General features: G+C 39.5%; 1 protein-coding gene across 1 annotated transcript; it reads left to right on the top strand.

Moving 5' to 3' along the window:
* Positions 1-15,040: 15,040 nt before the first annotated feature.
* LIN7A (lin-7 homolog A, crumbs cell polarity complex component) lies at positions 15,041-62,820 on the top strand. The gene is made up of 6 exons (XM_034063007.1): positions 15,041-15,320; positions 34,032-34,150; positions 50,879-50,950; positions 53,267-53,476; positions 59,103-59,314; positions 60,638-62,820. Exons 1-6 carry the CDS (start codon positions 15,041-15,043, stop codon positions 60,678-60,680), a joined length of 936 nt encoding a protein of 311 aa, XP_033918898.1. The 3' UTR covers positions 60,681-62,820.
* Positions 62,821-72,089: the final 9,269 nt, after the last annotated feature.

Genomic DNA, 72,089 nt, shown 5'->3' with positions numbered 1-72,089 from the left:
CACTACTGATTACTCCTGTTATATTTTAAAAGTCTGAGCCTAAGAAAATCCTTTTGGATTAATTCAGTGATGCCCAAATATCAGTCAAGGGAAAAAAAAACAATAAATCAACAAACTATGAGTAATCATAGGATCACAGAATGGTTTGGGTTGGAAGGGAGCTTGATGATCACCCAGTTTCAATCCCTTGCCACGGGCAGGGACACCTTCCACTAGGCCAGTTTGCTCAAAACCCTGTCCAAACCTGTTCTTGAACACTTCCAGGTATTGGAGAGACACAGCTGCTCTAGGGAACCTCTTCTAGTGTCTCACCACCCTCACTGTGAAGATAATCTAATATATAATATTTTAATCAGATGTTTATAATGAAGTGTGAGCTGTCATTGACACAACATTCAAGATAACCAAGCCTCATTTCTGCAACCCAGATAAAAACAAAGGCCCAAAGCAAGCAACTCACCTTGGTACAGCTGCTTCATTCATTTGCAGCTGATGAGCCATCTGCAACAATGCTTTCCCGTAACTAGATAGTCATGACACTCTGTTGGACTGCTGAGTGATCAAGGATGGATCCTTACAGGAAGCCCTATGGGACTGGAGAGGCATGCTAGATCCAGATATTGCAGGAAAACTCAGAGCAGCTTGAATGTGACCTCTAGGCCTAACACAGACCAGTCCAAAGTAGAAAGTTGATATTTATAATTTCTGAAATCTCTGGCCATCTGTTCTCTAAAGCTTTACAATATTTAATTTCTGCACATATCTAAGCAACAAGGCCAGCTTTGTAGCTGAGTCATAATCTCACTCCCTGAGATTAGTTTATATTAGGAAAGCAGTCAATAAAAATGGGGATGGGAACCCTTTCCCTTTTAAATTTCTATATTTAACATCTCGAATGTGCCCATTTTTGTTTATGTAGTTCTATAGGACTGAAACCAAGTCCGTAATGAATATTGTTTAATGCCTGCAGTATCCTGAGATTGCACTGGTAGAAATATTTAAATTCCCATTTTTGAGGTAATTGAAGCTTGGCTTAAACAGGCTCCACAACATTCATTTTAGTCTGAACAAAACAATCATTTTTCTCTTTTTTTTTTAATTCTCTGTGATGCAAAGCTAACATGCTTTCAAGCTGCCAGCTACATTTTGTGGGTTAGTGAAAAATGAAGTAATGCCTTTAAAATGCTCAATAGCTTGTAATGAAAGCCTCACCCAGGAGATTCTCAAAACATGCAGTTCTGCTTTGCCTTAAAGTATTGACCACCTCTGTATTAGTGGAATATTTACTAACTCGCTAGTGGGCAGAACACATCTTTGTTTCGCCTCGTCTCTTGGGTTTCTTCAGTTGATGTGGATGCTAATAATCCAATCTATTACTAATAACATCAACCTTATAAACTAATGAATGCAATTAATAAATTATGTCTCAAATAGCACTTACTATGCTCAGCATAAATGCTTAGTGGTCTTTAGTTGTCCACAATGTTTTGTTTAGCTAGCCAATAAAATAATCCTCGTTGTATTTTATTTATCTGCACTCCATGTAATTTGTATTTGCATCAGGGAACAAGAGAAGTGGCTCTGAATAATGTAAGCCCAAAGCCCAAGAGTTTATCCATGGAATCATTCCCATACTCAGCTTTCCAGGGAATCAGCACAGCTCAATATCTTGCAGCACTAGATACTAAAATATCCTTCATGCCTCACTGCAATTCATTTGTTGAGTATACATGTACACAGAGTCTCAGTTCCTGCATGTGACAGTTAAAGCGGTTTTAGATTTAATTTCTCAGGGTTTGAATGCCATAGAAACACAGTTGAAAAGTATTTTCTGCACTTACTAACAAAGCCCTTTAGCAGGCCAGTCTCATAGCACAAAACCATGTAAATACACTATTGAAAACACTGTAGTAGAATTATGGATGTAAATAGCCTTTAGCTTTTACCAGAAATACCAACATAGGCGTTAAGAATGGTAGCACTAGGACCTCTAGGTATATCAAATATGGCATCTTAACTGAAGTGGTGGAGCAAGGAATAAAAGCATGACTAGCAATGAAAGGGGGGGGGGGGGGGAGGACAGGACCACACACATGACATCAAACCTTCACAGTTTCTCTCCAGAGACACAGACATAGAAGTTAATCGTTTATGTTGGAAAAAACTTTTAAGATCATCAGATCCAACCATTCACATAGCAATGCCACCACTAAACCATGCCCCTAAGTGCCACATCTACGTGTCTTTTCAATACCTCCAGGGATAGTGACTCAACAACTTCCCTAGGAAGCCTGTTCCAGTGCTGGAAACCCTTTTGGTGAAGAAATTGTTCCTAATATCCAACCTAAACCTCCGCTGGCGCAACTTCAAGCTGTTTCCTCTCATCATATGGCTTATTACTTAGGAGAAGAGACTTACCCCCACCTCTCTACAACTTCCTTTCAGGTAGCTGTAGAGAACAATAAGGTGTCCCCTGAGCCTTCTTTTCTCCAGACTAGGCAACCCCCGTTTTCTCAGCTGCTCCTTATCACACCTGTGCTCCAGAACCTTCACCAGATTTGTTGCCTTTCTCTGGACCCACTTCAGCACCCCAATGTCTTTTTTGTAGTGAGGGGCCCAGAGTTGAACACAGGATTTGAGGTGCAGCCCCACCAGTGCTGAGTAAAGGCCCAGTCCTACTGGCTATGCTATTTCTGATACAAGCCAGGATGCCGTTGGCCTTCTTGGCCAAGCTGGCTCATGTTCTGCTGGTTGCTGAACAACACCCCCAGGTCCTTTTCCACCAAGAAGCTTTCCAGCCACTCTTCTCCAAGCCTGTAGTGTTGCATGGGGTTGTTGTGGCCCAAATGTAGGACCCAGCCCCGAGCCTTGTGGAACTTTATACCACTGTCCTCAGCCCATTCATCCAGCCTGTCCAGACCCCTCTGTAGAACCTTCTTATCCTTCAGCAGATCAACACTCTTGTCCAGCTTGGTGTCATTTGCAAACTTACTGAGGGTGCACTCGATTCCCTGTGCAGATCATTGGTACAGATGTTAAACAGAACTGGCTCCAATCCTGAGCTCGAGGGAACACCACTTGTGACAGGCTGCCAACTGGATTCAACTCCATTCACAACCACTCTTCAGGCTCAGCCATCCAGCCAGTTTTTACCCAGAGAACAGTACACCTGTCCAAGCCATGAGCAGCCAGTTTCTCAAGAAGAATGCTGTGGGAAATGGTGTCAAAGGCTTTACCCTCCACTAAGAGGGTCACCTTGTCATAGGAGGAGATCAGGTTAGCAAGCAGACCTGCCTTTCATCAACCCATGCTGGCTGGGCCTCATCACCTGGTTGAGTGTTGTGTGATGGCACTCAAGATCATCCACTCCATAACCTTTCCTGGCACCAAAGTCAGACTGGCAGTTCCCTGGATCCTCCTTCTGGCCCTTCTTGTAGACAGGCATCACATTCACACTCTTACAGCACCAAGTCATCAGTCCTGACAGAACTAGTCAATGGATATTTATCGTGACACAAAAACAGATTAAAAAATTATTTCTTTATAAGGAAGTGTTTGTTTTTAAGCTCACTTTTTGCCAGACCTTTTCAACCACAGCCACTTTACAACACCTGTTAAATTTTGCATCAGATGACCAGCCCAGTTGTAGACCATCCTGCTCCTCAGCCCAGAAACATGGTTCAGCAGAAAGAGAATGAGATACCTAATAGACCTCTTCCTTTCTGGTGGAATCTCCTTCAAAGGGGAAGGCCAGTCAACACATTAATTGTGAGCAGTGTGGTCTCAGGAAGTGAAAAGTTATCATCTTGTAGAGCAAAGAAAATGTTACTGCTTTTTGGGCTTCTCAGCCAGGACCAGCTGAGAAGCCTCTGTGACCTATGACACAGTAATTTAGCTTGTTTCATTACTGCTGTGGGCTTTCCCAAATTGTTTAGGGATATTCTCCTTTAATTTTAGGATGCTCTTAATGAGAACCAAAAGCAAGGGATCCCACAACAACTCAACAGCATCAAGCCAATTCCTTCGATACAGAACTTAATCACGGCTGGGAAAAAAAAACAAAACAAAACAAATCAGATTTAATGATTTTTAGGATTTTGGTGTCTCCAGCCCTCAGCGTTGCAACAGCATTCAGCTTTACAGAACTAGCAGAGCAACAGCCACAGAAATGGAGGGGGCCAGGGCAGATCCAAGTGGCCAGGAACTCTTCCAGGGACAGTGGGCAGGTGACAAGGTCCTGCTCTTCTACTAAATGAGGAAAGGACCTATACTGCCAACAGACAGCATTTTGTCATATAACACAGATAGGGGCTGCCAGAGGACTGCTGACCAGGACTGCTGTCTCTCTCTGCACAGTCGTATTCCCCACAGGCAAGTGGGAGTGTTCACCTCCATGATCATGAGGTTTAGGGAGGCAGCCATAGGGGAGGGATACACTGTGCGCTGCTCACTTTGTTTTGTTGCCCTAATTAGTTATACTTGAAACCAGCTCTGCCTCTACATTACTCAACACATTTAGGGCAACACAATATATGAAGTGCATATGTACTGGCCAGGGTAAAGGTACAGAAAGGCATTGTACCAAAAGAGAAATAATTAAAAAAAAATAAAAATACTTAAAGTCAAATGAGAAAAATTAAAAGTTGGATTTATAAAAAAGAAGCAGAGCAGTATCAAGCCAGGACATGATTTCTCCCTGATAATTTCTCTCCCTAGCCCTGCCACCTCACTCTCTGGCAAAGCCAAATGCCTTGGTTCGGGATACTCTTACTTTCCTATGCTACTGCAGGGTACAGACCACCTATGCCCATGCTTGAGTTCAGTATGATTCGTCAAGTCACATAACTCCCACCAATTTAGTTATGAGTGACTGCATTGTCTCCTATGTCCCAATTTATCCAGTGTCAGGAATCTAGAGTTTCACAATAGGTTATAGCAGAAAGTCATTTCTGGAAAGATGTTAAACAGGCCTGTGAATCACTGCCAAACAGTGTGTCCTTGGGGGAGACACAAACAACATGCAGCCTGGGATGCCCTTACATGGATCATCAACAAGAACAAGCTGGCAGCTGTTCAGTGGTCACTATGCTGAGCCCCACTGCCTCCAAGAGCTGCTCATATGGCACAATTAACTATACATCCATGAGAGGAATCTGCTTAACTGGGTGTGGTGGCAGGCTCTCCCAGCAGCCCAAAGCCATAACCACCAGTGGGGGCTATGATGGCTGCATCCAGCTTACTCTGGACATTGGGGTACGGACGGAAACACGGTAGCCAAGGGGTGTCTAGAACAGTGACACCATTTTCTTGCTGGTATGCAAATATAAGTCAATTATCTTTATAAGCAATGGACACCCCAGGGCCTGTTGAACTATCCTGCACAGCAGTGGGCTGCGTGCCAGGATCTCCCCTTGAGTAGGGACACTTCTGAAGGTTAATCCTCAAGGTTGAGAGATTTCTTGCTGCAACAGATTCTCAGTAAGTGATTAATAGCATGCTAAACTTTGAAACCTTAGCTAAGTGATATAAAAGATTGACTGTACATGTACAATCCTCTAGACATAAACTGTTGACCAAGTCCGGGACTAGAATGGATCCAGCCACACCTAGACTCATCACTAAGGAGTTTGGGCCCCTTCTGAAGCTCATGACTCAACAGGAGGCCCTCCTTGACATGTTTTTCTGACGCTCTCCTCCATGCAGTTAAATATTCAAATGTACCTTACCATCAAACCCTGTTAAACCACTGTCATGTTTATCACTGAACTTTGTTATCTTACTGTTTTACATCATTGAAGTTATTGTCACTTTCTCTCTCATGAGTGAAGTGCCTCCATCTGCAACATTGTGCCAATGCAGGGAGACTGTACCATCAATCAGAGCTTCAGTATCAAGCACTTCCAGGCTCATGGCAGCCACTGACTAGGAAAGATAGCGTTGACCACTGCCGCAATGACTCAGACCTGAAGAAAAACTAGAGGCTCATTGATGACAGCTATTGATGTGACAGGAGTGCTGCTATAGTGGGCCTTGTTCATCATCAATGGCTGTGGAGAAAGCAGGATAGAAGACCCCTGTGACCTGGTGTTAATCCCAGCAGTATTTGTCTATTTCTTCAAATATTTTTTTCTTGAAAAAGTTAAGATATAAACTGTTGACAGTGCTGCAGCCATTAGAGTGGAAAACAAAAAACTGAGAATTTGTTCTCTGTCCTGGAACAGAACATGGGTCAACTTATAGGTAAATCTGATATCCTGGGGTGTGAATGAAGAGCACATTTACCAGAATGGTGTCATCTGCAGGCTCTGAGCAGATGGACAACAGCATGTGTTGGAGAATACTGTTAGTACAGTGCCAAGAGGAAATGTTCCTCTGAACATTAGAAATAAGTTATCCAGAAAATCAGCCAAGAACCTTACATCTGTATATTTCAGACTTCTTTGAAGGCCTTCCGTGAGGAAAATACTGTATATGCCATTTAATTAGATTCTGAACAGACTCAGGCACGTGTTCTCACATTAGTTAACTGCACTGAAGCAAGTAAGTTTGCCATGAGAGCAAAGAAGACAGAGCATGCCCAGCTGTTTGCAAGATTAGTCTTGCAGACTTTTCAGCTCAGGAACCAAGACTTGAAACTGCCTCCAGACAAACAAGTTTATTACAATACAGGGACTACAGACAGCCATATCAGCATATGTATAAAGCCAAAACCCACACAAGCCCTGAAGCTGGTTTTGCCCCTGGGATGCACAAGGAAATAGAGTAACTTGGCAAGTGAGCATGACTGCACTGCAGTGACCATATGTGATGTAATTGTTCACAATGTCACACAGATCAGCTCTGAGGTCACGTTGACTGGAGATGCAGCAGTGATCATTAAACTACTTCTTAGACCAAGACAGCTTAATCATATTTGCCCTTGACTCTCTTTCCTTCTGAAGACAAAGTATTATTCTCAATAACAATCAGCAGCAGCCCTGACATTCTGGTCCCCAGCAGTACTTAAATACTGCCATCTCCTGTGAGCATGTCATTAAAAAAAAATACAGAGGAAAACTTCAGTACAATCCTTATCTGTCTTCTGAAACATAAAATAAAATAAATATTTTCTTTTTTTTTTTTTTTACAAAAAGACTGAAACAGAAATACTGCTCATTTTAGTCATACTTCTTCTCCCAGTTGTCATGTTTTTTTATTCTTCACTGGTTTGTTGGTGCTTTTGAACCCTTAGATTGTCAAACATGGTTATCTGTGTAGCTTAATCAAGTAATTAATGATTTCAAATACTTAAGCTTGACTTAAACCTCATATGTCTTTAAACACATCAGTTTCGCAAGTAGCTTCCTTTTCTCCACTTCCCAATTAAAATCTAAAAATGCACTCTAGCTCCCAAAAGAGCTTTTTAATCATATTTTAAATTTTATGGCTCAAAAAGGTACTTACAGAGTATACTAAAATCAGAGTTAATTACAATTGCTCCTTGCAATCAAGGTCCCACCCATTTTCAGTTGCACATCAGAATGTCACTGATCGCACATGAAAATAAACACAGGACTAATAGTTACAAGAAAATATAAAGTCTATAGCCAGTCTTATCTGTTGCACTGCTCACACTCCCAAATTAATTAGCTGTGGCAATTTTATGGACTGTGGTTTGTCCTTGCACTTGTCTCCCCTATGCCTACATACTTGACTATGCACCTCCTTGTAACTGTCGCTGTAAGTTCACAACCAGGTATTCTTTATCTGTCATCATTCTATATAGGGATAGAATTATCTTAATGGAAACAATGGGAAACCCAGTGAAGCACAGCCAATAAACATATTCTCATGGACAGGTCTACTTGTTTGGGGGTTTTTTGTTTGGTTTTTTTGGTTTTTTTCCTTTGCTTAGAGGGTTCTTGTTACAAAATCACACTGATCCAAAAATTTTATCCAAAATGTATATTAATAGACTGGACAAAGTAGATGGATAATTCATTATGCTGGTCTATGAGAAGAGCAAATCAATGCTTTTGTTCAGTTCAAATAACTAAAAACACTGTATGAATTCATGCGTTATGGGTATGTTAAGACTGCAGATACAGTGCTTGCATATGAAAAAAACTGATCTGGCATCAAACTAGCTACCTGAAGATGCCTGTGACCTCACAGAGGATAATTTGCACTCTTCTCAAAGGTCCTCAGTACTGACAAACTTTTAAGTGATGATCCGATCCTTAAACCAGCCAAAATGAGGCATGGTAACAAAGAGAAATAGATTAAAGTTTCAGTTTTCAAAGGTATCCAAAGGCAATCATGGATTGAAAGTCTGATTTGTAACTGCTTGTAAACTGCCTCCCTGCCTGAAAGAAAAAGTGGACCCTGCTCACCAAGGCACAGCCCACTTCCTCAAACACAAAACAGAAGCCTCCCAGCAACAGGTTTGCTTTTCTTAGCTTTGCCGTAGTTGTTTTTAAAGACACTGCTTAGACTTGAAAGCTACAGAATCATAGAATAGTTAGGGTTGGAAAGGACCTTAAGATCATCCAGTTCCAACCCCCCTGCCATGGGCAAGGACACCTCACACTAAAGCATGTCACCCAAGGCTCTGTCCAACCTGGCCTTGAACACTGCCAAGGATGGAGCATTCACAACCTCCCTGGGCAACCCATTCCAGTGCCTCACCACCTTACATCCAATCTAAACTTCCCCTGTTTAAGTTTTAACCCATTACCCCTTAGGCAGAAACTCACTGGACTGAGTAGACCCTTCACCTAAATTTCAATATAGCTCAAGGAGAATTTCAGCAAAGCTTGATCCTGTTCTCCCTGTTGTCAGCTGCAGTTGAATCTTTAACAAAATAAAAAAAAAAAAAGAAAATATTTTGAAAGGACAAACTGGCTTCAGTGTTTTGGAAAACAGTAATTGCACTATCTATCTGCAAAAAGTCATCCATTATATGATATCAGAATGTGAAATGAGGCCTGTAGGAAAGTATAGTCCACTGTACAGAGCAGCACAGTGGAAGAACACTGAACTATATATACACAGCTATGCACCTACAGTAGGACTTTCTAACTCACATGAAATATTATTTGAGATGGCATGGCTCTCCTTGGACAAAATGAACTGTACTTGTGAGTAATGCATATAGTTCTCAGAAAGCACTAACTCACATTTCTTATGGGTAACTGATGCAGTTCTTTGCCCAATAAAAACTGCTCTTAAACCATTAGATTTCTCACATAGCAAGTTCTGCCATGGAAACTGAATGGAAATAACCAATAGAATTTTAAAAAAGGAAGGATTCTTTCTCTTGTAGATGCAAAATGTCACTCAAAAAGCAAATCTGAATGATGACAAAAATTCTCAGTCTTTTGAGAATTCACAGCCCATATTACAACACTACAACAATCTCTGCTTTTAGTTGTGCTGAAGTCCAAGGCACAAATGAAACATAAAAAAGAGAACAGGCTAAATGTATGTTCTGAATCAGTCATAGAAGCTGATCTAGGGTACTGACAGTTCTCTGTACCTGGAATCTTCTCTGAAATAACTTGGTATTTCACACAATATGCAAACATAAACTATATTTAATAGGGGAATGACAGATACAGCTGATTATCCTACAAATTGAGTAAGTGGCATTCCACAGAACCATCAAGCCAATACAGGAAAAGTAGAGTACCATGCTGCATTTAACAAAAAAGATCATAAGATATAACTATACCATTGTAAAAATCATCTATTTTGTGGCCTCGGGGTGGACTAAAGTAGCTGTCCAACAAACCTTCCAATGTAAAGCTGGATGTGAAAATTCCTGTAGCATAATGGAATTTCATGGGAAACCTAGGCAGGAACCCAAATGTAAGTACCCAAGGAGAAATTTAGTGCTGACAAGACATTTAGTCCAATGACTAATAACCAGAATAAGGCTAAAGGCATAAAACAGTGCTGTGTAACTGACACACAGATTAAGCTGTGCCATACCAGCCAGTTGCCACGCACCTCCATAGTTAAATAGGGCTTTGACCTCTGGTAGAGGTGGCTCTGGTACTGAAGTGAATAGCTGACTTTACCACAGTATTCCAGTCATGGGGCAGCATCTTAATTAATCAAGAAGCTCAATATGACCAAGTGGTGTGCACTCACAGCCCAGAAGGCCAACTGGGCTGTATCAAAAGAAATGAAGGAAGCATGTCCAGCAGGTGGAGAGAGGTGACTCTCTCCCTCTGCTTCGCTCTCATGAGACCCCACATGCAGTACTGCATCCAGCTCTGGGGCCCCCAACATAAGAAGGATGTGGACTTGCTTGAGTGAGTCCAGAGCAGGGCCATAAAGATGATCAGAGGTATGGAGCACCTCTCCTATGAAGACAGGCTGAGAAAGTTGGGCTTGTTCAGCCTGGAGAAGACTCAGGGGAGACCTTAAAGCAGCCTTCCAGTACCTAAATGGGGCCTGCAAGAAATATAGAGAGTGACTTTTTACAAGGGCATATAGGGATAGGACAAGAGGGAATGGCTTTAAACTGACAGAGGGGAGATTTAGATTAGATAGTAGGAAAAAATTCTTCCCTCTAAGGGTGGTGAGACACTGGCACAGGCTGCTCAGAGAAATTGTGGCTGCCCCATCCCTGGAAGTGTTCAAGGCCAGGTTAGATGGGGCTTTGTGCAACCTGGTTTATTAGAAGCTGTCCCTGCCCATGAGAGGGGGGCTGGAACTAGATACTCTTTCAGGTCCCTTCCAATCCAAAGCTTAGAACAAGGTGAGATGAGCTATTCTGGAAGCCAGTGAATGCATTCAGAGTGGTGATGGGTTTTCCCACATTGCATTGCACTGTGCTTTGTAGAAATAGCTCTCTGGCCATTGTAGCACCAGTTGCTTGAGGGAAGTTAAAGGGTCATAAAAGCCGTAAGAGTAATAGATCATAATCATTATCTCATCTAACCTCCTGAATACCTCTGCCATTCCATTTTTCTTTAGAAGTTAGATGAAAGTGAGCCTTCTAGAAAGACTTCTGATTTTTGTTAAATTTCAAACAACAATGAGTAATTGGTCTGTATGTTATCCTTATTGCTCGAATAGTACATCTTACTCAAGATTTAATTTGTTAAACTTCCAGTCACGGGATCACCTTATGACACAAGACTATAAATCTAAGGACTATAAATATCTCCACTGTTACTCCTCTTCCATATGCATGGACCTACACACAGTGTCCTGGTTTGAGCAGTAGCCGTCATTTTTCTCCTTCTTGGTAGCTGGTGCAGTGCTGTGTTTTGACTTTCAGGCTGATAGCAACGTTTGCTGATAGCAAGTATGTTTTGAGTTACTGCTCAAATGTTTGGTTTGTCCAAGGCCTTTTCTGAGCTCATGCTCTGTCAGGGAGGAGGGGAGGCCGGGAGGAAGGAGAGACAGGACACCTGACCCAGGCTAGCCAAAGAGGTATTCTATACCATAGCATGTCATACCCAGGAGGTAACCGGGAGAGACCCGGAAGGGCTGGAGCTCTGGGGTGATGGAGGAGGTATTGGTTGGTGCTCAGTCGGGCAGGGTGAGTTATGGGTCGGTGGCTGGTGAGGTGTTGTATTCTCTTCACTTGTTATTGGCTTTATCATTATTATTTGTAGTAGTAGTAGCAGGAGTGATTTGTGTTATGCCTTAGCTATTAAACTGTGCTTATCTCAATCCGTGGGGGCTACATTCTTTGGATTCTCCTTCCTAACTCTCCGGGAGTTGGGGGAGCAAGGGGGGGGAAGTGAGTGAGCGAACTATGCGGATTTGGTTTAAACCACGACACACAGTAATTCAGTTTCTTCTGACCTTTTTCTTTGATAAGCTTTGAGTGAGGTCCTTAAATCTCATGCCAAAGCTGATTTTCAATCTTGAAAGGCAACACCAGGTCTGGACACAGTATTCTAGTCAGTTATTTTATGGATGCTAAGTACACAAGAAATATCATTTCCCTAGTTGTATTTCCTATTCCTCATTTATATATTCAATAATTGCATTAGCGCTTCTGGCAACATCACACCAAGGACTTACACTGAGCCTGCTATGAAAGAGCACCCCTCCCTGAAACAATCTCCAGTTCAGACATAATCATGGCATTCTTCATCACTTGCTAGCCGCAGCATTAGAACATATAATTTTTTAACTATAACAATTCAGTCAACTATTTGGATAATTCTTACCAGTAATTTGGGCAGTTTATTACAGAACGATATAATAATTTAGGTTGAAAAGGGCCTGAAAAATACCCAATCTCTTGCTGAAAAGAGGTCAAATTTCCCAGTAAACACAGGCTGCCCAGGCTCTTTCCCAGTCAGGATTGAAGATCTTGAGGGACTGAGGTTTCACAGCCTCAGTGGGCAACAGCTTTCAAGGCTTACCCACTTTCACAGCGATCCTTTTTATTTTTTAATAATCTGTATTGTCTAAACTCATTGCCACTGAAGCCTTTATTTAGATCTCTGAATGGCATACTAGATTTTATTTCAAAATTTAGCCACAGAGATTCTACAGCTGTCTCATTAACAATAATCTTGCTCAGTGGCACCTGACCACTGACTACATGTTAAAGATCTATCAATAAGCCAGTCTGCAGTCCATGCAGTATAAAAAAATGTTAATTCAATCTAGTTTCCTTGGTTCAGTAAACATCATGTGTAATTTAATTAAAATCTTTAATACACCCCAAGGAATCTGCAAGAAGGCTGAGAGTCAGACAAGTTGCTTCTGTCTAAAAATCACCTTCCAAGATAGCAAGCAGGTTAGCAATCATTCTTCTAGACTGCTAACTTTTGCTGTTAAGAGTCCACTATTTCCCCTGAGAGGTGGCAAAGCAAGAGTTCCCTGCCTCATTTCACACCCTTTATCCAGCCACTGAATTCAGGTGGATAACTTCTGCAGTTTTCCCAGTTCAGCCTCTTAAAGTATTCCTCAGCTTGGTCTTTAATGTTCTTGAGCATTAACTATGCAGTTATGCTGATTATGAAATGTTTAATTTCAGCAAATGCTGCTTTTCATCTTCCTTGAGCGCAGCTAATACTCCCATTCAAGTCTCTCATCCAAGTGCCAATTAGCCCCTGTGGCAGAGCACACAAAATCTGACCAGCTGTATTTTAAAAAGGATAAAGCCAAAAAGCTTATTGCTTTCCACAGGCACCCTGCTCAAGCTCAAACATTGATTTTTCCAAAGTTGTATGTTTCTAAAAAGCTACATACTTGGCATTAACACTATGAATTTATTGACAGCAAAGCTGCTGTTAAAATTGTATTTTGTTTCAAAATGTCTGTTTGCAAGATGGCAGTTTAATAGAGCAAGTCTGAGTGTTAAGTCCTATACAGAAAGCAACTTGGATGGCTAATTAACTTGGCACCTTGCTTTTGATATTATTTAAACATACTTTTATATCTGTAATAGATTCTTTTCAAGTGTCATAACAGTTTGAGTGTTGTCACATTAGGTTGTTATAGCTCCAAATGTGTACTTTTTCTCTGTTCAGGACTATGAATCCAATACTGGGTAATGTGACTACTTAAGAGCTGCTGTTACAATTTATGCCAATCCAGCTACTATGCACGTACATAAAATCTGTGTAATAAAAAAATGTTTTTGTTAAACTTGATTTTAAGAAGTGACTGCTGGCCAGGAACTGATTTCTTGACTGGTATTTTAGCCAACTCAAACGTCTTCTTGTCAAGATACCCAAATGGGCTACTGTTTATTGTTTATTAAAGAACTTTGTGCTGAATTAATTTTATCAGAAGTGGGTGGCTCATACATATTATTTTTAATTTCTCTAATTTTAGAATGGCCAAATGAATTTTTAATCTGCTCTGGAAACTCTAAACGGCAAAGTTTCCACACCTTCCCTCATTATCTATCCTAGTGCTTAAACACCCTTGCAGTTGAAAGCTTTTACTGACATACAACTGCACTTGCTGTACTTTCAAGTCATTTGTGGCTTTTCAGATAGCTGAGAAGAGTGCCACTCCCCCTTGGAGTAATGCTGCACCCCATCCCAGTGCTCCCTGGGCAAACACAAGACCACATGTACTTCAGAGGGCAATAAATACTTAAAAAGGATGCCATTCTTCACTCAGTCGTTCCTCTACATTGTTGCCCACAGCAGGGAAGGCAGCAGAAAATCTGTGGTACTCTGCCACACTGCTGCACCTTTCCCAGATGGCAGCTGAACAGGTTCGTTTGACTTCATGTGAACAGCAAGGATCAACAACCAGATGGCTGCCAACAAACCTGGCAGAGCTCTCGCCTGGAATTCCACCTTCACGGATGGTCTTCACAAAGGTCTCCAAGCTCACGCAAGCTGTAGCTGATGGGGAAGAGGCTGCCAGAATGCACGGTCACCACACAAGGCTTGCTCTGTGAATGTGAGGACTAGACCCCACACTGTGGAGGTATGTTGAGTTTGCCTTATGGGGAACTTTGGGTTTCTCGAGGATGGCTGAGCTTTACCCAGCAGCTCAAAAAGAGGTGATGGCCAGACTTAGGATGAAGCCGACGGTGTCATCCATCCAAAAGGGCCGTTACCTGACACGTCCCTTTGGCCAAGGCCCTTCACAGGGGCCAGATACCTCCTCTCCTGACTTCTCACGCAGACTTCCATCCCCTGCGGCCAGCCCTCGAGGCAGTTCCTCACCCTGAAGCGCCGTCCCCTATTGCTGCCGGACAGCCCTCCAGCCGCAGCGCAGCACAGCACAGTGCAGTACAGCACAGTACAGTACAGCACAGCACAGCACAGCACGTCCCGCCCCACCGCCCCCGGCCCAGGCGAGGCCGCGCCGCCGGATCCGGCCCCCGCCCGTCCTCCCCTCCCCGCCCCACGGCGCTGCAGAACTCCCCGCCCTCACCCTTCTTACAGCCGCCATCGGCCGCTGCGGCATCCACGGGGCTGTGGGACTGGCGGCTGCCTGCCCCACAACCCTGCGCACGGCCCGGCTGCTGCGGCCCCTGCGGGCTCCGAGACTCGGCCTTGAGGCGAGCGCGGTGAGGCGAGGACTTCCCGCTAGGCTCATCTCCAGCGGCGCAGCGATGCCGGCAGCCCGTTGCGGGCCCCGCAGGGCCGCCCTGCGCCCGCTGCATCGTGGCGCCCCGTCTGTGCCGGGCCGCCCCCCGCTGGGCACCTTCTCCGCCCCGCTCGCCTCCTCCTCCCACGGAGCCACCCTCCTCCTCCGCCCCCTCTCCCTGCCAGCCTCCTCCCCGCCCTTCCCCGCACTCCACGCCGGTGCCGGAGCCGCGCGTCACTCGGGCTCCAGCCCCGCCGCAGACATGGCGACACTGACAGCGGTCCAGCCGCTCACGCTGGACAGAGGTAAGCGCGGCCGCCGCCCCCCTCTGGCCCTCCCGGCCGCCCTGCAGCCGTGCGCCGTGCGCGGGGGCCGCCGTGGCGGAGCGAGGGGGTCTCTCCCCGCAGTCCCAGCGCGGCCGGCGCTGCTGCCGCGGCGGCTCTGCCGGCAGCGCCGGCTCCAGCCGGGGGCAGTGGGGAGGCGCCTCCCCGCGGGGCTCAGGTGGGAGTCAGGAGAACGGCTGAAATGGGGGAAATAAAACTTTGTCCGGGCAGGGGGTAGCGCTGGCATCCCTCGGGATGTGGCTCCTATGCCAGCGTTCCGCTCCGCGCCGCTTTGCCGGGCGCCGGGAACGCTCCTCGGTGCCTTTCACTCCACTGCCCCGGTGGCTCTTCGCATACCGGCAGTGAATTGGGAGCACGCACCTCCCGAGGAGACGGGCGTTTGGTGGCTGACTGCGGCGTTCTAGGGTGCTGGCGAAGGGGCGAGGCGTGTGCGGAAGGGGTCAGTGACTGTAACTTCTCCGTTCGCTGCCGTTGGTGGTGTTCCCCCACCTTCCAGCCCGTCTGTGTATTCGTGTAGACAACTACTCGTGTAGTCCAGGTATGGAGAGCTGCTGGTGCTTTGCCAGCCTTGACAGTGTGTCAGTAACCTCACCAGGGTAATGCACGAGGGTGCTGAAATCTTGAAGTTATGTTGAAATTCAACTTTTAGCTCCAGGCTGTAAAAATTGGCTCTCTCTCCTGCAGTGCCTTTGTGCCCGTGATAAGGCTCTGCAGAAATGTTATTAGATTCTGTGGCATTACCGAGGAGAGTAATTTACCGTTCTGATTTGGTTTGCTCCTATGGCTCTGTCAGTTAGAGAGGCCGAACAGCTTCTAATACAGCATCCTGAACTGTCAGGGTGTCCTTCCTAACTTACATCCAGAGGCTCTGAGAGCCTCTCAACACGTACAAATCTTGTAGTCTTGAAAGCATGATTGAGGCAAATGCCTTTAAAAAAGGGTTTTAATTTTTTTTTAATTTATTTTCTGGAGGATTAAGATGGGCTTTTGAAGCAGGATAGAGAGCTTCTTGCTGTAAAATCTGTGCAAAAGAAACCTAATGAACTCTGTTTCAAAATGGTAAAGGAGAAGTAGGCACCTTTTCTGGAACCTAATTGAGAGCAAGGCACCTCAAAAAGTACTCTAAAGACAGTTTGCTGGATGACTCTAATTCCAGCATTAGTAGTGGGGGAGAATCTGAAGTTATTTTTAGTGAAATAACAAAGTGCTTTAAATTAAATGGCTCAGAAATCCAGTGTGTAATCTACAGTTTCACCCTAATACTGTTTTCAGTAAGCGGGACAAATCTATTTCCTGGCAAAGGGTTGGACAGATGGCAATCCATTAGCAAACCTGGCTTTTCAAAGGAAAGTATTACTATCTCAGAATTACACATTTCTTTTCATTAGTAAAACTGTGCTTTAAAAAATCCACTGTACACAGAGATGCAAATGACTCCCAATTTAAATATAAGCATCTGTTATCAGTGTCCAGGGTATGTCTAACCATTTGGCAGGGGTGCCAACATCACAGTCCCCTGGTTGTCAGCCAGGGCTGATATTAGTGTGAGATAAAACGTTGCTGAATGATGTGACTTGCAAAAGGAAAATACAGACAAAAAAAAAAAAGAATTTAAACACTGTACCTGGCTTGCAGAAGGCCGTTTCGTCAGAAGGATGCACTTCATCATCTGTAACATGTTGCTGCTATGTTAGCTGAAGAGGGTGGGCTAAAGCAACTCCAGAAGCAACTATACCAAGCCCAGTGCTTCCAGATATTTACTCCGTAGTATTTCTTTCACAGAAGGAAAGTTCTACATGGTGAGATTTTCCAGATTTCAGTTGGTTCTGTTGAAACAGACAGCTATGTTTACTGTCACTAAGATTTGCACAGATCTGGTGTGATTTAGGCATAGCCCTGGAAAGTCTTGTACACTCATACTTGCTTTGCCATGTCTTATGGAGAGCTCAGCACAGCGAGGAAACAGCAAACGTTTTGGGAGACTTGCCGTTAATAACCTTGCATTGCTGGGGAAATTGCTGCTTGATATATGTCCAGGAAGTGTTCTGCATTTCCCCTTGCTAAGGGGTCACTGAAATGGGTACATACAGGTACGTATAGGTACACACATCATGTAAGTACAAGTCAGAAATCTGGATTACATTTTGACACAGTCTCCTCCTGGATAAAACATACATGCAGTATCCTAGTAAGGAGATGGGAGCTTTCTTAAAGCCTGACGTAAATGGCATTCAAAACCTGTATGGTAAAATGAATTACCATTTAAAGGTGAAGGGCATGTTTTGTGTGAATGATTGAAAGCCAATTACATTCTGGAAGATTACTTCAGTTCAAAGCACAGGAATTAATTTCCTTAATTCCTGCCATCATGTGCCTTTCTACCTGCTCAAATGTGTGCAAGTTCCATTAGGGCTCTTTAATATGTGGAACAAGTTCACAAAATAATGGAAATTTTAATCACTTACAGTTTAATCTCAGAGGCTTTTGCCTGACCTTTGCATGGTGCTCTGCTGGGAGGAGAGGCAGGAATCAGCAACTGATTCAGGAAGAAACATAAATGGATGGAGCTATGTGTGGGTACCACTTAGGGAGGGTAGCCCCAGAATTTGAGACCTTTGGAAGGGAAAAGCTGCCTGACACCTGCCTGTTGGGTGTCTTCTAACAACCAAGTAAGTCTCTCCATAAAAAAGCGCACCCTTCCTTGCCTTTACTGCAAATGTCTTGCATCCTGAATCTGTACCACCCCGTCAGTAATCTCCAGTGTCCGTCAGAGCTAACTGGGGCAATTATTTATGTTGACTCAAAGCTTAAACCCTAAAGGTGTAGGGAACTTTACCTTGTTCCAGGTTGAGATGAGAAGTTACAGTGCTTTCATAAAATGTTGAGCAAAAAAAGTAAGGTTGAGTTTGTCTTTCTGTGTGTTTTGTTTTTTCCTTTTTCATTTTATGTTCAGGGTTATGGGTCTTTAGGTATGTTCCCAGCTTAATTTACCTCCATTAAAAAAAACAAAGTGGTCACTCCAAACCAAAAGGGAAATGTTTAAAAACACCCATACACTTGTTTTTCACTTGTAGCACAGGTATGTCTGTAGTAAGAACGTGGTTGGCACTGATTTTGGTTGCATCTCTGGTTGCAGTTAGTTGGCATTTTCCAACAGTATTTATTTGTATTGGCATACCACTCATCACATATTGCATCTTGTCCTTCTCTATATGGGCTAGGCAGCGCTGCCTTTGTCTCTCCTCTCAATGTCCTTTGTCTTCCACAGAGGCATTGCCTCACGCTACCCCATGATCCACAGTTGCTGCCTTCCCCTTCATTCTCCAAAGCCGCACGTGTCCCTTGCAGACTGTCTTCTGTTGCCTTGCTCTTCTCAAAGCTTCAGTGCAGTATCTCTGTGCATTGCTCATAATCCTATCCATTTTCACTGTTCAGCAACCAGTTTTCTCCTCTAATCCTCTTTCTTCTGCTGTCCATGACCATCAGCACCTCACCAGCTTGATGCTGTCTCAAATGCAGCATCCACATCCAGCGTCGATGTTCTGCTTTTCTCCAAGTGCGGTGTTGTCTTGCCCAGCCAGTTAAGCTTCCTCATGGTTCTCCAAGGTCCTCCTGTGAGTTTCTGTGTACTGTAGGTACACATTGTGAGCAATTAGACATTAAAGGAAGCTTGTTGTGGGTGGGATCACTCTAAAGAGGGTGTGTTAGGGCAGCCTGATGGAAACATTTTCTGCAAGTACCATTCCACTCCCAGAAAGATGTGAGGAGGGAATAGAGTGCTGTGCTTCCCTTGGCACTCATTTCAGGAGTGATATGGAGGTCTGCAAATTGAAGCAGACGTCTTTCTAGCTATGCATAATAGATGTTCTGTTCTATCTGAACTTTCTTATTTTGCTAAACAACTGGCAAATTTTTCATAAAGCTTATCTTACTTTGAATTTTACTTGTGCTTTTCCTTCCAAGATGAAAATCTGCTTTGAAAGAAAACTGCTCGGATTGCTGCAAAACCTCAGTCCCAGTTCTTGTCTGCACAGGACCAGGAAAGCAGCAGCTTCAAAAGGGCACTTTCAAAAGTTCTAGTTTTTGAAAATGTTATACAATTAGCCTGTGCAAAGACCGTCTCATGATTAAGAGAGAAGGAATATTTTTTCATGTGAAGAGGGGCTTTCAGCTGCATTTTGTTAATAATCCATGACCTATTATATTTTGCCTTATATAGTTACTATTCATGTCACTGATGGTTTCACATCTTCATGTGACTGAGAATAAAACAAGAAGTTTGAATAGGCTGAATATACAGTGCCGATATTTTAATCCCTGTGAAGTCTCATCACAAGTTCGTAGCTATTGGCTATTGACAACCAAATTTCTCTCACTTTCAAATATGTCCTTGGAAACTGGAAAGACTTCTTGCTGTTTGGCTGTAATGTAGAAGAAAATTTTCTTGGGCTTTTATGAATACAAGCAAATGTTCTTCCAGTGGAGTGCGTGTCCCAAAACTCCCTGAAAATCTTTTATAAAGCACCATGTTCAGTGATGATAAATGAGAATATGAATGAGCTTGGAATTGCCATTGGCTGTTAGAGGTGGTAGACAAACTGTCAGATGTGGTACTGGAGTATGTCTGACCATTAATATACATTGGTACTTGCTAGAGTAATGCTTCCTTCCTCTTCATCTCCTCTTGTCATTTTTCTTCTCATTACATCCTCATAGCCTACATGAATGGGGATTTTTTTCCCCCATCTGTGCCCATATGTATGTATATAACAGAAATTTTATTGAACATAAGTTGTGGTAGACTGTGCATATATTAGTATAATATATATAATACTGGAAAAAATATATAACATACTCATCAGGAAAGGAAAATGAGGTTTATAAAGTGTGAAATACAGTCCTTGACAGAGGAGCAACATAAGGCCAGATCTCTCTCACATGGGATGAAGCCCTGCGGAGCAGTGCTAAGCGATGTGCTGTTCTCCGCCTGGCTCCCTGTCTGTCACAGGGATGTCTTCTCTTGTGCTTCAGCCTAACATGCTAAAAATTGCGAACTACTTTGACAAGTGCTGCATGCATTAAGTCTTAACATTTCTCTGTTTGGTATGCCAACTGAGGACATATAAATATCCAAATACATTCTTCCAATAAAGAAAAAAAAAATGGCCCATTGTTTGTAGGAGCAGAAAAAAGTGACAATTCTGGTCACAATCTGAAATGTTTGGAGGTTTTTTACATCAGTGTTTCAACATTTATTAGATTTTTTTTAAAGTGCGTTCTTATGGAGGGATGGATTAAGGTAGGCAGAATGAGCCGGTGATTTATGGGTGGTATCTGGGATGTTTTGTGAGGATTCATGCTGTCAAAATGTTGGTTAGTTAAGTGTGCAGTACAGCTCCTGGAGCTCTGGAGCTGGAGTAGGGGCAAGTACCTACCTACATGGTTTGAAAACTTTAATGCACATGTACAGCTTAAATGTCCCTGGCAGTATGGGCCTAACCCAGAAGAGATGCCACCATGTGCCCCAGCAGCCAGAAGAGGTGTGACATTTTGGAAGTGTAGAGAGGGAATTACCTTAAATTTCCAGTCATGTTTTCTTCAGAAACACAGAACTAATAAGGCATATGCTGATTGTGTGGTCAGGAAGTGTTTGTGTGGCACCTTTGAAAGAGTAGCCAGCCTTTTGGCTGATCAACAGCCATGCAGGGACCTGCAAACTTCAGTTTCAACTGATGTCCAAGAGACAGTTGTATAATTACAGAAAAAAGGATTAGCCTCTTAATGTAATTGTAGGTAAACAGTTTGCTTAATTCCATCATACTGCTTGAGTTGGACCCTTCTGATGATGTTATCAGACAGAAACTTATTTTGAAAATGTGACAAATTACTCTGCACAAAGCTGGAGTCATCAGATTTGTGCAGAACATAATTTGTCCTTGGAGTTTATTGTTTCAGGATATGTACATGCCCATCACTCATTAAAATAGCTGACTCTCGAGCAAGTGAAAAAAGATACAAATGCAAGCTTTTGGCTGACCTGTGTTGCTCAGATACAATGTTCTTGTAGGTAATGTAATAGAAATATGAATTGTAAAAAGCCACTGCTTTTAGTTAACTTATTAGAAGCAAAAATAAGAGAAATTGAGGATTTAAGAGCAAACCAAGCAAAGGCACATAGTGTTTTGAGAAGCATGTAACTGTAAATTTGAACGTCTGTTTTCCATAACACAGAGCTAATTTGTTTCAGATCTGCATTTTTGACATTTATAAAGTAATGCTTACTGATGTGCTGTAAACGGTATATGCATGTATAAATCCAGTCATTTTCAAAGTTAATCTCGGTCAGTTTAATCTTCTTTTGAGACATTTGCTGGAGAGTGAGCCTCTGAATGAGAAATGTTCAACTGTTAATTCTCTATTCTTATGAAAAAATTTGATTCAGAATTGCACATTTACATACTAACGGGTTTTTTTCCTGAGTATTTAAGCCACAAGCTTGGATCATAGATATGTTAAATATGGAGGGAGGTCTATGTACATATTTGGAAATTTGTTTTACCAGGGACCAAAATGGGGTGGCTAAATAAATCTTAAGTTTCTCAAATGCAACTCAGCAGGAACTGCATACAGCTTCTCATAATGTTTTGTTACCCTAGTGCTACTTCATAAGAAGAAGAGAGAAAAAATCTTGATTAGAAAGCTGTGTCTCGAGATTAGGAGAGAATTGTTCTTTATTATTTGAAAGATGGAATACTGAAATATCCATGAATACACAGAGCAGTGAAGCGTTGATTTTAATTGTTTCTGCATAAACATGGGTAATTGTTTAACGAAGAGTGTTGCCCAAAAAGACTTTAAATTTGTTTCTTCTGAACCAAAAGTAGATTTTTACTGGTTCTTTTCAATAAAAGCATATGTTTAATCACTAACTCTTCACATCTGCTGACTCCTTCTTTTTCAACCATGTTTTCGGAAAAAGTGTAAATCTCCTAGACCTTAAGGTATCAGTCCTACAATTCGTCAAGCACTGGGGAGCAAAGTGCTTGAAATAGATTAGGTGAATTAACTTGACCATCAAGCAGCAGTCTTAGTCCTCAGAAATTTATGCACCATCATCTGTTAACTTATCAATAGATTTGGCAGCAGTGTTTTTGTTAAATGGTATTTACTGAATCAGCACAGGAATGAAAGGATAACATAGCTGTTCCTTGTTACACAGAGAAACTTGTGTAACAGACCAGGGAAACTTGAAGAAAGCATGGTGGCTGTAAAATCTCTGAAGCAGTCTTTGGAAAAAGAGCTGCGTTTATTTCTGATCCCCTATGTAGCCTGCTAGTCTTGCAACCAGATAGTAATAGCTCTGGAGTTTCTGCTAGTTTATCCAGCACTATTCCATCCTAATGGTACAGCCATGTCAAAGTATGCCAGGTATGCCCCTTGTGTCTTAGGTAGATAGATACCTTGTGAAATCAGTCTGCAACCCGAGATGAGTTCCAGATCTCCTGCTCCTATTCTCAGCATCATTCCACATGTAGGACACCAAGGAACAGTACTGCAAAGGGGAGTGACAGTGTGCTCTCTGTTTCTCAGAGGGGTTTTCTATTTCACAGAAGCATAGAATGGTTTGTATTGGAAGGGACTTTAAAGATCATCCAGTTCCAACCCCCCTGCCATGGTCAGGGGCACCTTCCACTAGACCTTGTTGCTCAAGGTCGGTCCTTCAAAGTTGTGTTTGTAAGTTGCAGCTGCAGTTCAACATAGACACAGCTTTCTTCTATGATCATATTTGTTTCGAAGTTGAAAGTTAACAGCGGTTAGGTGTTGACATCTACCAGCAGCATAGCTGTACTGTGTAGTTTTGCAGGGATTTATTCACAAAAGATTTTATTTATATTACTTTCTTCTCACTGTTGTAGCTTTTCACATACACACTTTCAAAGACCAGGGTTTTTTTCTTTCCTGAGAAATGACTAGTATGTAACCAGCTACCAGAGGGACTCAAACAGAAAAAGCAATTTCCTTAAATCCACTAAAATTGAGGAGAGAATATTAACTCTCTTCTTGTTACCTGAGCCTGAAGACAGTCATGTTAGCTATGTGTAGGTAACGACTACATTGCATCCATTGCATTCCACAAAGCCATCGTTTCACTATTGTCTCACCAGTCTCAAACCACCTAGAAAAACAGATGATAAAATCATGATGCTTGACCTCAATTGACAGTTTGTATTGTCACTATGTACTATTGCCAGTAGCCCACAGCCATGTTTCTCATCTTTCTGGTAATAACAGGAAAAGATTTAAGACTAAGATTAGCTGGAGAGATAAGAACTGAGGAGAGGCAGCAGGAGACTCTAGTAATGACTGAGCAGAGAAGAAAGTGAGAGTTACTGCTTTGGCTCAAACACAGTGCCTGTTGTGAAAGAGAATTAACATCCCTAAGTTAACCTTACCTCCCTTTGTGAGACACCTGTTGGGGCCTTTTTTTACCTCTTCATGTGTTCTTTCCTGCCAACAAAAATCTCTCTGATGCAAACTAAAAACACACACAGTGTGGGAAAGGCATGAGGTTGCCCATATGGCCAATGCTGTTGTTTTGTGATGTGCACATAGGACACATAAATACTTGTTTTTGCTTAGGCAGGCTCTCAGAAGAATGGATTTCAGCTAAACAGAAACTGGTTTAGCTGAAAAAAAAAAAACCCCACCTGTTTTCATTCTGTTTTTCTTTGTTCAGGCAAGCTTATTCCTTGTCATTATTTCTACTTCTGATTCTCTTAGGCAAATTTTTTATTCCTTCACTGATTTTAGTGTTTTTCTCTGTATGTTTGTAGTTTAAAATACAAGAGCAAGCATTCTGTTAAATAGGGTCCTTGGGGTATTTAATATACCAGCCTTTCTTTCTTTTAATCTGAGATCCGAACCTCTGAAGTGTTTACATTTGTAGTTTCAGCAAATGTCCAGTGTGCTTTTGTCTAATGTTTAAAGCCACTCCACTCCTGCATGGTGAGTGGTGTCTGCTCAGGCAGATCCTACAAGATCAAGTGATCCTACAAGATCAAGTGATGCTGTGATCAGGAGACAGATGTGGCTGGAGGAGAGTTACCAAGGCATCTCTTTGCAAGACATCAATGGCTCCATGAGGCAGTAGACAGCTTCCTTGCTTTCACATAGTTCAACTTGTAGGAGCTTACTTCATTAAGGCCAGGTCTGTTCACCATACTGAATTTCTCAGGGAGTTACAGCTTTGCTTCAAAGGATTTGCTTTTTGCATTTCATAGTTTCAGGAAGACAGACAGAACACCATTTTATAGGTGCTGTGCAGGCAAATAGCCACTTTAAACACCTGTCTCTCAGTTAAAAAAATGCTTACAGAAAGACTGAGAATTACAATAAATGACAAAAAGCCTGAAACTACAAAATATCCTGCTTCTTGCAGGAAACGGGTTAATTTTTATGTAAGGAATGAATGAATGTTCATATGTTCATTATATATAATATATGTATTTATTTGAATACAAAATAAACTTTTAAATGCATGTTGTCCTCTTTATCATGATTTTAGCCAACCTCCACAGTCAAAAAATGGACCAGAATCATGTCTCATCTGTTCCATTCATCAGTAAGTGGCTAGCTATGAATCATAGTTGTGATCACAAAGACCAGATACAATTAAGCAATATAAAGTCAAAATTACATACAATGGGGGGAAAAAATGAATTTTACCTTTCTTTCCCCTTTCTCTGCAGCTCATGGAGCGGAAAAAGTATGAAATTCTCTTAAGTACTGTGTTTTTAAATGCCATTGTTTTAAATAGTCATCTATTCTTTGCATTTTTAGCTTTATTTTCTAATCTTTTCTCTTAAAGAATAATTTAGTAACTTGTTTTCACACCAGTGCTACGTTCAATACCTTCTATACAAAACCAGTGGGTGCTGTCAAACGTAAATGGTTGGTGTATGTGTAATTTCTTGATTTCTCACAAAATCTTCCAGTGAAAATTTTTAAACTCATTTATTCACCTCGTTATCCTGATTGCTTTAGAAATGGCAATAAAACTACTAATCTGGAAGAATAAAAAATTATATCTGTTTAAAAATGATTAGATTTTAAGGTTAATTTTAAATGCCTGTCTTTGAAAATTCTGAATTGCCTTATTACTCTTCAGGCTTCAGATTAAGCCAGTGAAATTCATTGGAACAATCTTGAATTACCCATTAATTCAAACTCTACTGTTATTTGATTTATTGTTATTCTTTTAAAAAGCAACAATAGAAATGTGACAGTACTATGCTGCAAGTATCTGATGAGCTCTGAATGGCTTTAGGAGTTCTGTAGATACATCTCTCTCACACACACACAAATATGCGCACACACAACCAACCAAAGTCTGAAAATTGCTGACAGAGATGCATCTGTGATGTGAATTATGTGAAGATTTCAAGGGAAAAAAATGAGGACAGGGTCTATCTATGTGCAGCAATGGATATGCTAAGATTGACCAAAGTAAAGGAAATGCAGTTACCATAAAGTAAGTTAAGGCTTTGAAAATCTCTAGCTGAAGAGAATAGAAATCACTAGTTAAGACAGTGGGAAGTGGGGGAGAGATTGCTCAAGATACTGTAGACATTGTCAGATTCAGAGAACAGAAAGGAGCATGTTCTTTCACTTAAGGGAACCTGCCTTTTGAATTTTGCATTTGAACAAGCTAAGCAGAGTATTCAGGAGCAGTATGCCTCAAAACAGCAGTACTTAAGTATTTTAGGCAGAACAGCAGAAGTGACTGAAATTGCTAAGAAGAACCTTGAAGGGCTTTTGTGCTCTTGAAGATGCTGGGTGGAGGGGTCTCCCCACAGTTTGCTGTCTGTGTTTGAATCCCAGGTGGCACTGCTTTCCCTGCAAATAGCCTCTGACCGTTCTATAAGTTATTCTGCAAAATGTCTCAGACCTTTGCTGTCGTTTTCTAGTGTTCCTGCCAAAGCTGCTGGGAAGACTCATGGTACGTAACACTGCCATGGGTTTTGTGTGCAACAGCTGGGTCACAGGCTCTGTGTCACTGAAAGAGAATTTGGGTGTCTGTGGTGAGCCTGAGAAGCTAGAGCCACACAGAACCCAAGTGCAGCTCAAACACATAGAAGCATGTAGACTGGAACATGGTCTGATGAATAGCCAGAGGAAATGACCCTGCCCCAGACAGTGGGGAAATGTATTTAGAAATCCATGCAGATATGCCATTAATGTCACTGGGGGCAAGCATCTCACATCAGGCAAAATGAGACAGACAAGAGATACAGTCAGTCATATTTCAGAGTCGATTTTTCTCATACATTAAGAAAAAAAAATCCATAAAATCATTGGCTAAGGCATTTTAAAAAGCTTTTACTAAAGACCACATTAGTCTGCTTGCTAACAACCGTTCTTTTTAGATGTAAGTGTTCTGAAGTACGATGTCTCCTGGACTACATGAAGGTAAATTTGCATGAGTCATTCACTGTGTATCTGGTCAGTAGGAGTAGGTTTCATCATGCTGATGTAGATGTCTGATATGTAGGATGCAGGCATTTACATCTGAGCCAATCATCGAGTTTCCCTTTCTAGTCAACAAAGGGAACAGGCACTCCCAGCCTATGATTCATCTCATCTAAAATAGGTCAGATGAATTGTAGCCTCAAAGCATCTGTTTTTCCTCATTGACTGTAACAGCAGTATAGGGTGAGTTGCTGAGCTCTCGATGTGTACACCAGAAGTGTGGTGGATTGAAACCCTCATCACGAGATGAATCATGAGACTTCGGTATGATTGTTCTTTGTTATATTTATTTGTGCATTCGTAGCACTGGTTAGCCACAGAAGTGTTAAGTGCCACAGCATTAAACCTATAACTGCTACAAATATCATCTTAGAATATGAAAGCACTGATAGTAGTATTCTTGCTATAATTAATTTGAATAGTCCTCACAGATACACACTATAAAGTGTTGAATGCTACTGCTGTTCTCCGACAGCTTAGCTTATCACTCCCTGCACATCAAGTCTGATTTACCATGGTGAAGTACACCTTTATGCTTCCTGATTAGCATGAAATTTTGGGCAAGACAAACGTATCAATTTAAATGGGGAAAAAATAAATAAAAAAGCCTGCTCTTTGCCTGAGTGTTTCTGAACTCTCCAAATTAGATTAAATAAAAAAATAATGGGAGAGCTATTGTATTTCAGAAGAGCATTGTTCTGATAGTAAGGAACTGAAGAGGTGAATGGAGACGTATTGGACAAGTCTGGTATTTGACACCAGAGTAAGAATTGCCATGTTGTACAAAACAGTGAATGGCAGCAGAGCTGTAGTAATACAGACAATTTTCAAAAGATACACACTGAAAATTTTCCAAAGCTGTTGCTTTAACCATGAAGTCACATAAATAGTTTGATACTAGGGCTACTGGCTATGAATTATGAATGAACTTTGCTAATAACCACAGAATTCTGATTGCCCAACCATTGATTACCTGCTGTCATTTGATAGTGTTTGGAAAGGATTGCTAAATATAATAAAGCATCCTGTGTAGGGTTTGGGAATTATGTTAAAAAGTTGGCAGAATAACATGAAGAATATATTCTCATGAGCTTAAAGGAGTAACTAAGCCTGAACAAAAGTACTGGAGGAATGAAAAGCTACTGACAATTATAAGGACCTGTTCTGTCATGCAAATTCTTCACCTTGTCGTGACCTTTAATCAGGCTGAAAGTGTGTCCTGGTTTCAGCAGTAGCAGTAATTTTTCTCCTTCAGTAGCTTGGGGCAGTGCTGTGGTTTTGACTTTCGGCCTGGGAATGGGGTTGCACCAGCTACTAAGAAGGAGAAAAATGACTGCTACTGTTGAACCCAGGACACACCTTCAGCCTTATTAAAGGTCTTCAAGCACGACAGAAAAGACCTTGAAAATTGCCAGGATTATTATTCAGTAATGCCATGGTGAAGCTAGTGAATATTTTAGACACTTCCCGAGTGTCCTTGCTGTCAATTTGTAGTGATGTTCCACCTCTTCAAGGTACCAAGTGGTGTTTATGCAGCGCATGTACTTTTCCTAGTAACTAGCATACTAATGCAGTGAAGATCTCCAGAACAGGAATGAGGCATAGAAAGAACTCGAAAAGATTAGAAACCTGTTCTGCAATATCTTATTAAGAAAAAATTGATCACCGTATTTTGGCTTTGAGAATAACTTAACATGATTCAAGAATAGTTATTAAAGAAATACTATGTTTCTGAGTAATTACTGTTTGAACACGTGCTAATATTACACAGCATTGTAGCTACTATTAACTGCTTAACAGTCTCCTAAGTCAGGGGGTAATATATTTATTTTAAGGACTACAGACCAACTGACTCATAGACTAGCACAAGAGAGAAAGGTTAGACACTAGTAGATGATACAAGGGTTTTCACATTTTGTGGTATAAGTCATGCACGGAAGTTCTTTTTGAAGGTACTCTGGTATTAAATGGGACATATTTAGCAGGCTAAAATAATTTGCTACATTTTTCCTAATACTTTTCAACCTGACTAAACTGAAACTGCACAAAATATACCAGACTGAAACCCCAGTCTGGACAACTTTCAGAGTGCTGGAGCCTGGTCTACCCAATTTCAACAGTAATGTGAAAGAGCGCTAAGTTCAGAACTGCCAGGGTTCTGTCTGTGGATTCACAATTTGCTTTCAAATTGTAAAAGCTGAATTTCAAGGTATTGGAAATAACATTTGTTTTTCAGAACATCCAGCAAATCAAACAGATCAGTCTTTGTTGTACATTGCTAGATATTTGAATGAAACCCAACAAGTGAAAACAATATATAACAAAACAAAGTGATATCTAAGCCAGATGACCTTTTTTTCAACTGTATTATGTTATAGTGCTGTGTACACATGATTCAACTTTGTTTAGTATAGGATGGGAATGTTCCACTTGTATCACAGATGGTATCTTGCTAGTTCTATGTTCTGGTGGTTCCTCTCTTTCATAGGATATGTATAGTAATCTCCTGCTTGTTTCTTACTATCAATGCAAATGAAACTTCATTCAAATGAAAATAACAAGACCACTTGACTTTTTTTTCTGAAAATCATACTTTTCTTTTGACGAGTGCACTTGATAAAATGTGTTATAACTTGATAAATGTGTTCCACCCAACCAGAGCCCTCTGCCTTCTGTGTGCTTCACTAACATGACCCACCATGCTGAAACAGTATTATTTCTTGGAAGGCTGTAGGCAAACACAGTGATGAGAAGACAAAAGAAAGTGAATGTTAAACAGAATGAGAAAGAAATTGTGCATAAGGAAAGAAGAAAAAAAAAGGTAGAAAGAATATGTGGTTAGAATTGGATATAATAAGGAGGTGAATAAGTGCATGTTCCCTTTAAAGTATATGCATCATAGAATATATAGGAATGATTCTACGCACATCATTACTCAGATTTCCCACCAGTTTCTGTGGGATATGAATGTGGAAGATGAAGACAGATTTCGATGACATTAGCATGAGTTTAATGTTAGTATAATGGATTTTGTATTTTGGAAAATGTTTGAGAATAAGCAAAACAATTCTTTTCAGAAGTTGTGTCTAAAAATATCTTTGCTTAAAGGAAGGACAAATCAGAAATAAAAAGCAAGTTTATTTTATTTACATAGAACTTAATTTTTGTAACACAATCCCAGGGGTTTTTTTTTAAACATATATCTATATAAATACACACACACACACTATTTTCATCAGTTTGCACTTTCCATAAGTATGTGAGAAAATGGTATTTAAGAACAATTCCTTGGCAATCATGTTTGCAGACAAAGTTAGTTAGTTTTGAAATCAAAGGAGGACTGGGGACAAGAAAATGATCCCAACAGAGGAATACCAGTTCTTCTCAAACATATGACAATATTCTCATTTACTTCAACAGGGATGGATTCCCTGCTATATGTTTTTTTCCACTGCAGCTTTGTAGTCTTCCTCATTACCAGTAACATCACTTCTTTGAGCAAGCATTTACTTTAGTTTTAGCTGGAACTCACCTCGAGTGAGTACTCATGCACTGATAATTTTAACCTGTCCTAAGGTTACTAAGGCAATTGTTTGTACAAGTCTCCCCTTAAAAGTTATTAATGGAAGTAAAATACAGCCTGTTTCATGAGGTCATATTTTATGCACTCATATTTATACATTTTTAGTCTGCTCAAAATCTTCTGTTTTGTACCAACTGTTACATTTTGCTCCTGAAAAAGCATCAGCTGGTAATAAACAGCTTTGGCCCTGAACACATGCCTCATTTTCATTCTGTAATTTTATCCCATGAAGTGCTTTATTTTTCCATATTCTCTCTTCTGTGAGCAGTATCCCACAATTCACTGCCAGATTGAGCAAGCTACAGGCTTAATTGTGACAAGAGAAAGAAGACTGCTTACTGTTAACAGATATGGTAGGTGAATAATTCAACAAGAGTTTGGGAAACAGCATTCATGTATTTTAGCATTGTGAATGAATTTGAAAGTGTGGAAAATGGGAATGATCTTGGGATATTGTGCTTTTGCTTTACCCCCAACCAATTAGTCACCAAGTAATCTAGTATTGGCAAACAACAATTTAGTGCCCATTTTTGCTCATGAGACTATTTACTAAGCACACATGCCAGACTTTTCAACCAGAATATGAATTTATAATGTGTATTGCAAAACTCATCACTTTAGAAGTGATTAATCGAGATTTAGAGTCTGGTCCATGCCCTAGGGAAATGTTTAGACCTGTCCTTAATTCTGTTAGATTGATTAATGTAGCTAAAGTTAATTATGTTGCCTTCTGAATCAGAAGATTTCTCTAGCAGTACAACATTTTCATTGAATATTAGTTTAGGACCAGAGCAAATGTGAGATGATGCATAGAATCTTCAGGTGTGGTGATGGAATTTCTCAGCAACTGTGGAGTAGTTGCAGTTGCAGAAGGTCATCTGTAGCACAGAAGCTATACCTTCTACAGGTATAGCTGGACAGAGGGAAAGATGGTCAGAACTTCTGTGAACTGTCAGATGCCAGTCTAATTTAGAATATTTGATTAGCTATGTGCATGACATTAATTTCAGAGGCCTTATCTGATCTATTAAGATAGGCTGTTGAAGCTTCTTCAGAATAAGTCATCCTGATGCTTTGTGCTGTATGACGTACCAGTTTGCACCAACTTGTACTAATAACTGGAGAGTTTGAGTCTTGTTGTTTAGCTAACTGCAAGTCTTGGGAGACAATACAGGCGTTAGACAAAAAAATCCAAGGTAAACGAAAATCATTGTGACATGATTATTGCAGAGAACATTAAAAATCATGTTTGTTGCTTCATACTAGGTTTCCATAATAGGTTTCCAACCTAAATGATTCTGATTCTATATTTTATTTAATGCACTGACATTCTTTTTGCACTTTGTTGAAATGGTTCTTGCTAAACAGTGTACTTACCTCTTCTTATTTAATTTATTAGTTGCCATCAGTTGTATTCTTTCCAGAATCTTACTTTTTCTTGATATCCATGACCTCCTTATTTCTCAGATCTCCTTACTTAAGTAAGTGCTGTGGAGGGATCTTACTTGGTACACCTCTACATAATTTCTTCTGGTTTTTATTTGCAAATAAAGCTTCAGTTGTTGTCTCTGTACATGCAGCTCACAAACCTGCTTCACTAATCCAGACCTTCTCTTTCCCATCACACCCAGCTCTCTGTCTCTGATCCCTTGTGAATGATATTGGATATATCTCTACCAGCAGATAGCGTGGAATGGAGAAGGAAAGCAAATAGCAGTTGAAGCACTGCATGGAGCAAACCCACAGGTTCAGTCTTTGAACACAGGGTTAGGGTTAGTTTCATCTGAAAGTTCATGAGCTCCAAAACTGCTCTACGATACAGACTGCACCCAAATAAGTGGAAATATCCTTCTGAAGGAATCACTACCTACTTTCTTCGGTGCTTCCTCTCATACTTAGAGCTGTCTTTTGGCAGATGCCTATAAAAAGGCATGATAATTATTTGGGTGTTAATCTACTGTGGCACAACCTACTGTGCTGACCAGTTGCCTGCCTCTTTTAATTAAATTTTAGATTTTCTGAGGTGTCATCTTCTGTTTTCCTAACACTGATGCAGCTGGATAGTAACTGTTTTCTTATAAATGCAAATGTATGATTATTTTTTTATTCCCATTACAGCTCATCTACTGTCATCTCTTTCTATTTCCAGAAAACTTCTCATGGCTTTGTTGTATAAGACATCTGGTCAGTATAGCTCAGCTACAAGCCAAGAATTGCAAGAGCTGTTTCAATTAGCATAATCTCCCAGTCACAAACAGTACAATCTTTGTCATCAGAAAGGAGTATTATATAAGGTTGCTTCTAGCCATTGTAGTCGTTTTGGAGTTATGTGCTTGGGGGGAGGGTGTTTATTTCTTCTTTGTGCAGTTAAAGCACAATATTAAAATACCTACAATATTGTTTTATCATTTAGTACTACACGTTCATTTCATCACTAGGATACAGACCTATATTTAGTAGAGTGGTGTAACTGGTCAGTAGTTACACTTTTTCATAACTCTGGTGGCTATGAAAAAGATCCTAGGAGATATGATAATGACCACACAATCAAGACAACAGCATTGCCAGTTTCAACTATACCAGCTGAAAAGCTTCAAGGTAGTGTTAAATCACATGGGAGCAGAAACCCCTCTATTTAAGCTCTATCACCCTGAAGACTGACCAAGATATGTCTCACTCAGCTCACTCCTGCACCTAAGTTAGCATGTCACTTGCTTGACTAGGCTAGCCTGCATGGGATTGGCCACTATTTCTTGTGCCCCTGTGTCCCCAGCCATAAAGGATTGTTGGGCACTTCATGTGGTGGGCTTGTTGCCTTTTTTGTTTTGGTTCGGGCTTTTTTGATCGTATTGTAGTAATAACTAAGTTATGAGCTAGTGTTAAAAAGGAAAGATAATATGAGAGTGAGGGTATGGGCACTGTTTAATTGGACCAGATTCCTACCCACCACACAATATGGCTACTCACTTAAGCTTAAGACCTCTGGACTGCTTATCAGAGACACTTGGCCCTAGACAACACACAGGTACTTAAGGAAAACTCAGGCCACCAGAAATATTGGGTATTTCTGTGGGCTGTATGGGTTTTGTGTGGCAGATCAGGTCTTTGGAAACCTAGTCAATTTATAAGAAGAAAATATCAAGTATTTTTCTTAGATGCTGTCATCATGTGAGTGCTTAGATAAGGACCTGGCTTAATTCTTTCAGATTTTATAAAAGTAAGCACCATACAGTTCCTGTGCTACTTTCTCTAATGCAGAAAGTAAGAAATAATTTAGGTCTGCTAATATGGATTGGCTACTTTGAACTGGTACCTTTGTTCCAATGAATGTTTGCAATTACGACTGAACCACTGTGTGTGTGTGTGGTTTGTCCATACTTTGGGATTTGGATCTCTGAACAGCAGTGTTGTTACCTAGTTGCAGCTGGTATAGCACAAGGTTAATAGAGTATGTGCTGGTAAAGTGGATTTTAAATTTAAAATGATCATTAGTGTGCCCCTTTTAGTCACTTATTAGTCACTGTTTGTACTGATATGTATTTCCTTTTTTCCCCACTCAGATGTTGCGAGAGCAATTGAGTTACTGGAGAAACTGCAAGAATCTGGAGAAGTACCAGTACACAAGCTACAGTCTCTGAAGAAGGTGCTGCAGAGTGAGTTTTGTACAGCTATCAGAGAGGTATGAAATTGAGACTTTTAGTTATTTCCCAGAATAACATCCTTCTTCTGAAAAGTGTATTTGCCTTTCAGTGCTGGAGAAGCAGGAGTACCTTACGTAAAGGATGATAGATGGAAGATGTGTCTGTAGTTGCCTACACTCATGCAGAATGCTGAAGTTACTGAAAAGCAGACACAGAACAGTTGTGTCAACAAGGCATCAAGCCTGAGGCAATTAGTCTTGCTAAGGGGGAAGGGTGATTAATTAGTACTTCAGTATTCTGCTCATGCTGTTTCAGGGTCTGTGCTAACCTGTACAGCACTGTGCTGGGATATGTGGACATGCCAGGTTGGATCAGTGCAGACTTAAATGCCTTTTCTGTGAGTTCAGGTGTGTGGTAGGGATATGCTGATAAAATCAGAATGCTGTGAGAGACAAACAGTGCAAACACTGAAGTTAACTGAAGCCGACAGGGATCTTGCCGTTGAAGTCAGTGGTCAGGTCCCTGTGGGCTTTGCTCCACATGTCAGAAGTCCTTGTCAGACTGCTGAGAACGTGATTATTATGCTGCCAGCTGTGGTCAGGGTCTTCCTAAGCTCTGCCCAACAGTACATAAATTATAATTTTTTTCTTTTAGAGAAGAAGCACCCCACTTTCTACATGCATGCAAGCAGTATCTTTAAAGCAGTTAAATTGCAAACATTTCTGTTACAAGTTTCTTAGACAGAAACCATGAATTAATACAATATTGTGTCAGTCTTCTCACCTAGTGTACTGAGTGCTGTTAGCCTGAAGACAGAATCAGCTCTAAATGCCTTAAAGAAAGCAACATCTTTGCAGCAGAAAATCTGTAAGAACTTCTGTTTCAGTTTATCTGTCTGATGCCTGGAACTAATCCGCCTTCACTGAAATCAGTGGGGAATCTAATGTTCCCTCGGTGGCAACAGAACTGGACTTCTGATAACTAGGCAACAGCAGTGCATTGATTGAGTGACTGCTGCATGGCTGGAAGGGAGAAAGAGATGAACAGACATTTGTTTAATAACCAAAATTCAACAGACTCTGTTTTATGGAATATATTCTTCAATGTGAGAAACAGAGAGGGGCTTCCACTTCATTAAATGGCAGTTTTCAAAGATTTTTAAAGGCAATAGTGTTCCATGACAGTAAATAATGACACTATGTACCCTGAAAAGCTGATACTCTGACTAATCCATTTATTTAACCAACTAAATGCTTCCTTAATTGATCACCGAGTATTGAAAAGTTGTGGGGTTGTGTTGCGTTTGGATTTTATTTCACATAGCAGAGCCCAGTACTCCAATTGTTAAAAGCAACTATTAATCTTTGCAGCATCATCAATGAAATCTTCATCTCTGGAATATAGTCTTAGCAGTAGCAAACACAAAGCTTGTTGAAACAGATGCGGAGCCTAGGAAACAGGAAAATGGCTTAGACAAACGCACTCTCAGTTCAGTGAACTGAAAATAGATTTTGTCAAAATCATCTCAGTGGTACAAAAGGTCTTTATAGAGTGTTGTGTAAAGACAACCTGCACATGACAGACTAATTACTGTTAGATTCTCACAGCCAAATAATAGTCACTTCCAGAAGCCTGGAGCTAGTTGGTACACAAGAATGTGTAATGTGATGATGAATGAGCTGTTAGATCAGTTCTACCAACTTTATAAACAAAAATATTTATTTCTTCTAAAATATGCAATACATTGTGTATATGTAATATAACCTATCTAGTATGTCACTATTGGAGAACAAAATTTCTACACCCCAAAAAAATTGTTACTACCATTCATGACTATATATGTTAGTCTCTTATTAGAAGAAATCTTCAAATATAAAAGGCTCATTGACAAAACTTTTCATTTAGGAAGAGTGAGAGAATTGACATATATACATTGTTAGTACTTAGGATTGTCCAACATGTGGCTTCTCTTTTCAGTTACTCACATTAAGCACTTGACAAATAATTAGACTGTAACTCTTTTTCCGACAGTTGAAGAGTTGTTGGAAAATTGCAGAAAATAATTTCTTCCATTTCTTTAAAAATTAATAAGAAAAGCATGGGATATTTTGGTCACATTACATTCTTAGACATGTCCAAACACTGCAGCAAGGGCTTGGAGGATATCTGAGTTGAGTTATGCCGTTAATCAGGGATGCCCTTCTTGCACTTCCCTGGTGTACACTAGACTTTATGAAACGCTGATAGCTACTTTATTGAGCAGCACAAGTTTTTTTCTGAGCATATTTCAGCTTGAGATAGCTGAGGCTAGACAGAAATCTCCCTGCAAATGCCATTGTTTATCTTCTCTTGCAAGTGCAAGACATGAGAGTGTGGCAACTAGCTTTTAATTCCCTCTGTTAGCACCTACATAGACTGGAGGAGAAAAGTTGTTGACCTTACAAGAAAAGGCACAACAGTCAGTTGGAAGTCACGAGAAAAGTGGGTGTTGTTTGGAACGCAAGTGCCTTGCTAGAGTGCAGTGAAGCAGACAGGGTGTGAGCAGTAGATAGGAGTAATCGAACTGGGATGAGGAGCAGTGGCAGGCTTTGTATTAGTATGCAAATTCTGGAAGAGGCTGCCTATTATCTGTGTGTGGAGATTCAGATCTGCACTGTGGTGTGATCATTGTATCCTGCAAGATCTGAACCTTGCTTACTTTCATCAAAAATCTAGCAAAAGAGGTTAAGGCTAACTCCTGTAGTCCTATAAAATTTGTAATGGAGGAGCTTTGGAAAATAGCCATTTTTTTCCAGTTTAAGAAATTATGGACAATTAACTATCTAGTGAGCTTATTAAAATATGTCCCAGAGAAACTAATTTTAATGGAAAGGGACAAAGATAAAATACAATCCACACAGTATCAATTGAATGTAACTTGTCCTTTCTACAAACAGGTATTCTTTAGCTATGTAAACAGGAGGTCGCTTTCATGATGAATTAGCCTTTCAAAGTATGACATACATTATTAGATTACATATATTTCAGTCTAATGTGTAGGAATCTATTAAATTGCTGTAATGAACTGTATTTGTGGGAACTTACTTAGTAAATCACCCGTCAGTTCAAATCACCACACTGAGATCGTATAGAAATAAAATCTTTTTAAAGTGACTGAGTGAATGAAACTGAAATAGAAGTACTTTGGCATTTTTTTAGGATGCTGTCAGGAAATGGTGATTAATGGTTCTCACTTAGCTAAATATAAGTACTACCAACTGAAATATTCTGTCTGGCACTAGGCAAGAATATGTATTAGCTCTGAAAATAAGGGAAATAATTGAAGTATGTAATGTCCTCAGTACTTCCTTTTCACCTGAAGATCCCTAGACCAGAAAACAAATTAACCAAAGTCTTGTCACATTAAAATTGAGTTTTGAGAAAAAGATTTAATTGTGTTTTAAAATTACTTGTTGTAAGCTCCCTGGCTACATGAAAATTAATTAGCTTTCTATAGCCTTGTCACTTGGCTAAAGATGCATGAATCCTGTCCATTATAGCATGAAGTCTTTTACCCTTCCATGTGTTTTGTTGTTTATTGAAAGCTGTTGCTATGTTACAGTCTTCTGATTCCCAGGGGTTTTACTGGAAGAGATGAAGGGTAAGGCTGTAAAAGTGAAGGCATAGTGGCATGACTGAGAAGGGCTGTTCACATGCAACATAAAACTAGAAAACCTGGATTGATAAACTTACTTTAATTGCTATATGTCAATGAAAAGGATGTTATGAGAACTGTAAGATAAGGTGAACTTCTGCTCTGGCAAGAAACCTTAAAGAACTGTAGGTGCAAAAGAAAGAATAAACAGCTGAGCAAAACACAGTGAATCATCAACAAGAAAATGTGGCATGCCTTATCAGATTATGGGAATTTCATTTACTGTTAACATCTGGTAATCAGTACTTGAAACAACAGGAGAGTAATGTACAGCTTGATAAACCCATTCATCTCCTGATGAATGGAAGTTTTCTTTCAGGTTGATTCTTAAGTTTCTATTTTTGTATGTTAAATGTGTAAAATTCAGGTGTATCATGCTTTCCTCCCAGCCTTCTTTCACTAGTCCATTTCCCATCTCAAAATTAAATCTTGTGTTTTTCTTTGTGAATATTATTTAAAAGAAAATCTGACTGGTAAATACTTATGACAAGACGTTTATCAAAACCAAAGGTAATCAGATCAGGAATTCCTTATAATGTGGTGTGACAATCAGACACACAAAAATAACCATTATGTCTGTTATCTTATGATTTCCAGCAAAATACTAAATCATCACAGAAGAGCACTTTAACAGGACTAGGTCAGTGATAATGTTTTCATAAAAGGAGGACTGGTCAACATAAAATTTTCTGCTGTCATGTGTTCTGTATGAATTTTTTTGTGAAACAGCGTGTTGTCATTGAAAATATATTCCATTTCTACTTCAGTAGTTTAAAACTTTTAAACATACTATAACATTATCTTGTGGACAGAGCATCCTGGACATTTAACTTACAGGCAGTGGCTTACAGGCAGTGTGACTTACAGGCAGTGGCAGAACACTGACCCATTTCTGATGAGGTCTGGATGACCCCATTTACATTAGAGATATATTTGATTATGTTATATAATACTCAAAACATAGTTTCATTATATGCTATGTAGGGAAATTCAACAAGCCTAGGTGGTATATTAGAATTATTTCCTTTAATCAATACTTTTCATTTCCATGCCATAGCAATCTTAAACACCTGTGAATCCCAGTGCTGCTCATATGTAATGTGCTATTATCTGGTCTTTTCCTCAAGCTGCCTATCTGTGCTTTTTATTATTAACCCTGATATATGTCTGTGCAAATATTAGGGAACCAGAAGGCTGCTGGGTGGTGAAAGCTGAGTCTGGTGATGCTGTGCTCATTACTTTACTGTGATGCTGTGTGTGACAGTATGAGGCTGGCTGGAATCCTTATCTATTCATTTCAGCTATCCTGGTACAGTAGTGTGCTTTTAAAGGGATGTACTAAATATAAAAATCTGGGTATTACCTGGACTCAGGCAAAACTTCTCATTAATTCAATTATTAACATTACTCATTTAGTATTTTAATGTAGGCTTCATTTAAAGTCCTTGTTTTGTGGTGTTTCAAGAATCTCAAGATTTGTTTGTTCAGTTTGCAGTATAATGCTGTTCCTCCACCTCCCAGACCTAGCCTCTGAGAGGATAGTTCCATTATTTTTTGCCTGATGAGTCCCATTCTCTGTAAAAATAGATGTTCAACAGGCCAAATTCTCTTGGTTGGCACTACGGGCAGCCCCAGAGTTCAAATCTTGCTCTGAATTACTCTTTCTTTTCACTGGGAAATGAATATTTCTTACAGGAGGAGAAACACAATTCCATTTAGTCTTCCATCTCCACAGGGTGAGCCCTGCTTTTGAAGTTTTTAAATTATAAGATAAGGTGCGACTTTGCAATAAAAATATGTATGTATTGAGAAGACTTACTGATATAATTCACAGCGCAGAACTGTGATTAAGACTCAGTGGGAAGCCTGGCATCTGAAGTGCCCTACTGTCAAATTTACCCATGCAAATGGAGGTGTTGGTCAGGATTAAGCAAAAGTGGTATGTTGGACTTAATGATTAAGGCAGTTAGTAAACAAAAGGGCAATAGGACATCTCATAAGAGTAAAATGAGCAAGCTTCATCAGCTCAGATTTGTAACTCAACTCATAAAAGCAGTATGGTTATATTAGCATGGTGCCTCATTAGACTGGCTGGGAAGCAAAGTTCTCCTTAGGCTAATCTGATACTTTGTTATACCTTGTTCTGGTATTCCAGACAGCTTATTCAGAATTACTTCATCATTAATTTAGCAGTAGTGCTCATGCAGTAGCAAATACAGAATTGTGCAAATTGACCAGATTCATTCAGCTTTTCACATGCTTATGCATGGATTGATTTGTACCTTTTCATTAAAATTTATATTCCTGGATGCTAATTTTAAAGTTTCAGCATTTTATCATTTTTTAGATACTGGGGTGGATTGTAATGTTGACTGAACCACTCCAGTTTACCTGAATACTGGGTCTGTGTAGCATTTGCAAGAATCTTTTCTTGTGTTTTTCAATCCTTTTTCCATTACTATTGTCCCAGCAATGAAAAGCCACATAAAATAATGGTAAAAATTTTTGCTAAATGAGTACCTCCATCACTGTTCAGCAAGGGGATTACTTAGCTTCATTCAAAGATAATGGTATGGCAAAATAGTAATGTTTTCATGTTTTACAGAGTTTGCTTTCCCTCTCTTGGTTACAAGTACTGTATCTATAATGATGAGTTGACAGAAGGATTTGTAATGTATGTAGATTAGGGCAGAAAAAAATGTCTAAAGATGGGCTGCCTGCTTTTTGACTTGCCACTGTGCTGCATTAGGCATTGGGAAAGTTCATCAAAAAAGCTTAAGTTAGCAGTAAACACAGAAAATAGATTTTTTTAAGTATAAAATTACACTACTGTGTTAAAATATGTGCTGTTTTTTTAGGGTGAGTGTAACCAGAAATTACACACAGTTTGAAAAACAATGAAGTTTCATTTACCACTTTACCATAAGTGACTGAAGCATTACTCTGTTGCTTGAAAGCCCTGGATGGCATGAATGAGAACTTTTAGAGTGATGACCTTGTCACTTAGCAGATGGCCTTCATTAATGGCAATTATATGAACTTACCAAGCTGCCCAAGCATTATCTGAGAGAAGGCATTATTAAATCTCTGTGCAATTACTACAACTTCCATGACTTCACTGCAGGAGATTTAAAACAGCTGCTCTTGTCACTTTTTTTTAGCTGCGTATAACTAAATACATTGATTTCACACATACAGTACCCCAGAATCCAGGGTCAGACTGTATCACTGGTCTTTAATCAGTGTTTTCCTCCATTGGTTTTCCGAGTTGGTTGATGGCTGTACATCTACTCAAATTTACGCTCTGCTTTTGTAGTTGTGGCTTTCACAAAAGAGAAGTTATTTTAGTTGCTGCAAGAGTCCTGCAATGTATGAAATCAAAATGATGACACATCTTGTTCATATTATTGTTTCTCTGGCTAGCAGTACCATATTTACTAAAACTGATGAGTGTTTCAGGTGAAGTTCTTAGTTCTGCAAATGGCTGCAGTTACATGTGCTGCAGGAGGTGACTCCAGCAGAACATGGGTGGTGCATCTTAATATCACTTTTGTTTTACTCACATTATCATTTTAGTTTATTGTTACAGTATCATATTTGATTACATAAAGCTCTTAAGAATAAATAAAAGAGCCTCTGCTGCAGTTCATCTCAAGTCTGCTTCTTCCTCGAGAGACAAATCAGCAGCAAGGTGAGCTACTCAGGAATATTTATGCTGACAAGTTGTTGGAAGCCACTGCACCACTGTTTCTGCCTTGATGGAGCCTCAGTATCCTCCTGCTTCCCTGCTTCCACTTAACTGATGTCACTGATGAGACTCCTGGGAAATGCTGCTTAATCTCATTTTTTTAATTGTGCCTTTAGAAAGGAAAAGAAATTGTAAAACTGTTTTAAAACTTCATTATGGCTACATTTTTTGTTGGTATTTGAAACAAGAAACATCATCAGTTTCCTTCTGCCTCCCTGCCTTCTAGCTCAATAGGAACACTTGAGATGAGCTTGCATGATGGGTTCAGGTTATCTCATGCTTCATCCAAGTGCTGATTTTAGCAAGGTTTAGCCAACTAAAAAGTTTGGAATATGGCTGTTGCGTAGGGCAGCCTCAACATCTTATACAGACTTACTGAAAAGTGGAAGAAATCAATGTTTATTAGTGCTTGGTATATTTTTGAACTCAAAAGTAACTGGCAGTGAGGTCTAAGAGAGTTTTAAATAATAAGCTATGAATTCCAAATGGTTTTATGGGGATTAAATAATCATACATGCTGCTATTTCTTTTGATCCCAGATAGTGCTTCTTTAGTAAATATCCCAAGAACTTTGAAATACTCACAATTAAATTCTGCACCTTTGTTGTCTCTTGTACTGAGTGATATTTTGTCCAAGAGACTTTCAGGGGATAGTATTTTGCTAAGGTTTAGTAATTGCAAAGAATGCACTTTCTGAGACATCTGTAATGTTATCGTCAAAGACAGCAGGTCACATTTGCCATTGACTTAGAGGAGAGTATAGAACAGTGTAAGGGACATTAAAAAAACTAAATGACCCAATCATATTTTTATTGCTCCTATGTGGGTAGTTTTTATTTGCAACTAGAAGTCTGTTTTTCATTATTCTTAAAAGGGTGCCAAGCAACTTCCTATTGACTTTACAGTGCAAGAGTGATGTTTCCAGACATTGGAGGGAAGAAGAGGGGGCACATCGAGGTTTTGTGTGTCCTAACAGCAACACCACGAGTGTTTCAACTGACTCATCCGATACATGCAGAGATGTGACAGCATGCATTTCCCGGTGCATCTGCTCTGTTCTACTTGCACAGAAGGGAGGAAAGAGATTCTGGCCCCAGCCTGTAACCCCTGTTGGGTTGTTTCTTGGACAGACATAGCCTCATATGTCAAGAAGTCAGGGATCAAATCTTGGTTCAGCTTTCAGACAGCAGCACAGATACTATAAGAGCACAGTGTGCACCACCCTTTTCCACACAAAAAAAAATGAAAAAAATGCCAGAGAAAGTAATATTTTGGTATTTTAATGGGAGCCTTCATAAAGTGTTCCACCCTAAATTAAAATGTTATACCCTTACAGTGATTAAATTTAGTTTATTTTTAACAGTATTTCAGGCTTGTGCTGTTTATTTTCCTACTGCCTAGGGATAGCTTAATTATGTATCCAAGATTCAAATAAGTTTTTTCACTTTGGTAAAACTGACCTAGTTTGCTCCCAAGGAAGGAAAGTTTTAAATAAAATAGCCTCTTTGAAAATGTTGTCTTTTACATTCATGGTATTTCTTCCACATGTTCTGAAATTCAAACTGTCTCATCTCCTCGGGTTGTTAAATGAGTTTCATTTATATGTTTGAGCTTTTAAATGGGTTAGCTTCCCTGTTGCATGTGTGCAACATCCATGCAGTGTTACTTCATGGAAAGGGATTGTTATGGCAATTGTGAAAATGATAGAGATGTTAGGTTTTGAAAATAGATACCTCGATTTTCCAAATGCAAACATATAACTGCACACAGGCTAATGAAAATTTAGCATGTAAAAATATTCAGAATGCCAGGAACCTTGAATGACCACATTCTGTCAGATAAAAATAGCTCATTAATACAGACTGGTTGTCACAAAGAAGCCTTTTCTGTGAAGTGTCGAAATTCAGTAGCTGCAGAAAATAACTTCTGTAATACAGACTTTTTGGTACCTTCAGTAAGCTCTATAATATATCACATGCCTTCCTCTCAAATGTACTTTTCAACCACTTCAACCTTCATCGTACTCATAGGCATCCATTGACTTGTCCTTTTGACACTGACAAAAAAAGACCTCTTCTCAGCTTGCTCTCAGGGACAAAATGAAGGTGATGTGTAGTATACACTGTGAACATGGATGTGAGATAACCTAATTCTGCCTCTGTCGAGATTAATCAAGAGGTGTAGGCCTGTAGCAAAACAGGCCTTTATGATTCAATTCCTCAATCTTATGTAAGAAGAATAATAATTAAGGATAATATTTAAGAAGAGTAATTATTAAATTTATTGTAACCTTCAAGTTGTGGTGTGTATACATGAACACAATGTTCTTCCACAGCCAGTGTTTTTCTAATGTTGTCGATGTCCCTCACAGGGACTGTGATTTAGAAAGACTGTTTTCTCAGATTCTCTTCCGCTTTGATCATCCAAAATAGTCCCTTCCCCATTTTTTTTAAGTAACTACCGAAGATAAAAGTAGCTATTAACACGATGAAAACACAGTGTTAATGTTGGGGGTTTTTTATTCAAGTTGATAGAAAATGATCCGGCTTTCAGTTTCCCCATGAAACTACTGCTTTCTGGACTATCGTTCATGACAATGCTTGGTACAGCATCTTAGCTGGAGGTTGTGGCTCTGGTGGAGAAAACTTACTTTCATAATGTAGCTGTGCTTTTCTGAGCATGCTTATCACATGAGATAATTTAAAAAAAAGCAGAACACAGGCACAAAACCAGAAATTCCACTCGATATACAAAAGATGCAGAACTAAAAATACCATCACTACAGCTTTTCTGTTTTCATTGAGCTGCCACAGGTTTATGGCTGAATGGAAGCACTCTGTTATGTTGGTTTTGACCTGAAGTAAGAGGCAAAAAGTCATTATGAAAGAGGAAGAGTGGTTTGATAAGCTGCATACCTCCACACTACTTACATATACTTTTGGTTCTGTTTGACTTGTTTTGCTTCTTTTGTGTCCTCATCTGTTCAGGTGTCATCTTAAATGGTCAATTAGATTGGTTGGTGGGTTATTTTGTAGAAAAGCAAATACTGTTTGAAATCTCGATAAACCTATCATAATGGGCATAGACATCCAAAATGAGATAAAGACTTACAAATACTTCCAGTGGAGAAGAAAGAAAGATTACCAAAAGAGATTAAAAAGGCCTAATTACATCCAACAGTTATAATTTGAAATTGGACACATTTATCTGAGAAATACTCCATTTTTAATGGAAATGCTGTTAACCTGTTGATCAATTCCTGAAGCAAGCTGAAGACTTGAAATTCACAGACCTTCCTAAAGATTTAAAGCAAAACTTACTAAAACTTCCTAAGATGTAAAGCAAAGTTTATGATTAGTACACATCACCAGATGAGATTCCATGATTTATGCTGCACAAGAGGTTAAGGGTGACCAGAGTCCTTCATGATCTTTGCAGCATGTAAATTATCCTTGTCCATTGATGTGATAGAAGTATGATCTGAAGCAGGTGTTGAAGTACAGCTCTCGCGGTGTCTGTCCAGGCATATGAACCAACACATTTCCCTCCACAGACAAAAATGTATTAAGAATGGAAAATACTTGCAAGAGGTTGTGGGGAAGGAAAAAATGCCAAACAGAATGTGAAGAGGTAAAAATGATGAAAACAAAGTAGAGGGCAAAAAAAGACTTAACCTGTTTGTGCTGGGAAGAGAGGAGGAGAGAGGCCAGCAGCTATGCTGAAAAAAGGACATGCACACAGGTACAAGCTCTTCTCTCTGTCAATTGAGATATTCCTTTCCACTTGATATCTTCAAAGGGAGAAGAATTAATTTCATACTTTCCAGCATATGAAGACAATTAGGAAGACAGGGATTCAGCATAGTTGATGGCAGAAGCATCATACTGAGGTGTAAGTAAATAACAATTCTCTTTTGTAGCTTAGCCTCAGTTCTGCAAGGATGCACACTTGCATATTCCACTGACATGACTACATAAATGCAGTGAAACCAATTATGTCTTCCTTGTACTGATTATTCTCATGCTAGCTTTCCCCTCTGTACTGTCAGGCTTCTGTCTTCCCTTCCTTGAAAGACTTCTTCAAAATATAGATATTCAGTTCTATGTTGAAGCAATAAAAAGCATGACAGACAAACTAAAGAAACTAAACCTAGATGATGTCATTGTATGTGTTAAACATAATTTATCAATCTCTTTGCAACTTGCTCTTTCATTGCACCCTTTAACCTGCTTAGCTATGGCACTTAGACTGTGACTTACATACTATTTCATCAGGGGATGGAGCATTGAATACCTCTTACAAAGTTAATGGAACAGAATCATAGAATAGTTAGGGTTGGGAAGGACCTTAAGATCATCAAGTCCCAACCCCCCTGCCGTGGGCAGGGACACCTCACACTAAACCATGTCACCCAAGGCTTCATCCAACCTGGCCTTGAACACTGCCAGGGACGGAGCATTCACAACTTCCCTGGGCTACCCATTCCAGCACCTCACCACCCTTACAGTAAAGAACTTCTTCCTTATATCCAGTCTAAACTTCCCCTGTTTAAGCTTTAACCCGTTACCCCTTGTCCTATATTTTAATTAAATTGTCATTTTTAGCACAGCTTCGAGAATTCAGCAGAAGAGATGCTGCATCACTCAGGCTGTAAACAGAATTCTGGTTGTAGCTACCTTTATAAAACAGGCTGCTAAGTGCGCTGTTATTTCTGGACCTCCTCCTAAAGCTTTACGTTGACTTAAATAGGCCAGCCCAGTACTTGCTGCATTGTTAGGAGTCCGTATGGGTTAATTTTTGTTAAAAAGACAGCTCTTCAAGTACCTGTATGGCAGCCCCCTTCCCATGCTTCAGTAATGCTAAACCAGCTGCTTTGCATCCCAGCTGAATGTATGGAGATGAGAACCATCCTCATCATAGTAATATCCACAGCATCTGACTCACTACAGCTCCTGCTAGGAGAAGTAATAAGAGGTACATTTCTCTGTGTCAGCAAGAGCTGCCACACTACAAGGAGGAATAATTTCCAAGTTCAGATTTTCTGTTTGTAATTTTCCTCCCTCACTTTTTCCATAGTTTTTGAGTACTTTGGGAGAATAACTCGAGATTACAGTGTCTGAGAAGACTACCTGTGAAAGCTGAAAAAGTCTGAGATCTGTATTCCTGCTTTCAGGAGTATTTCTTGATGGGAGCATTGTATTCTCTGAACCACAGGAAGGAGGAAACAAAGCTGAATCCATCTAGCTCCACAGTGCAAATGAGAGCTGTGTGAACAAACCCGTCTGCAGCATGCTTTTACTCAATGTTCAGTGAACAGACACCAACAATCTTAGTAGAAATCACTGAAATTATCTGAAACATTACCATTCACCTTCCAGCTGCAGCTTTGCATCTTGAAACATTGACATTTCCCCTGTAATTTAATCTCTATAATTAATGAATTGTGGAAACTTTCTCTAGACACTAGCCTGTCACACTGTGTATGGAGTTTGTTGGCAAATAATACTACTAAACACTCATGAAGTCTTTTAGACACTCTAAAAAGAAATATCTGTACATATGAAAATAGATATACAGCTCCTTTTAAAACTAGTACCATACAGTAACCATACAAATAGCATAATGAGCAGCTGGCTGTAGGTGGCCCTGCTTGAGCAGGGATGTTGGACAAGATGATGTCCAGAGGTCCCTTCCAGCTGCAACCAGCCTGTTATCCTGTGATATGTTAATTGTCTTTCCTCAGCATATTTATATTACATAGTGATGTCTTTTGAAATGATTCATCTGTCATAGTCAACAAAGATCACTGTTTTAAAAGATTACTTTAGTAAATATTCTAAGGGATATTTCAAACACTTATCATTAAATTCTGCATCTTTGTCTTCTTTTGTACTGAGTGATATTTAGTCCAAATAAGGAAATCTCCAGAAGCACTTACAAGGACAGCTGATGGATGGCATTGTTAGATTCAGGAGAATCACTATATATTAAAACTGTAAACGTGTTGTCTGTAATCAGATGTACAGACAACAGTAAGCACTGAAAGGAAGGATTTTATAAAACCATTTCAATTACTTGTCATGTGCAGTGGATTGAACAAGAAGCTGTATCCACTCTGGAAGGATTTAAATGCCACCGAATTCAGTTTGAGAACAAAGAAATTTTCAGTTTATCTGTTCTGTGTACATAGAAGAGGCGGCAGAATGGATTCGTTGTGCACAAATCGTGGCTAAGGTGGTGCTGAGAACAGTGTAGATAAAGGGGTTAGTGTGGCTACAGGCAAACAAGGATTAGTGGGCTTTTTGTGCATTGCTAGAATGAGCAATGATTAGATCTGAACCCTACAAAGAGTTTAAGGGGCTTGGTGGAACAGGTACTGTCAATCTGTATTGGGTTGCTAAACTGGCTTAGTAATATGTTATGCAGGTGTATGCATAACAGTTTGTTCTTAAACTCAAGTTACATTAAACATTAAGTAACATTCAGATAGGAGAATTAAATTTACAGCTGCCTCAAGTAGATATTCGAGACTGGTCACATCTGTCTCTTATAGAGAATGAGATTTCGAATGCAAGACTTCTTTCCCTAAGAACTGAGCTATAGATCTGATGATCACTGGTAAGTCTTTGCAGAACACCATTTTAAATCTGTTAGCATTGAGAATTTACAAATTAACCCAAGGATTATATGACATTATTGGTCATATTTTTCAGAATTTTTGAGTCAGTTTATTCTCTTTTAACATGTTAGTTTAATCACACACTAGTGAGTTTGTTCTTTCATCGGGATGCAAATTAGTTAATCAGGATATTGAATATTATAAAGTCTACCAGCTAGATACTGGTAGGATGCAAACAATATAGAGTTCTATGACATCAAACCTATCAAATAATCACATGAACTTGTCATTATTGGCTCATCTTCATGACACTCTACGGTAGTAATCAATATTTTAAAGAACTTTTTAGTACCTCTTGCTACATCCGACATATTGTGGGCTGGTTTCAAAGCAATTTAATGTCATAATAGAGCAATAATCAAATATATGCTTTTAGGCATTATAGCAAACCACAGGATTTCTAGCTGTGCAAGCAAAACCAATGTGTACAGTTGGCTTTCATGCTTTAAGATGAAGAGGAACCTGCAGATATCAAGAAAATACAGTAAATTATCAGTCATTAAATGCATTATGGGTTTTGAAGTAACAAGTATTAAATGATTCATTACTGCAATTACACAGTATTCTCAGATAATGTAGTAGTGGTTCTTATACAAGAATATGTCCTACAACATAATTCAGTAAACGTTGAACTGATCTGTTCAGAATAATGCTGAGTCCGTAGATTCAACCCATTGTTATGATGGCATCATCCAGTACAAAGACAGAACAAACAAGAGATGCTTTAGAGGCTATAAAAGAGCTTTCTTTTTCCATATTTTTACAATTAAGGGCAAAATCCTGGCCTCTACTGAAGTCAATGTCAATTTTACCAATGGAAACAAGATTTAATTTCAAATGGAGAAAGAGGGATACTTTACTTTTCAGCTTGTTCCCTTTGTTCCAGTTTTCTTACTGGCCCAAGGTTTTCTGAATTAAGTCCTAGAATACTTATGTACTGCCAATAGTCAAAACAATAATTTTGCTGTAGTTTGAAATCATTTAATGTATTTCTGATCTCTAAAATGGATTGCATTTGTTATGTCCTTTCCTTTTTTGCCTTTCCCTTGTATATGATATTCCTCAAAAAAGATTTTGGGATCAGTCATCCCAAACCTTTTTACTCCGTAAGAGTGTTTGACTACCACTGTTTTGTCCACTGAGATCAGAAATGAGCCACGTCTTAATTCCATTTAGATGTTTGTAGCAATATGTTCATCAGTATTTAAGTTTTACAATACATAGTGATACATCGTGTTTGGAGATATATTATTATGATACTGCATAACAAACAGGTCATCAGGACAGGGGAATAGGGAAGTTTTACATATCAATAGGACAAGCCACTGTTTATAGGTCAGTTAAGTACAGGGTCTGACACCTTCTCTGCCAAAGTAACATTTACATTACCAAAGAGGGAGGTTTTGGCATTTCTGCTAAATTATCACCAAATCAGTGAAAGGTAAATATATTTTGGAAAGTATGATCAAATCTGCACTTCAAAAAGACCCTAAGGAAGAGATTGCTGTAAAAGCTAACACACTTTATCAGCAGAGGTTCTCTCTGAGGAATGCAGGCTGAGTCATAAGGCACATGAAAATTAAAATTCCCAATGAAGCTGGTCGAGAAAAAGCCCAAAGTAAATCAGCGTATAAGAACATTTCGTGAGGTTTGGTGGCTTTATAAGAAAATTAAATAAAATGTTTTGTTTGTTTGCATTCACCTTTTGTCTCTCAGGGAAAAAAAATGTTCTATATAAATATTTTTATATTTTGAGTTTGCTTTCAAAATAACTGGCTAGTGTTAAGGCACTTTTTGATATTTTTTCATCTAAGAGTGTGATAAATCTAGAGAACAAAGACGGGATGAGAGAGTCTTTTCCTTTCTCTTTACTGAAGATGCTTAAAAGGGAGAGTTAAGGACCAGAGAAAGTGGGCCGAGAGTGTATACAAGCAAAAAAAACCCCACAAAACCACAACAATAGGCAAAGTAGTACATGTACATATTGGCAGTGTTGATTTTATGCCATTTAAGTGAATGTACAATTCCTTTCTAAAGGATAATCTTACCCATTGTCCCTGTCTGACCTACCAGACTGCTAGCCCTTGTTGCCATTCCTAGCTATGGTTGGTGGAAACCAGTACTGTGACCTTTGTCTAAAATTTCATTTAATTTAATTTTTGCTCCCATTCTTAGGAAGCTGTATGCTGAGCCGCCTACTGTTAGGGCTTTTTTTAACATCAGTCTCCTAAATCTTTAATTCATAGGAAAGTTTGAAGAACAAAGAAGCCATTGTTAGAGATGAAGATATCACTCAAATCATTTCAGATCATTTGTATTCAAATCAGTTGCCTAGAGACACATAAGTTTTGATGATACAGAGCCTAGCTGTCCTGGTTTTGGGAAATGACTTGCTAGAAGTGGGAAGGGAATCTTGCTGGAAGATGTACAGTTAAGTTTGCAAAGTGTTGTGAGAAACACAGATTGATGTTCACTGTAAACCTCAGCATGCGTAAGTTTAGCGAACACTTGACTATGAAATTGTATGAATACAGCATTAATGAACCATAGTCTCATGAGGGAAAGGAACTGTCCTGTCTGGATTAATATAAAGTCTTTGTTTTGCTTCTATAATTAATTTAACTTTATTTTCATGAATATTTTAGGTGTATCAATACATGCATGAAACCATAACTGTTAATGGCTGCCCCGAATTCCGAGCCAGGGCCACTGCAAAGGTAGGATACGTGCAACTGTTGATATACGTGTTACCAAAGTGACCTAGTAATTGACTGTGCGCGTGTGTGTTTCAGGTATTCGTGTGTACACTGTAAGAAAATTTAGACATCAGTGGCAGCCCAGAGTCTAGAACCAGTGCTACTTCCCAGGTAACAATCATAATGGCAAATTTCAACCTTTATGCTGCTTCTGTAGCTTAAGAAAAGAGAATGATTTTATGAAATTTGATGCTTTTTGAAAAGTTGCTTTGCAAAAGCAAATCTGGTTCATTCTGCAGAACCCTGCCTGCAACAATCAATATTTGAATGGACTATTTTCCCATACATCTTAGCCAGAGAGGACACCGTGATTTGGGAGATAGAAACTAAAGAGTCAAAATCCCACTTTTAACTGATGGGAACTGTAGGTATTGACCAAGTGGTAAGGCTGAACATTGACAAGCCTGATCAAGAGACTCCACAGCCAAAAGCAAGCCCATTTTTTCTGATGCATTACCTGTTTTAATAAAATATATTTTGTCCATGTGGACTCACCTTTCTCATATCCTTAGACCATGACATTACTGCTACTACTAAAATAATACAACCATGAAAGAACCCATTTTATGTGCCCGTATGAAATAGACTCTGTTATTTCCATAATGTGCCCAGAGAGATACTTCCAAACAGGGAGATCCACCGTGGTTTTGGTTTTCCCATCATCATTTTGTACTTCACACCATCTTATAGGGTGTTGTAGCAGATTCTCTGCAAGACAGGTAAACCCACAAAAGCCATGAATCTGCTTTAGACATATTTTTTATGGGCCTACTCCTGTGAAGTTAGTAAAAAAACTCCCTGAAACCGTAATGGAACTAAGATTTTAGCATTACATATTTATGTTAAGAGGTTTTAATTTAAAGCTGTATCAGAAGATGAAGGTTAGGAGTGTATTACGAAATTATTTCTAGAGTGCTTTAGAGAAGCAAGCTGCACAATAGCCAGCAGATAACCTAACATACACTAAATTGTAGTGTATTTTCCTTACTAAATAGAATATTCTTTTCTGTAGGCTGTTCTGGTTTTAACCTTCTTCTAATTGAAAGTCAATGGTGAATGTGAATTTGTAAGATCTGTGGTTCTATATAGAGAAATGTGTATATGAAATCCTGATTTTTCTACACTACAGGTAAACACAGAAATTTTTGCTATGTTCTATAGTAAACAACACAGAAATCCAATTAGTGTTTGCCATTCTCATTTCTTATTCATATAGAACAGCAGGTTTTCAGAGCAATGTTTCAATATCGCAATTTCCTGGTTATTTCTGGGCTGTCTGCATTGCATTCTCCTAGTGCATTCATGTCTGACATAAAATGTATGCATGACATGGTCTGCATGTGCAAAAACATGTAACTGACAATGATCCATTATGTTACATCATCCACTAGCTTCTATTAAGCATAACCATTATCAGGATGCTCAAAAAACATCAGCGTAATGCAGAACTGTTTGAGCAGTTTGGAGTACAGACACATGTTGAAAAGGATAAAAGATTTTCATATTGTTTATTTCATGGTTTACTAAGATCCATATGTAGGAAAATACTTGTAGTGAAAAATAAATCATAAGATGTAGTATTTTTCTGGATTGCAGCTTTCCAGTTTGTTGCTCTTTATTTTTTCTTTTTTCTGAAGTAAGACTAACAATCTAGGATTTTTCTAATTGATTTGTAAATCTCTTGTCTTAATATTTAATTTTTCAACAAACGTTTTGATGCAATTAGTTTATAAAAACCCATATTCCTGTTTCAGGAATTAGTTCATTTGCAAGATTTCACAAAGATTATAAATGAAACTTTTCAAAATAAGAATATCCTTTTAAGACTTTTTTTCTGTGCCCAGGGAATAAAATAAATAATTCCATACATCTAAAAGCAGAGAAGAGGGTTAACAATGGAGTTCATGCACTTTATTTCAAGTAGGAACACAGTAGAGATCACATCATGTTATCCCACAGTAACATTTTTTTTCCCTATGAAAAGGCAAATAAGAAATGCACTAGCGTTCACCATCACACAGTCAGGCTTCCTGGTGCCCTACCTGTGGCTCTGCTGCTAACTTTCTGTCACCTAAACTCTCCTCTGCTTACTCCTTTATTTCAAAAGCATTGGCATGGACCTTAAAATTTTTAAAATGCTTTCAGAGAATTAGAAAAAGCCAGAGTAAGATACTGTAATGTTTTCACAGGAATTAATTCTTCCTGCAAATGAGCAACAGAGTTGTTTGTTAGCAGTGTTCTCCCTACATAGTCGAATCACTTGTTTTTTTCTTCCAGGCAACAGTTGCTGCTTTTGCTGCAAGCGAAGGCCATTCACATCCACGAGTGGTCGAGCTGCCAAAGACTGATGAAGGCCTGGGCTTTAATGTCATGGGAGGAAAGGAACAAAATTCACCTATTTACATTTCTCGCATCATTCCTGGCGGAGTGGCAGAAAGGCATGGAGGGCTCAAACGTGGGGACCAGCTGCTTTCAGTTAATGGAGTGGTATGTGGAAATTTGATAGTTTTCATTTTCATCTGGATTTTCATTTTTCACAATTGTTCTAATACTATGACTTAAAATGCAGCCACTTGAAACAAGAATTAGCTCTGTGAGAGATCTTCAGTGTGCATTTGTGGTGCAGAGAGGCAAAGCTGCATCGACAACTTTGTGCCACTGTAGTTTCTGTTGTAGTGGATGGTGCTTGGAGATATTCATTTCAAATCCACACCACATGCTTAATTTCCAAGGAAGCTAAGTCTTTCTTAATTGATAATTTTGCTAATTCCTTTTGCATTAAAAGTGTAAGAACAAACTGTCATGCTTACAGTAGCCTCTGAGGCACACAGCCATTTCCAAGCACAGTAATGCCTCAGTGGCACTTGTGCAGTCTTGTGACCTTCACAGCCTTTGAACACCCAATCACAAGAAGTTTGGAGAGCCCATTTGGTGCTGATTTGCAGTGGAAAGTGCCTTCCAGATTTCTTTCAGTGATATTCATCCTGCTATGGTACTTTTGTCAGAAACATTCAGCTGTACAAAGGTACACATACAGGTAGCATGTATTCTTATTAAAAAGGTACATTTTTTACATAGTTATTCTTCATGTAAGTCAATACTTCAGGGTTTTTTTGCAGCACTTTCACTGTAAATGTCAATATGGTGGTAAAATAAAAGGGCTGTTGGAATAGAAATGAAAAATAAGGCTCTGACTAAATGATATGGGTCAAGTTATGTCTTTCATTTTGCTTTTAGTTCCCTTTTACAAGGGAATGTAAAGTACTAAAAAAGTAAGAATACCCATTCATATAACCCTACAAGTCCCTTAATGAAAACATCATTATTTTTCTTGCAAAACATCCTTCTAAACTTCTTATTTAAATGCACAAAAGGCATGTAAGAGCAATTCCCAAATCCAGTAAAAAATGCAAGACTTTCCAACTTCTTTGATGCAAGCCCATAAGGAATGGAGGAAATACTGTTTTCTGCATGCTTTCACGTTGTCATCTGTTTCTCTCAACAACAGCTATTCCTTTCCTCTTTAAATACAATATCAGTGCAGCACTTTGGACTTTTTGCCATTTATCAACCATCATGTTCTCAAAAGCAAAATAATAGGTCTGAAAGCTTGCTTTACCTAGTACACAATGAGAAAGAGAAGATACAAAACAAAAAAGAAAAGCCACTGAAAAGATTATTTAGTCTCAGGGAAAAAGAAATCAATTGAACATTTAATAAAGTAAATTGCCTGAACTTCACTGATTGGAAGTAGATCAAATGATTTTGTTGTTGTTCAGCACTTCTTTCAATAGATGAATAAAAAGCCAGAGCAAAAGAGTTGATATTCACTAACTGATGGATGGTTCTTGAAAAATCATTTTACTGTCAACAGCATCTAGCAAAGCACCAGGGAGGAAAGTAGTGAACCTTCAGGTGTCAAGGTATATTGAATCTGACTCTGTTGTGCTGTTTGAAGAGAGTATCTATTTCATGATATTCTGTTCAAATAACTCTAGAATATATATTAAGCTAATGTAGGAAAAAAACTCACAGTATAAAATTCTCAGTTGTGTGTACGCACACAAGAAAATTGAATTAGAGATGCAACAGAAATATTTTTGTGTTCAGAGTCCAAACAACAAAATCTGAAGCTTAAATTACAGTTGCATACTTGAAATAATGCCTATGAGCAACTGTTCATAAACCAGTCTTGGGCTGAATTAAGCCCATACAATATAATTCGTAAAAAGGCAAAAATTAAAGAAGTGGTAATGTGTTTGCAGACAGCTTGAGACAGGAGGAGAAAGGTCTAAATTTAACATTGTTCACTGGGACTAGTTCACTCTGTGCTTCTCTTAATTTAGCTGGAGAAAAGCAAATAATATGCAGTATGTACAATACAACAGACGGCTCAGCAGTGGAAAATGAAGTATCTGTAACTTGTTTGTGGTCAGCAGTTGGTGGTTATCCAACTTTATAATTATCAACATAAAACTAGTGCTGTGTGTTCAGAATCCGGATTCAGTATCCCAGCATGACTGGGATGACTGTGTTCCTTGAGCTGTTTCACTGGTTGTTAAAAAAAAGTGTTTTCCCATTATGGGAAATGGGGATTTTGTTACATACTTTTGCCCCACACCCCCTGAAAGTAAAGGAAATTGAAAGCAGTAAGCTTGCAGATGGCTCAGCAAAGGCACTTGCTGGTGGCTTTTCATATCTGGCAAAGATTCTGCATTTGTCAGATACCTGGTGTGAGTCAGATACAGAAAGGGATGCAAAATAGGTTTATAACAGCTAATTTGTCACCCAAACGTTTGTTTACAGATACGTAGTGGATATATTCTCTTCAGTTTCTCAGTTTTGCGGTTAACAGTCTGATTCTCTTTTTTATTGTCTGTAAGAGTGTAGGATTATTTTCTTTTGTATTTATGACAAGTCTGTGAACCCAGATGCAGTAATGGTTGGTGTTTCCCCACACCATATCTGCAGTTCTTTCAACTCTTCTTGTCTCTGCAGTATTCACATCCTTTTTGATGCAATCTGCCAATGAAGTAATGGAAATAAAGGTGTAAATATATATAAACATGTGTGATCTAAAATTAAGTATGAAAGATACACATTCCAAAACAAATTCTTAAATCCCATGTTTGGTGGTCAATTCTAAAGTAATGTGAGTGTCAGCCTCACAATGTCCCCAACCAGCAAAATCCCTTGTATAGGCATGACTGATACCAGCAGGAGTCCTTCACCAACATAATGGTTTGGAGAAGTAGAAGAATTCAAACAGCAAAACAACTTCCTTGGCTGACATAAGCTCTTTTCCCTGCTCCAAGAGGCTCTGCTATTTCAGTTGTGCAGCTACTGCTATGCAGGTGGAGCATTTGGAATGCCTTGGAAATATGAGTGCAAGCAGCAGTGAAGATATTAAGACCAGGTATAGCAATCATATTAATAGCGGCTGAAAACTGTAGTGCTTTAGACCTGAGTTTGGTACGTTTGGAGAATAGGATTCATATTTAAGCAGCACTATCTTTTAGCTTGCCTTTTTTGTTTTCCCCTCTGTGAGCAGTAGAGCAATAGGCTTAATTCTGTATCATTACTATTCAGGTCAATGGGGGTTTTCCATTGACCTGGATAGCACAAAGTCAAACCATTCATTTCTAATTAGAAAATACTGGCTATAAACTAGAACAGGGCTAGAGGCAAGAGGAAAAGAAAACAGGCAATCGTGAATTAAGTGTAGTTTACTGAGTTGTATGAAATATTAAAGTACACCACTTTCTTGGTCCCCTACAGAACAGATACAATCACAATTGCTTATTGATGTCAGGTAGAACCATCCAACTCTTTGAAAGCAAAGGAGTATTTTTCCTTATTTCATGTAGCTTACAACTTTTGTTCATAGCCTGTTCTAAATTCATATTGTTGCACAACAAAACTGATCATGACAACAATGAATACACTGTCATTTCCTCTGAATGCCCATGCCATGTATCATACTGACCACAATTAACAAGCAAAAAATAAAACAATGCCAGATTGTATACAGTTCCTTTTAAGATGAGAACTGTGTTTCCAAAAGCCAGTCACAAAGCAATGAATTTTGAAAGATGGCTGGTTACAGGATGTGTTAGTTATGATCGTTTCTACCATTGAGCAGTTAGTTAGGTGGGGAATGTGGGGAAGAGGTTTTGTGTCTGTGACTTTTTCATCAAAACAATTTTTAAATTATCCTGTGCATCTATAACCTTTTATTATACTTTTCTTTGGAGCATTAGACACAGTCACTGCTTCTTATGCAACAACGGTTTCCTCTCTTTCAAATACTTGTAAGGAAACTCTTTCCTTCTCCAAATTACTTTTGGGGTAGGAGTGCTTGTTCAGCAGATTTATCCCAGTTACAAGTTCTAATGAACTTGGTCATCACAGATTATTCTTGAAGATCTTTGAACAGGAGACCTACAGGAGGAATTCTATGAACACACAGTTCAAAAATATGAAGTAATTTATTTCTACAATCAAATGCATATTTACTTCAAATTTTTCTCTGTTTCTAGTAATCATTTCAGCACCTGAAATGACATTCATTATTTCTCTAAATTGAATTAATATTTTGAAAGCATCTTAACATTTCTGTAAAAACTCTTGAGTACAGTTACTTGACCCAGACATGAAATTATTCTGTGTTCATATGTTGAATGCTATTTAAGAGAAGGAAGATAAATAGCAAGGTTATAAGTTTGGATGGTGTTATTTATATTATTTATGTAGAAGTGTGTTGTGTATGCTTTTTGAAGCTTTTAAGTCATTATTTCAGGCTCATTGTGCACCACCACAGAAGTAATTCTTACTCAGTGTTCTTGCACAGTGCTACTCAGTCAAATAAGAGAAGTGAAAACAGGAACAATTTTCTTACAACGTTTGCTATAACAATGCTCAGTTATTCTGTCTGCATGAATTGAGCTTCAGATATTTTTAATGCTGCTGCTTTTCTCTGGAAGCCTATGAGAATAGTTTAATTTTAAATAGCATGGTATACATAAGAGTTTTAAAACACGGCATGTCGTAAAACTTCGGTTTCTTTCATGTGGGAAGAAAATCACTTGTTTTTAAATGGTCTAAAATCCATGCGAAGATCGCAGTTGTGCAGGCTGTTTGTTGGTTTGTTGGGGTTTTTTTTGTAGGCAGAGATGATTCTGTTTGTTGGAATGTATCCTACAACACGTGTAGGCAATCATACACTGCTAGAAAATTTCCTCCTTTCTCTTAAGGTGTGGAATAATTCATATGCTTGAAAAGCACCCCAGTCAGTCCTCTTAATGGTAGAAATTAAATACTCTTTACACAGCTGAGTCACCTCCCCCTTTTGGAAATTTACTGGTTTAAACAGTATTAACATAGAAATTAGAGTTTGAACCCCTTTGGGAATACTTTTGATTGCACAGAAGATATCATCTTACTATAAAACAATTTTCAGAAAGGGATGGAAAATATATATTCCCCATCAATAACTTGGAGTGTTTCAGTTGTTAGTGTTTGATTGCTTACAACTAACCAAATAAAGACTAGTTTACTTCCAATAGAGAATCTGTGTCACAACAATGGTAAATGTGTGAGCAACACCATTAGCGGTCTAAAATGCGGGTTGCCCCTGGGAGCATGGTGTGCATACTCCTTTCAGCAGCTGCTTAATTACATGTCGTTCCCTGCAGGATCCCAAGGGATAAGGCATAAGAAAGGAATTGCCATTTCAAACTTGCAATTTCTTCATTTCTTGCCAACATTTAGGTAGGATTTTCTTTTAGTACATTGCAAACAGTTTGTTTGTGTTCTTGAAGATTTTGTTGACGTAAAGATTGTTGAGTATTTCCCCTGCTTTTCACACAGGTCAGGAATTAGGCTTGTAATGCAACCTAAAATAGATTTGGGTTATTTAAAACATGGAAATTAACACATTCCCAGCATGCATAAACCTTACTTAACACTTTCCCTTAATGGTCCCTTGAAAAATGGAAGGCATGAAAACTTGCTAAAACCCCAACAGCCTTTCCATATGAAAAGAGGACAGAGCATCTGTCAAAGAGGATCAAAGCAGCATTTGTGTTATTAAATCTGTTCTCTCTGCTCCCAGAGCGTGGAGGGAGAACACCATGAGAAGGCAGTGGAGCTGCTGAAGGCGGCCAAGGACAGCGTCAAACTGGTGGTCCGCTACACGCCCAAGGTGCTGGAGGAGATGGAGGCTCGCTTCGAAAAACTGAGAACAGCCCGGCGCCGGCAACAGCAGCAACTGCTCATTCAGCAGCAGCAGCAGCAGCAGCAAACTGCACAGCAAAACCATATGTCGTAGGTGAGAGGATCCATTGGTCTTCCCTACAGCCCGCTGACAGTACCCTGCCTGGGCCAGCAGTTATCTGGGGCTCAGGGGTCTGTCACAGCAGGGCCTGGCCACAGGGCCAATCCCAGCCCCAGCCAGGAATAGGGCAGCCGGTTGGGTGGGGGGGCACTGGGTGTCAGGCATCTCCCTAGGCACAGTGATAAAATGTAGGCCTGGCTCAGGGGAACCCATGGCAGGGCAGGGCTGGAGACCAGCCCTGCTGTGGTCCCTGAGGCAGGGGCTGACAGCCCTGGGGGGCAGAAATGGGGTGTTGAGCTGTGGGCAGGGTGGGAGATCCCCAAGGGTGATAGTCAGGGGACTGGAGGTTCCCTCAAGGCCCTGTCAGGTATTTAAAGCGGCAAGGATGAGGAGAGCTCATTCTTCAGTACATTTCCACATGATCTGTCCAAGTAAAAATGCATTTTGAAAATAGGTGAAAGGCCCTAAGAAATTGTGGAGCCAGTTTCCAACTAGTAAACCCAAGACTTATAACCACTGTACAGCTCTGCCTTGTCTGCAGGCAAGATTGTGTAAGAAGCCTGTAGTTACCGGGAACATTTTCTGAATTAGAAACCAGGACATTTATGACAAGGAAGAATATGTTACTAGAGTTGGACACAGTTCAACTGGTCTGTTACCACTCTGCAGCAGATCATCGAGATTTGCTGCTAGTACATGAAGAAAAGTCTTCCTAGTCCCTTCCCTGCTACAGGAAACCCAAACTTCACTCTGTGGTTAACCCGCAGGGAACCTGCAAGTCCTTATTGCTTGGCTCCAGTTTGGTAGGAAGTATTTCATTCACTCTTGGCTGACACTCAATATGACAATAGCTTCCAAGAGGCTTGCAAGTTTCCCAGTGTAGTCAGAACACATGGTATGTGAGGTAAAGAGATTCTCTATATATTCAGTTTTTCTGAAATCAGTGGGAGTTTGTGACATGAGTACATTTAAAGATAGGCTCCATATGCACAAATGAAATCAAGTGGGAAGCATGTTCCAATGACTTACATCACAGTCCTCAGGCAGGAGGTATAAACAGTAGTATTTCATGATGTAAGTTTTGGGTTTCCATGTAAAATAAGGCCATTGCAGGAGACAAAAATACAGCACAGACTCACAAAGTTTTTCATTTTTTTGGTTACCTAAAGCTTTTAATTAGCAAGTGAAGATATTTTTACTTATTTACAATTTTTATTTAAACTGGGATGGAAGAAAGGCAGGCAGGTACAGCCAGCAACTTAATTCCTTAATTCTTTCAGCTTGCTCTGAGAAATTTGTTTCTTTAATTCTAGGCTATTCTCAAGGAAAAAAAAGCCTCGATCAACAGTTCAGTAATCAAGCAACCAGAGCTGTACTTCAGTATTCCAGCAAAAGGAAACAACTACAGGAACATGAAACAGAATTCACCTGGAGAATGTGCAGTACAAGAATAATATAGTTAAGACAGCCATAGGAAGGGTACCTTCATGATAAGGTTTTTCAGCACACAGCAGTCACAGATACATACTATTTCTGTGACTCTATTCCTAATGAAAACAGCATGATAGGTAAACCCTGTGAAACAGAAAAGTCCAGGGCTTCCAAATAATTGTGTTTGACCTAATCTTGCACTCCTTACTCTCAGAAATTGGCCAGTTGGCTTTGTCTACTCACTGAAAGTTTCATTTTAAGGAGATCAAGATTGGCTGCTTTTGGGGACAGAATCTTACTCTACAGTTATCTCCAGAAATGAACAACTACATTAGTTCAAAATTTTGCCACAGACATCAAACTCATACATCACACTTCATAGCCTCTTTGTACTATATATTGTAGAGCAGTTTTAACCTAACTTCCTGTTTATAATTTTCAATTTTCCCTCTGGAAATAGCAATTTACTATATTTATAAAAGTATTCCATTTGTAGAAGCAATTGGCTTTTTACTCTCAGTGTTTCCATATATTTTATTATGCATCAACAGAGTGACAAAGTTTTAGGTCAACTTTAATTTTATTAGTAGTAAAGTTAGGGAATCCTAGAATGTATTTTTAAACGTAGGTATTGCTTGTATCTATTATAGGAACTATTCAGAAATCTATAACTGGATATATTATATATTTATTCCATAAAATGTATATTGTCTGAATGTACCTGTTAGAGAAGTAGGGTCTTTGCTTAGCATGCATTGCAAATGTAGTAAGCTAATGTTAGCAAAAGACCAAGCTTTGTATGGCAGATATTACTGTGGTAGCATAATCTCAGCTTTTCTGTATTCTTTAATTTATTTTTCAGTCTAATGTTAATATATTTTAAAGAGGAAGAAATGTAACTTGTTGCTTTTAAGACTTGCACATTATCATTTACATCAATTTGAAGTTAGAGTTCTGACTTCTTTTTTTTTTAACAGATGGAATTGGAATGTGCAAACAAAATATATGACTAAGTTCTTAAGTTTACATGTCTGCTTTTCCAAAGAAAATAGACAAAGCTAGAAGGCTGTAATTGTCATCTACTTTCAAGAACATAAGAAAAATGGAACCCCTGAATTACAGGAAAATAATAATTTTCAGCATGCCTTCTAAGCCTCATTAGAAAAGACTGGGGGAGAAAAGGAGCTTGGGGGAGAAAAGGAGCTTCAGGGAGAAAAGTATCTTAGGGGAGAACTTTACAGTCCTTGCATGTTGGAAACTCCAGCTGATGTCAGTGGAAGTTTAGTAATGGGAGGAATGTAGAAATGGTCTGAACCCATGTTCTGATTGTGAACTTGGAGCAAATCAGAAACAATTAATATTTGTTTCTGACTAAAATGATCTGTTCTCAAATGGAGCAAGACAAAGCAAACCGGGGAAAATTGGCAGTATCGTAGCATATGTTGGAAACTAAATGCAGGCTGGCCAACAGTTTTGACAGTGTTTGATTAGTGTAAGTAGCCATTGAAGGGAAATAACTGTATTTTTAAAACCAAACAGCATGAATTCATCCAGAGAATCCTCATTTTATACAGAGAAGTAACTCTATCCAGTGATCTGTTGGTGACAGTATCAATTAAGATAGTTGGGTTTGAGAACTACCAAAATTAAAGATAAAATATATTGTATTGTGCTCTGCACGGTGTCTTTTTATACTTAATAAAATTGTATGTACCTATTTTAAAACTGTATTCTCAAACAGACACTGCTATTAATATTGACAGTATATAAATTGTAATTATGACTGCATACAACTGTTCTGTATTTTATCAGTATGATTTAGATTACACTGAAAGCTGCATTTTCAGACACCAACTATTCAGATTTAGTCAGCCCACTGTACTGCATTTTTCCAAACCATTTCTCCGCCTCCTCCCCTCCTCTTCCTCAAAAAATTTAGATTTGATGGAGTGGAATGTGCTGATTAATAAATTTCAATAATAGAATATCATTCATATAGAGAAGCATATCAAATCCATTTTCATATCTTATGATTCAATAAATTATTTATACATACTAAAATTAACATTCTAGTCTTTGCCAACATTTAAAAAATAAGGTCAAAGAAAAAGATAAATGAAATACAACTGTCAACTTCAGATGGAAGCAGGAAGAAATAACTTTTTAAGGGTCACTTTTCATGCCCCTTACTGATCAATAAAACATATAGCCACTTAATCACAGAATAATCTATGTCCCTAAAACTATCATCTGCATTTAGTTGTATACTCCTTTCCTTTGTGATTTAAATTTCTTTGGCCCTGATGCAGTAAGGCACTTCCACACGTGTGTTGATGAATTAGGACCCAAAAGAAGTGCAGAGAGGAAAACACCTTCACAGGCCTGCAGGTACTTGCGCATCGCATTTTAACTAATTGGTCTCCTGGAATTTTCTGTTTCACCACACTGAACTGATATTCCTTCAGTCAGCTTAGTGAGTTTGTTGCTTGCATTTACCCTTAGGACTCCCTCATGTTTCTCTGCACTGGCAGCAAACCCAGGTGGGACATCTAAGAAGACTTTTCTGTCTCTATTACAAGAACCAAAGGGATGCCATGTGATTTTTACAAGCTCGTGCATTGTGTTCACTTATGCCAAAGATCCAGTGGTAAGATCTAATAATAGAGTTTCAGGGCTGGTGGCATTTATGCACTGAAGTTATGGCTGTGCTGTGCTACTCATAGATTTTCAGTTTGTGGCATTTGATCCGACTAGCACTTTATAAGGGATTGAAGAATTTTATAGCCCTTGGTAAAGTGAGAAGCAGCAAATCATACATGAAAGGTCAATGAATGCACATGAGTGCAAGAAATGACATAAAAATCTACCTGCAGTTCCCTAGTGAATAGTACTGCAGACCTGTTAGTCTTGTAAATCGTAGCTTTGGTATCTGTTTTTAACCCAAGCTTCCAGTCTGACTTTCCAACATTTTGGAACTCTTGCAGAAGACATGATATTATATACCTCCTTTGCAGGAGAAGTGTTTATTCATCTGCTAACTTTAGGAATTTCAATATTCTAAATAAATTTAAGATCTCATGAGAAAAGAAGATTCTTAGAATTAATGAGAAAAAAAAAAAGCTAAAGAAGAAGGGGGGTGGTTTTGCCTGTGTTTGAAATCATACAGGAGTTAAAGCATAATTTCAGAATTAAAAATAGTTTCTATGCTCATATAAGATGTACTTTATTGCAGGATGAGACACTGTTTCAGAAAGTAGCAATTCTTTCTGAATCTTTCTGACAATTGGATAATAAAACTAACCAAACAATCTCCTAATGCAGAACTGTGTTTGGAAGAGCTAAGGAGATTCTTCCACATATAAGCAGAAGATTATCAGTTGGTTAAGCATTAGTGAGACCATTTCCATAACCAATATTCAGTAAAACAAGTTTCAGACGCAGAGTATACTGTAGGTCAATTTGTAAGAATGTGCTTCCTGCTTCAATACATATCTGGTAAGACAGAGCTCATTGTGCTTAGCTGTGAGAAGGTCAGGATGAACTGTGGATGTTTTCAAACAGCCTTGCAAGCAGACCCAAGCTCACCCTGATTATCCATGAAGTGAATGCAGTGTGAACTATCAGAAAGCTTCAGATATATGTTAGATGGATTCATTGCCTTTACCTTCAGCTGTGTGAAACCAAGCTACAGAGTCTATACTGAATGTTTCCACAGTCAGCAGAGGGTTAGAGGTATCCCTCGAATACCATTCATTCCACCCATCTCTGACATATATCTTGAAACAGGATAAGGCATCTCGTAAAAGGTTTATTGGCAGAGCCACTGACTAAACAGACTAAACTACTAGCTTGAAGTAAGAAATGTCTTTTGGAATTTTTTGCTGCTTCACTCATATGCAGCTTCCTAATAAATAAATAAATATCCAGCCCCTAGTGTTCGAGTTCTCTGGTCTAAAAGCTCTACGCACATAGATCATGACTAACAGGCCTTACACGTGATGTGGAGTGTAAGAAAGTTCCTGTTGCTAACAGATACCTGTTCTGAACCATCCTAAAAAATTTTAAGAGCTCAGCACAGGTATTGTTGGCAAAATGCTTTGATTGTGGTATAGACAGGGGTGGACTACAAAAAGCTTCAGTCTGTGAATGCGAACAGCAGAGCTCTATACTACCACCCATAACACTGGCCTAGCATGTGTGCATGTTACAATACCTGCAGTCAAAAAGATGAACAGTTGCTTCTGATTTTTGTTACAGAGATGCACAAAAATTAAAGCTAACATAGGAATCTGTGATACCAAGAGTCATAGCAAAAATTGGCCAAGTTCTGAAATCTAGAAGCCTGCAGCTATCTAGCATTAAGTAAGAAGGTTACAGAAGCAATGACTATAAAAAGGAAGAGCAAAAATCCAGGAGCAAAAAAAAATCTCACAGGGTTCAATCTTCAGTCTGCTTTTAATTTACTTTCTTACAGTTAGTTTCACTCTTAACTCATCTGACCAAAAGGAAATGGCATGATTCAGCAATTGCACTTACTTTTAGCAAAACCATAAAGAGCTGATGGGGTAGATGAATACCTCTTCACTCACTCCCTCCTTCCTTCCTCTCTCTAAAGCTTTGGTGAAGCTGAGTTCTGTATGCAAAAGTTGATACCCAAACACATCCCAGTGCTATGTAGAGTTTCTTGATTAGTCATACTACAGTTCCTCCCCATCAGCAGTTCTCAGTATGTTTCTTCAAAGTAGGCATGTTTTGTAGACCTACAAATTTATGTTTATTTCAAGGAAAACTCAGTGTTAAGCCCGAAGTTGTAAATCTTGCCCAACCTTTTCATTTTGACATCCCAAACCAGACCAACTATTGCACTTACAATAATCCAGCTGGGAGCCTGGGTTTAGTTTGTAAACCAGTGCAATAAAAAACTGTCTCTGAGGATTCACTTCTCGAACACCTCTGTTGGAAGAAATTTTAAAGATAAACACAAAGTATAACTTCTGAAATACAGAGAGTAGCCAGTGCAGTGCTACAGAAAGGGGAAAGCACTTAGGATTTTTCACACATGCGTGAAAACTTCACCAGGAATAGAGAACATTATTTTTCTTTAAACAGTTTACTTTTCTTGTTGGCAGGACAAGCCACTTCTGTAGTAGCAGGTTTTTGTTTGAGTAAGGCAGGATGCCTGGCTAAGATGAGAAACAGTATGGGAAGAATCCTGGGTATCTTAAGGTAACCATGAGCAATTTGATAGGTGAGGGTGGGTTCAACTCAGATGAGAGTTACTCAGAGGTACTTCTCCCACTGATCTTTCTCCTGTCCCAGGTCTACTTGCATCTAATCCCCCCTACTTTTTTGCCACTCAAATTGACTAGAACCCAAGTATCACCACAAATCTATTCCAACCCTCCCCACTTCAGTATTCCCATCCTCTTCTTTCATGAAGAGTTTTCTCTTAGCTGAACAGTGACACTAACCACACACAATCTCCTCTGCCGGCTATGACATTTAGGCATTGCCAGGTCTACCTCCTGGAGTGCTTTGCTACTTCGCTTGCACTCCCTTACCCATCAGCTGCACCCCCATGGCCAGCATAGCCCTCTTGCTTCCCACACACAAAGTAATTTAACTATCCATGAGGAATACAGGGGAAGAAAAAACACTGAGGAGGAAGAAAGATGTTAGATAAATCTTGAAAATACAGAAATTGTCAGTATGCAATGAGAATGTTCCCTTATCTGAGTCAGTCCCTTTTCAGCAGGTGATGATTTTCATGTTGATTTAGTTCCCTGCTGACAAAGCACTATGTGCAATGACACTGTGGAGCCGTACACACTCCTCTGGGTGAAACAGCAGCTCCTTGCCTGGAACCTGACACCTAGACCTGCTTGAATGCATTATACAGTGAATTCACACACATGCAATAGATCCGAGTTCCTGCACACACATTGAACATGTGAGTTGTACAGGTGAAAAAGATTCAGCATGTCTGTCATTCAGACCAGTATCTGGGATTTTGGAGATGGAAATGTGGAACCAACCCTTGGCAATATCCTAACACTCTGTTTCATTTTTTTCGTATTCTGTTTCATTTGTTTCAAAATTATTTCAAAGTTTTCACTCATAAGCAATGAAAAACCAAGAACCTTTTAAGGACCAAAAGAGCAGAGGACTATTAATCTTTTCATCCTTCAGGTACAGAACTTCAGCCAGCACCATCTTTAAGCCCCATTTTTGTGCATGTTGTGCTCATCTTGTATATGGTTTTGGCAGAAAGAAGTTAAAATATTTACTATTGGGTCTTAGTACCCCTAAAGGAAAACATAAACTTGCCTGCTACAGGAAGGGGGCTTAAGCATCAATTAACGCAGACTAAATTGTAGGTGCTGCGAGGTCTTTTGTACAAGATCAATAAAACATATAGCCACTTAATCACAGAATAATCTATGTCCCTAAACCTATCATCTGCATTTAGTTGTATACTCTTTTCCTTTGTGATTTAAATTTCTTTGGCACTGAATTAAAAAACTCCACTATTTTGTGTTGCACCAAATACACAGTTTCAATTATTTGTTCCAAACCATGTTAGAAGTTTCCTCAGTGTATATAGGAAGCTTACAGCTCCGTTATATGAATGCATCTGGCTGTTCTTACCTATACTTGACTGTGGCACTATAGAGCTCTAGCTTGAATAAATACGCTAAGGGAGACGCCTAGTGCAAAACGATGTTCATAGCATCGTTAGCTGCTCATTACAGTGCCATTGCTGCCTAGTTCTTTTTCTGCTAGAGTTCAAAAGCAGACACACGCAGATGTGTGCAACACCCATTCATCGTATTTCCACACATTTTATAGTTAAAAAAGGGCTTCATTTAGCATTTAGCATGCAATAATATCACACAACTGAATACTCCATGTGCTAAGAATGGCAAATAGCAATAGGGTAACAGCAACAAATGCAATATTCTTACCTGGGTCAGAATTGCATGGTTAATCTAAATATTGCTGAGTACAATTAGTGGGCTGCACAAAGTGTCTGAATATACTACACCTGCTGTTATTGCTGTTGCTGCAGATTATATATGTGCTAATGAAAAAAGTACACGAAGCACCATTAGGTAAGTGAATCACCCACACTGAAGTAAATGAAACATGAAGCACGTATCTTCATGCCATGCTGAAGGGAGCCATGTGAACCAGGTGCAGTAACAATCTGATGCAAGTCATGAATCTCATACTGCAGCAGCTGCTCTGCTTTCAGGGATGACCTTGGCAAAGCCAGTCATCAAATCATGTTTCCCTTGTAGGGTGACTTTCTCTAAGATGCTAACTGTCTGTACCACTGCCTGGCAATACCTTCCTTTGTGGCACCCAAACACAGTCCCAGAGCATTAGATCCAGTTATATCTACAGACTAGCTGCAGAGACATTTTTTTCTCCCCTTCTAGACACCCTGTTGTATCTTCCTCTTTTTCCCCAAACTCTAACCAAGGCTTTGATATTTAGCTTAATTATGAAGGTATTTGAAAGTTTTCCCTTTTTTTCAGTAGGGAAAACAAACTAGAAGCTGCAGTTTGTACACCACAGCTTATTTTCTTAGGCAGCTTCCTCTCCGAAAGACCTGAGAGAAGGCAATGCAAGTACAGAAAGCCAAAGAAAACTGGCACCAGTGTTTGAAAGAGAAAAGGACATCACTAGATGAAGACAGCCAGGATGGTAAAACAGTCCTGCCTTTGACGAGCACCAGTGGTAGAGTCCAGGCACTGACAACCTTCACATTTTTTTCCATGAGGTGTGAGATGCAAAGCCAGCACATGGGAGGGAGGCAAGAGCCAGATTTCCTGTTCAGGCTTCATGTTTTGAGTGTGCGATTTAACAGCAGCCCAAATTCTCCAGTTCTGTTAGAAAGCCGCTTGTCGTGGTTTAAATCCACCCACTCAGCTGGTTCACTCACTTCCCCCGCCTCGCTCCCCCAACTCCCGGAGGGTTGGGGAGGAGAATCCAAAGAATGTAGCCCCGACGGGTTGAGATAAGAACAGTTTAATAATTAAGATATAACACAAATCACAGCTGTTACCACCAATAATAATGATACAGCCAATAACAAGTGAAGAGAATACAACACCTCACCAGCCACTGACCCATAACTCACCCCACCCTACCTGACCGAGCACGACCGATACCTCCTTCAACCCCCAGAGCTCCAGCCCTTCTGGGTAACTCTCGGTTACATCCTGGGCATGACGTGCTGTGGTATGGAATACCTCGTTGCCTAGCCTGGGTCAGGTGTCCTGTCTCTCCTTCCTCCCGGCCTCCCCTCCTCCCTGTCAGAGCATGAGGAGTCATTGGCCAGAGTAAACATCTGAGCAGTAACTCAAAACATACTTGCTATCAGCACCGTTCCCAGCCCGAAAGTCAAAACACAGCACTGCACCAGCTACCAAGAAGGAGAAAAATGACTGCTACTGCTGAACACAGGACACTGCTTATTCTGGTAAGGGCTAAAATCCCATACAAAAAGGAGTAACACAAGACCTGTGCTCATCCTGGAATTGGCCTGTGTGATTATGCAACTGTTTGCCAAATTTAAAGACAAAGACTTACAGGCTAAGTGATGCCAAAACTGTTTTTTGACAAAATGCATGTCAATTGTTTCAAAGCTGCAAATAATCTCCTGACATAGATGATAGAATGTTTTGGGTTGGAAGGGACTTGAAAGATTACCTAGTTCCAACCCCCCTTGCCATGGGCAGGGATACCTCCTGCAAGACCAGGTTGCTCAAAGCCCTGTCTGACCTGACCTTGAACACTGTCAGGAATGGGGCAGCCACAGCTTCTTTGGGCAACCTGTGCCAGTGCCTCAACACCCTCACAGTGAAGAACTTCTTCCTATTATCTAACCTAAATCTCCCCTCTGTCAGTTTAAAGCCATTCCCCTTGTCCTGTCACTCCATGCCCTTGTAAAAAGTCCCTCTCCAGATTTCTTGTAGTCCCCTTTAGGTACTGGAAGACAGTTGCACATCTGTAAACAAGTCTTCCACTGAGGCTGGTGTGGCTGAAACTGGTTTCTTCTCTGCATCCCTAGCTATGTATCTAGGATGACTAGCTTAAATCTGAATGGAGCAAGGATATGAGAAATAAGTCATCGGCTCTAATGGAAGTGCAAGTGATTTTCACTAGACACTGAAAAGCTTCCAACTAAATTCTTGGCTGAACTAATGATGAACCTTTGGCACCTACCTGCATGACAATTAGTACACCTCCAAAGCATGATATAGAAGCACTCATCTTGCCTTCAGTAAATTATTCAGCTTAGGTACTCAGGAGTAATACTTACCTGACTTACTAAGGAGACAAGTGCCATTTTTAAGCTTTGCAAGCCAAGAGTCAAAGAATGACAATCTTCAGAGATGGATTAAAAAATGGGAGGAAAAAAAGAATAGAGCCAAATGTCAAATCAGATGAGGATCTGACAGATTTTTTTGACTGTAAAAGTAACTGATGAAGTGGTTGAAGTGACTCAGGAGTCAATCAGAACACCTGACATTGTTTTCAGAGGCCAGTGTCAATGAAGGTGTGTTTAATTCCAGCTAACATCTCCCTGAAAGAGATTTCTGGTCTAAGCCAAGCATGAACTTCTGTGGCTAATGGAGGGAACAATTTTCTCTAAGGGATGTTTCACCTCATCTGTGTAATAGGGACTGACACAGTATAATACTTTCCTTTTTTTTTCCAGTGAAGACAGTGGAAAACTTTCTTAATCATCCTCCCCCATCCCTCCTCCCTCTGCATTGGCAGTCTTTATTCCCACTCAGCTTTAACAAATTTCTGCTTTACCCATTAAAGCAGCACAAAACCTTTCTCTCACCTTCCCCATTGAAAGGACTGTGGTTTCTTGGTTTGTCTGAAGAAACACCCTATTCCCAGCTTGTCACTGGAGAAAAAACATCTCTTCCATCTCAGAATATTGTTAATGGGAAATGCTTCAGTCTTCTGACAATGGATAAATAGTAAGAATTAAAAATAAAACATATCTCACAGGTTATTCTGCAACCTGCATTCCTTGTATAGAAGCTGTTTGGGAACATCTAATCATGTTTGCTGCCTTGCCATGAATCTTTTTCTATTCTGCTATATAAAGTCTTCAGATGGGAGTACTAGAGTAGTCTGTATAGTCTGAGGGCACACTGAGATTTGCTCAATAGTATGGTGATGTTTTCTGATTGTTCATTACCTCTCTCTCTATCACACCTAATACCATCTATTATAACTCTCAGATCTCTTTCCTGACTGGAAACTGGGAAGACATCCCACAATTTTATATGTGAAGTTAGCAGTGTTTTCCCCCACGTGCATCATTTTCCATTTACCGAAACTGACTTGTATCTGCCATTTTAACAGCCAGTCACTGAGTCCCATGAGGTCCTGCTGCAATTCTTACAGACAGTCCACTACCCTGATTTAGTGACATCAATAAGCTTTTTCTCTTTGCCAATCACGTCTTTTTCCTGCTCACTTGCAAGTATGTTACATAGTAAAGATCCCTGCACTAGTACTGCACTAGTGACTCCACTGTGAAAAAACTACCCTTTTACTTCAACCTCTTTTCTAACTTTTCCTAACTTCTTTATTCAAGCGAAAGGAATTACAAGATTCCTATATAATTTTTATTACATTTTTAAAGTGTGGGGGTAAACTATATATTCAATTATCTTAAATTTCTAAAGAGCTATTTCTAACTGTAGCGGAATTTGAGGGTTTATATGTAAAGTTGCTTGGGGCTTTATTTTACCTCTTCCTTTCTCCAGACCAGTTTCACATCCCCAGTCAGATCTGAGAGCTTCTGGTAGAGGGGTTCAAAATTATCTACACAAGACTAAGTTTCTTCTGGACATTGACTCATGGAAAGAAATAAGGAAAGAAAGATTTGTTAAGAAAAAAAAAGAAAGGCTAACCATGTAGTAAACAAAATAGCTCCCTGTATTTTACATGCATTTTGCTTTGTGCAATGGGCATTTCCCTCTGGTTTTTATTTACAAAACAACACTAACAAAACCGCAACAAGCACAGCTTAGTCTTACTAACAGACTGAAAGAGACATATGGCTGAAAGAGTTAAGACACTTGAGTAAAACAAATGTTTATGTTGCCAAATAAAAAAGATTTCATTTATTTCAACCACTTTCCTGGTGCCTTCTAACAATTGCTTTAAGAAGAACTAATAGGAATGACAAAAATAACTACAACCACTATATCTACCACAGAACACCATAACACATGGTAGCAACCTGCTGTTGTGCTCAATGGCTTCTCAGCCCAGCAAGCACACTCTTTCCCTTTG

Source organism: Melopsittacus undulatus, chromosome 5 (assembly GCF_012275295.1).
Source record: "Melopsittacus undulatus isolate bMelUnd1 chromosome 5, bMelUnd1.mat.Z, whole genome shotgun sequence".
Taxonomy (NCBI): Eukaryota; Metazoa; Chordata; class Aves; order Psittaciformes; family Psittaculidae; genus Melopsittacus; species Melopsittacus undulatus.
Note: the sequence above shows the minus strand (reverse complement) of the source record. Positions and strands in the feature narration are given on the sequence as shown.

What these genes read in the sequence shown, in the direction of transcription:
- LIN7A (XM_034063007.1), top strand. Translation starts at nt 15,041, where the DNA reads ATGCCGGCAGCCCGTTGCGGGCCCCGCAGGGCCGCCCTGCGCCCGCTG. An exon ending in GCCGCTCACGCTGGACAGAG is followed by an intron (nt 15,321 to 34,031) that starts GTAAGCGCGGCC and finishes TTCCCCACTCAG; the next exon opens with ATGTTGCGAGAGCAATTGAG. An exon ending in TGCTTTCAGTTAATGGAGTG is followed by an intron (nt 53,477 to 59,102) that starts GTATGTGGAAAT and finishes CTCTGCTCCCAG; the next exon opens with AGCGTGGAGGGAGAACACCA.